This window comes from Ruditapes philippinarum, unplaced genomic scaffold (genome assembly GCF_026571515.1).
Source record: "Ruditapes philippinarum isolate M1 unplaced genomic scaffold, ASM2657151v2 ctg2791_1_1_1_1, whole genome shotgun sequence".
NCBI classification, from domain to species: Eukaryota; Metazoa; Mollusca; class Bivalvia; order Venerida; family Veneridae; genus Ruditapes; species Ruditapes philippinarum.
Window position 1 is genome coordinate 602 of NW_026859068.1, and position 72,089 is coordinate 72,690.

General features: G+C 33.7%; 1 protein-coding gene across 1 annotated transcript; it reads left to right on the plus strand.

Moving 5' to 3' along the window:
- The first annotated feature begins 7,180 nt into the window (after nucleotides 1-7,180).
- Nucleotides 7,181-58,299, plus strand: LOC132755059 (uncharacterized). The gene is made up of 17 exons (XM_060745847.1): nucleotides 7,181-7,971; nucleotides 9,337-9,499; nucleotides 10,825-11,011; nucleotides 23,295-23,391; nucleotides 24,539-24,617; nucleotides 28,495-28,596; nucleotides 29,132-29,266; nucleotides 30,569-30,751; nucleotides 30,901-31,035; nucleotides 31,182-31,364; nucleotides 32,441-32,647; nucleotides 40,072-40,162; nucleotides 43,695-45,455; nucleotides 46,991-47,053; nucleotides 48,495-48,569; nucleotides 50,059-50,127; nucleotides 53,641-58,299. Exons 6-17 carry the CDS (start codon nucleotides 28,498-28,500, stop codon nucleotides 53,838-53,840), a joined length of 3,201 nt encoding a protein of 1,066 aa, XP_060601830.1. The 5' UTR covers nucleotides 7,181-7,971; nucleotides 9,337-9,499; nucleotides 10,825-11,011; nucleotides 23,295-23,391; nucleotides 24,539-24,617; nucleotides 28,495-28,497; the 3' UTR covers nucleotides 53,841-58,299.
- The last annotated feature ends 13,790 nt before the right edge of the window (nucleotides 58,300-72,089 follow it).

The following is a 72,089-nucleotide window of genomic DNA, read 5'->3' on the forward strand; positions in this document are numbered from 1 at the left end:
ACACCAATTAACTCACTACATTTGGGAAACCCAGTTCAAAAACAATTGTAGTGACTTTGACAAAATATTTTTTTCCGCTAAATTGAACCTATTTATGTCGGAAAAAATGTTTTTTAGCATGGTATTGCCTTGCCGGTTTACACTTGCAAAATTTGTCAACAACGTACACAGATTCTGATGGTGGATTTTATTCGTTCACACAGTTTGATGTGCTATTTACGCGCATGCGCATTGATTCCAAATTCAACCTTGACAAAATGGATGACATGGAAGCACGTTTCCCTGAAGGAATAAATAAGGTTTTGGTTATTTTTTCGATTTTAATTTCTTAGAAAGATAATGTGTTATTATTTTTTTTATTTCAATTACGTATTGGCTGTTACAAAACTTCCTGTCCGGTAAGCGAACGTGTCAGATACGAATGGTTTTTAGTTTACCTGTTTACGAAGCCCAACCGTAAATTATTTGTTTTCTTATAACTTAGTTGGAGATAAATGGACAGGACAGTCAGAAAACAACATTCGTAAGTAATTTTTTGATAGTAATATTACCTTTTGATATGGATGGTACCGAAAACAATACTGCCCAAGACTACTGTCATGTATTTTCGCGACGGGTGAGAGTGGTTTCGTCGAACTACCGATTCGATAATAACACATTGTCTTTCTAAGTTAAATAAGATAATTACATTTCACACATTAAGTTCGGTCTGTAAAATAAGGAAACATTATTTTTATTATCTTTGTCAAACTACATGTATATACACAAATATTTAAAGCTGAAAAAAAGAAGAAACAATGTTAATCGGAATAAAATCGCTATAGATCTATATAAAAAAAACCTTTTAGAGAAAGAATTAACAATGTATTTTATATAATTTTATACACAAGAAAAAACTTTAAAAAATCCACGTAGAGATCTACGTTATAAAATATTATAAACAACAAACGGTACAAATACTTTATCAGTTTTTTATTCTCAATATAAACAATTGACACATGCATATTATTAAAGAGAATGCATCATGATTTCTATGTTATAAACAACAACAATCTGTTTTTAGTCTTAATAATATTCACCACTCTATAGATATAAAACTTTGATTTAAACAAAATATTGATGATAAAAACACATTACATATATAAACCTAGTCCTATAAATATGACGTCGCTTTGAGATATTTTTGCTTCCGGGCAAAGCAACGTCATATCGAAATTGCTCAAAAACCCATAGCATGTTCCGCCAGAAAATCGGGCGGAACGAAAAACCATGAAGACAGCATGTATTTACATGAGTTTTGACCTATTTATGGACAAAACTAAAAAATAAATACCTTTAGTTAAAATTATTAACTGTCACATCTGAAAAATCATGATTAAATCCTCTCATGTATTTCAATTCTTTTTACAGCCGATAAACAAATTGCAGCCATAAAGTGCGCAAAATCTGATTGGCTAATCTAAATGCAAGTGTTTTACTGAGTCATAACAATCTAACGGAATATTTTTTAACGAAATAATAGCCCATGCACCGTCAATGTGTTCGAATGTATTTTTCCGTTCAAAACTTTGGAATCAATCTGTAAAGCACCTTGCTTAACCAGTATGGCTGATAGACAAAAATAGATTGATGTTTATATTTTATTTTAAATTGATAAGTACAGTGTTTGAGAGTTTTTGTGTATGTATATATTTCGCCGAACAGGTAGTATTAGGAAACCACCATAATTCTTCGTGACACATCTTTACAGTGGGGATATAAATTTTCTACCCAGAATTTCTCAAGGTATTCATATTGCAGCCATTCCAATACAGTAAAGTATTGATAATGTTCCAGTTACAGCAATTAGAAGAAGATAGAACAAACATTTAACCTTTTCCCTTATATACAATCGTGTTTCGACGGCTTTTTGCCCCCCCCCCCTTTTGAGGCCTCAAACAGTGAAAAAATGCCCTATTTTGACCCTAAACACTGTTTTTCGTTTGAGAAATGTTGTTAAAAAAAAGTGACCACTTTTTCAGCGCCTTCCACCATCCAAATATTACATTCGCAAAGAAATTTTTTGACATGTGACAATCTAATAATGGCCTCAGGTCGATCTTAGGTAACTAGTTACCGACGCTGAAAAGCCTTTTACTCTTTCTCAATTCATTGAGAAGTTTCAGCACTTTGAAATTAGTTTTGATGGAAAAAAAACAATGCGAAATAATGATTTTTGGCAATTTTGAGACGTCCCCCCATTGCCATGGTAACAGGAAATTTACCATTGAGCATGCTGTTACAGAGGCTATGGTGAGTCAACATTTGTGCCAAGTTTCATTAGTATTGAAGCATTTTTTCATAGTTTCAGTTGCAGTTTGAGCTTGTTACAGGAGGCTTTTCAATGAAAACTGCCATTTTTTCGCAAATATGCTTACAAATGGGGTAAAAGGTTAATTACCTTTATGTAAAACTCTTACTCGAGACCACTTCAGGCGTTTGGCAAATTTGCAATGCCAATATTGGTCAATTTATCAAAAAATAATCACCCTTTGATCAACAAGAACAAAATAACTTTGCATAACAGTTTTATTTTTCCTGCTTTGAGAATTGTGCTGGCACCGGACATATTGGGGAAAAAAATGCTTCGCACCTTTTCATAAATATATTTCGCCGAACAGGTAGTATTAGGAAACCACCATAATTCTTCGTGACACATCTTTACAGTGGGGATATAAATTTTCTACCCAGAATTTCTCAAGGTATTCATATTGCAGCCATTCCAATACAGTAAAGTATTGATAATGTTCCAGTTACAGCAATTAGAAGAAGATAGAACAAACATTTAACCTTTTCCCTCATATACAATCGTGTTTTGACGGCTTTTTGCCCCCCCCCCCCCTTTTGAGGCCTCAAACAGTGAAAAAATGCCCTATTTTGGCCCCAAACACTGTTTTTCGTTTGAGAAATGTTGTTAAAAAAAAGTGACCACTTTTTCAGCGCCTTCCACGATCCAAATATTACATTCGCAAAGAAATTTTTTGACATGTGACAATCTAATAATGGCCTCAGGTCGATCTTAGGGTAACTAGTTACCGACGCTGAAAAGCCTTTTACTCTTTCTCAATTCATTGAGAAGTTTCAGCACTTTGAAATTAGTTTTGATGGAAAAAAAACAATGCGAAATAATGATTTTTGGCAATTTTGAGACGTCCCCCCATTGCCATGGTAACAGGAAATTTACCATTGAGCATGCTGTTACAGAGGCTATGGTGAGTCAACATTTGTGCCAAGTTTCATTAGTATTGAAGCATTTTTCATAGTTTCAGTTGCAGTTTGAGCTTGTTACAGGAGGCTTTTCAATGAAAACTGCCATTTTTCGCAATATGCTTACAAATGGGGTAAAAGGTTAATTACCTTTATGTAAAACTCTTACTCGAGACCACTTCAGGCGTTTGGCAAATTTGCAATGCCAATATTGGTCAATTTATCAAAAAATAATCACCCTTTGATCAACAAGAACAAAATAACTTTGCATAACAGTTTTATTTTTCCTGCTTTGAGAATTGTGCTGGCACCGGACATATTGGGGAAAAAAATGCTTCGGTTTTACTGGGAATTTTACATAAGATGCAAAATATTCATTGGGCATTTCTTTTATCCAGAGAGACATGAAAAATATGCATATAAATAGATCTATACACTTTAAAGCCATGTATTATAATCTAGTAAATCAAGTTTATGGATATTCTATTTTGAAGTATCTTTGTTCATTGATGGACAATTTTGTATCGATATATCGAGAGACAGATATCGAGGATATTTTGATTTATTTAATTTTACCCATAAAATATGGTGCTATATCAGTCAATTATATTTCATATTTTTTAAAATATTTTTTTTTCACAACGAATGCCCTCATGAATTATCTATCTTTATGATAAGTTTTCGACAAGTAAATGTAAGTCGACAATTCTTGCTTCTTCAACTGAGATCATGCAAGTCGACAATTCTAGCTTACATGCGGTAATCGATAAAGCATTCAATTTTCGCTAAAAACTATTGAAGAATGATAACAGTTAGCGAAAGTTGTTTGCAAAAAGGTTAACTCAACATAATTGACATATACAACAGAAAAAGTTTTTTAATTTAGTACATTTTACGGATCTGTAATTGCTTTAAATTAGAGCTAAAAAAAAGTACCGGTTTTCCAGGTCTGTAACGCGGTACGTACCACAGATTTCTGGGACCATGGTCTACCGGAATACCGGTTAATCCGCGCACCTCTATTACATATACCTCAAACTAAAGTTTGTTTTGACATTTGAAAACAGATTTAAAGTTCAAGTGAGACAAGAAAAATGGAAAAAAGTGACTTCTCTTATTAGGGAAAATAGGAAGGTAAATTCACTAACAGAAATAAATAAATTTTAACTTGTATAGATATTTGAAAGTATGTATCGATATTGTATAGGATGATAAGTATCGATGATATATCTATATCGCGATATTCAATGACAGCTCTTTAAGTTAATTAAAAACCAATAACATTATCACACTGAATGTTTGTTTGTAAAATTCAAACTGGTAGGTTATCTCTAAGGATTATCATCTGCCACATTAATTTTATCAATTATTTCAGGTATGTGAGTATTTTCCCTTCTGTACTGTATCCTAGAGTCATTAGTTTTGACGCCCTTAAGCTGTTTAACTAGTGCATTTTTTATATTTAATTTGATCATTTAAATAAATTACAATATAAAGTTACTATGGCATATTGTTTATCACTGCAAACCTTTTTTATGTTTGTAAAAAGCTCAAAATCACTGAAGTTTTGTACTTAAGTAAACTGACCCTGGAGGCATCCATTGTTGTTTACAGTCATATGAAATGACGCCTTTTCATTGGGTGGTTATTTTTAAAGGATATTTCACTGTAATGCAATATGTACAGCAAAAGAAGTTTTTAAATGAGCTAACATTTAATGTAACAACATTGTGAAAACTTAAAATTAAGTTTTATTGCATATAAAACTGTCCATTATTTGGGAATGCCATACACCCTGGCAGTCGTCTTAATAGGTGCACCTGTCTCTTTAAGCTTGAATGTATTTACCAATAATCTTGATGAATAGCATCTGCTTTTGGCTTACAGAGCTGAAAAATATATCTAAAATGAAAGGTGTTGTAAAGATATGTATATGTTGATGTAAGAAATTATTTAAAATGGAGGACAGAAACAGAAAAGGGCAGGTCAAGATTTTTCAAAGGCTGTATTTGCAAAATTAAGGCTTGCATAAACATTGATTGATTTTGCATTAGTAAAAAGATGAAAAAATACAGTAAATTTGATAAAGGTAAAGTATTTTTGGTGAAATGTCTCTGTCTTTCCAAATGTTTTAGTAAATACATGGTTGCAGTGCAGTCAGCAAATTATGACGTCATACGAGGTCGTTTTCACCAATTCTGAGGTCAAAACAAAAATGGCGTCAAAATAGATGAGCGTCAAAACACATGACCTGACGATAATTATTTCTCACTTCCTGCTACTGTACTTTAGTTTTTATCATACAGCATTGTTGACAACTGTAACATACAAGTTTGCTTCTTTAAAAAGAAGTATTCGAGAAGTCTTTTGCAGCTATTGAAGATTTGTTTATTTTTGAAATATTTGGAGATATAAAAGGCACAAGAGATTTTTCAAAACGGGCATAAAGTATGTTAATCAAACAATTTTTAGTCCCTGGGATTTACATTAATAATGTATATATCATTTGATCGTTATAAACAATATATACTACTGCATGCCTCCATCCACAAAAAATAATGGCAAGAAAATCAAACTTGAGAAAAAGTTGTGCCATTTTCGCCAGTTGTGCTAAAAAATTTCCGTTGCTTTATTTAGTCGTACCAGTTCAAAAGTGAAAGGAACAGCAAATTTTTGGTACACCGTTTACTCGGTCATATAATAGTGCATGGTGATATTGTTCACAATTGTTATTATTTACAGTAAAGCGCTATGCAGAAAACAATTATCGATTTATACAGTTAAAACTTTAAAAGGATTAAAAACGGAATGAACCATACTAAATAAATATATTTATAATATCAATAATTTCACAATAATATCTATATTTTCACTGCAGAACACTACATTGCTGACGTAGTGTTAAGTAACGTAAATGATATTTTGCAATTTTTCCTTGTACCGATTTGTTCACTTAGATGTTTATTTTTCATTTAAGTTCAGTTAAATTCTGAGGCGGAGCATGCGCATAACAATTTAGTAGACTGATTCTAATGATTTAAGACTTAAAATGCGATGCATTAGCTTCAATTTGATAAGCAAAAATGGATGCAGGAATCAGACATACATGTAAAAGTGATTCATAATTAGCTATAAGCATTGCACAGTAGAGTTATAACAAATTGGTATAACTCAATCATCGTACATGTTCCAAGCTGTACATATGAGTCTAAAATAATCTTCAAAACACACCATGACCTTTCAGTTTTGTCAATTTGATGCTCTACTTGGTAACTTTGGTACCCTTAAAATAAACCTTTGAGAGAATGAGAAAGGTATGTGGCAACACTAAAAATACCACAGCACAAGTCATTAGCAGTACCAGAACTAGCTGGGACATCCAGAGTGACCAGATCATTATTTTTAGTGTTTAAATGTTGTATACTTAATGCACACTGATTGCAGAATTGAAAAAATAAAACTAAATATACTGGGATCTAAATCATTACTGCTTCAGTTGAATTAATTGTTTTGTTGAATTTGAGTGTTGATATTAACCAAAGAACATCTGCAGGTACTGTAGAAAAATAACGGCATTTTTTGTCAAATTTGTGAAGTGGCCTTGGCCTGTTCATTTTGTGGGAAATAAACTCGATGTGCCATAAAATTGTGAAGAAAAACACATGACATATTACTTAGCATTTCGCAACATTTCGACAACTGAAACAGTTGATTATAATTTCTGGTGTAAAATCCTCTTCAAGTTGGTACATTAACCTCAGTTAATATGCGCAAAAACCATTTAACTTGATAAAAACTATTTCTGTGTTATCTTGAAATTGGTGTAAATCAAGTTTCACCGGAAGGTAAACAATGTATTTCTAAGACAAAGTTGCAATATTTTGTGAAATCTCACTTGAAATTGTGATTTTTTCTACCGCTTTGTGAAAAAAAATGCCCCTGTTATAGAAGGAATAAAAGCCCTGAATAATAAACATTTCAATGCCAATATTATCGGACATAGTAAACCAGAAGGTGGCTGCTAATGGTTGTCATTGAATTTTACATTTCCAATTCTGGTGGGGAAAAAAGCATAGAAATATGATTTATTTGATCATCTGACAAAGGTTTGAAATTTATTGAAGCTTCCTCGTGATAAATTAATGAAAATAATTAAATACTGGCTTATGACTACGCTGTCTTTCAAATACCGGCTTATGTGCGCCATATACACTACTACCCTAAAACGGTACTGTTCCCAATAGAAAATAAACATTAAAATACCCAATTTCCAATGTTTAAATTCCCAAAATGGCTGTTCAAAATTGCCACATGGCCAAGAAATTCATCTGAAATCATTTTAATCCAACATATTCATATAAATCACTACTTCATAGTTCTACCTTGACAGTGGAAGCTGTTAGCTATCTTTATTCATGACGATTAAATCTTATTTATAGATGAAAAAATGCATTAAAAAATATTCCCAATATAAGTCAAAATAACACATTTTTTCCCAATCAGTCTGGTACAGGCACCATTCCAAAAGTAGAGAAAAAAACGCTGCACGGTCAGAGGGCTTAACGATTTAAAGAAGATTAAACCCTCACCCTGTCAATAGTTTCTTTCTTTTACTTTCATAGATCATGAGGACTAGAAGTAGAAGTAGAAGAGGTAAAAAAAAAGAAGACTTAAGCTGTGCAGAGGAGGGAATGCTGCAGGTCAAATATATAAATAGCTATATTGGTATGATTTTAAACTTATCATTTTCTGGGTTTTGCCTAATAACAGACAAGAACTGTCAAGAAGCTAAATTTTGTTTATATTGAATTTGAAAGTACGTTTTAAGCACAGACTTATTATTTTGCATTTAACATGCTGGGAAATATTACCATTAACGTTTATTGTGTACACCACATCACATCAGTCAAGGTATTTTGAGAGCAAAGAAAGTGTCAAAATGTTCATTTTAATTGTATTGCAACAACTTAAAAAAGCGCAAGACTATAAAGACTTTTCTTATTCAGTCCCAATGGTCCGTCCATAAACATTTACTTTAAACGACATATCCTCATAAACCGCTGAACTAATTCATTCAAACTTCACAGGAATGTTCCTTTGGTTGTCACCTTTAAAAATTGTTCAAAGAATTAGATTCCATGCAAGACTCTGGTTGCCATGGTAACCAAAAGAAAAAACTTAAAAAATCTTTTTTTAATCGAAAAAGCTAGAGCTTAGATATTTGGCATGGACATGGTCTAGTAGCATAGTAGTAGGTGTCTACCAAGTTTGTTCAAATAAAACCCTGGGATCAAAATTGGTCCTGCAACGGGGTCATTGATTTTCTTTATTTGTATATAGTAAAAACTTGAAAAAACTTCTTGTGAAAAACTCAAATAGCTAGAGCTTAGATTTTAAGCATGAAATATCATTTAGTCAGTGTCTACCAAGTTTGTTCAAATAAAAGCCATGGGGTCAAAATTGGCTACCCCACTTTTTAAAAAACCCCCAAAGAACTAGAGCTCAAATATTTTGCTTGAAACCAGAGATTTTTTCCCCCAATTTTCAAAACAACCTGTGGTTTCCTGAAGGGGAAAGTATTTCTCGATAAATCAGAAAAGGGAAAAATCAAATTCCAACAACTGAGAATGCATTTTATAAAATTTTCAATTTCAATTCAAAATAACATGCATGGTACAAAGCAGAGGCTATAGGGACAGTTTTCTGTCTTCTAGCTGATATAATTCGTCAGATGCTGTTGAGTCATGGTTCTGGTAAAGAAGTGCAAAGGGTATTTCAGGGGAAAATATTAGCTTTTAGGGGAAAATAATTATACATGTACCTTTTTTGAGCTGGAATTGCGAATTTTAGCGTGTAACTTTCTCATTAGTATGCTTGATTTGGCAGTAGTTTAATGCCTTTAAGCTAGAAAAGCTTTTAACTTTGTTATAAATTTTATTGTCTGGTTCTGAAAAACTTTTATTTAGAATTTTTAGCGAATTTTTCATTCAAATTGGGCAAAATATATATAATTTTTGGCGTTGGGAACAGACAAAAAGGCCTGCTTTATTATTTCCTGTCAAACATGTATACTGTGTTGTTTTATTTTAGGTTCAGGAGTGTTTGCACTGAGCGACATAGAAAAGGGCAGACTTATAGTCCTATATGAGGGAGAACTGATAACCAAAGAAGAAGGTGAAAGGAGACATGCAACATATTCAACACAAGATGGCTCCTTCCTCTTCTTCTTCTCCCACAAAGGGAACAAATTATGGTATGTTATATAGATAATTTATATTTAACCTAGTAACAATGTTTTCATAGAGCCTGATAGGCACATGTTGATTCGTAAAAACATGACCACAAGAGGGCTTGGCATCTTTTTGTTATATACAACCAACTAGGTTGGAAAAAATGCAGGGTAAGATCCTTTTAGAGTGAATGACACTATTGAATATAAATTTATTTGTTTGTGTTTATCTTTATTATCTTTTAAATATCAAAGTGTAACTTACCAATAGGAAATAGGAGTTTCAGTAAGCGAACCATGCTTACAACGTGTGTGGAACACTAAGCAGTAAGTTACAACTAAATGTAATGATATCGGGCTTGCATATGGTTGAGTAACCTGTAACAAATAATTTTGGTATGATTTTGTCTAACATGTTGTTCTACAATATAATCAGTGGTTCAAGTGGCTGCACAGTGAGAAGTACAATGATGGGCTTGGCAGATAGCCTTGTCCTTAAGAGACATTATGATGCACAGACATCATGTTTGCGGTCAGTCTTATTATTTACCCTGCATTTCTTTTTGACCTTGTATTGTTAGTTACAATGTTAGTTGCTTGGGACTGGTATGAAACCAATTGGGGTGTCACTATACCATACCAGTCCCTAGCTACTTAGAGTGGAACGATTATATCTCACCAAATACTTTTAAAATGAGTGTATTAGCAAAGTGTGTACAACAGTATAAAAATATTCATGTGAATGATTTGTGTTTAATTTTTTTCATTATAAGTTTGTCAAAAAATGATATACTAGTAATTGATGCAGTAATTTAATTATTTATTCATTCATATGACCGCTCTTGGCCAATCAAAGTCATTTCTGTATGAGGTGAGATATGTGTATATACATGTAGTGTGTATATAATGTAAGCTCTGGAATTCACAGAAAGGTTTTTTTGGTGACCCTCTACCAAATTCCTTACCATCATGTTGATGGCTGCCAGGGGTCTTAGGCATGGCCACTTTTCCCCATGGCCTATACTTGGAGCTTGTGGCATTTTTTCAACAAAGACAAGTTTTTGTCATAATCTGGCCCCAGTTTGATATTTTGAAATTTGCAAAAAAGTATTCTCAGGTGAGCAATATGTAGTAGGGGTTTTCCTTGACAAAAGAGGGTTTAAAAGACCTCATACAATATAGGAAAACAGAAAGGGTTTATATATTTGGGTGTCAAACTGCACAAATTTGGGGTCAAGGAAAACTCTGATATACATTTCATTTTGTAGGGCCATCATGTGCCCTTTGTAATTTATTAAGAACATAATTTATGTAAATACATAACTTGCACTCAGTTATGTTATTTACAGTATTGATGCAACACATGCTACAGGAATGGGACGCATGATTAATGACAACCATAAAAAACCAAATTGCAAAGTTGTGGTTGAGGAAAAAGATGGCGTTCCTGCACTGTCAATCTACAGCATCAGGCCTATATTCAGAGGACAGGAACTTTGTTTTGATTACAAAGACTCATCAGCACACTGGAGAAAGGTGAATATATTAATTGCATGCTAGTTGATGTTTCAGGTGAGCAATTTAGGACCATCATGGTTCTCTTGTTCGTGGCTGATGGGCAATCGAGTCCAACATTTTGAGTTTATTGGCAGAATACTTTGATAAGTGTTCAATCATCTGGTCAGTTGTCATCTACCATTAGTTACATAGCTGTTTTAATTTTAAGGTGCTCTTTCGTATTTCTATCATTAAGTTAAGTCTGTTTAAAAGTCAACTTTTTCAGTGAAAAGCCACTTACTTGAATGTTTGTCAATTCCAAGTGGGCGAAAAAGTAAAGGGATCTGTTCCTGCGTACTTAAACTTTAAAAGAATTTGGTTTAGCTTTTAGAAATTATATTGTCATATTTGAGTCCAAATAAGTTAATCTTTTTAGATTAACTGTATACTTTGGTTTTAGAGTATAGAAATATAATCAAGTCTGACTTCTGTTCTTGACATTGCAGTATTATTTGGGAAAAGCATATTTCCAAAGTTGTCTCAAATCTGTTTGGGATTTAGTTCACTTACCACTAGCCCAGCTATAGTGACCTGTGGATTAAGAATAAGCTAGAGGAAATCATGCATGCTTTTAAACTGGATTTTACAAAGGAGAAAAAGGTTTATGAATACCTATAACTTGGCAGTGCCTCATCCTAGAGCCACAAATCTTCAATCTTAAGTAGTGGTTTTTAGGGCTGGTGCGAGTATCCGAGTACTCTGATAATCACAAATCAAAATGAAAATTCGAGTTTGAATATTCGTAAGCCCAGAGATCGTGGATCGCGATCTAATTTTTTTATATACCTTCACTGTTTCTCACACTCATAAAATCGATAAAAATACAATTTGAGTTTAAATTATATGAAGTTTACCTACATACAATTTGCCGGTTAAAGACCATGTACCATGATGCTGAGCTAGGAAGTAATTGGTTTAAAAAAAATCAAAACAAAAAAATACTCATGCACATAATAAAAACATAATCCTAGTTTATATTTTATATGTTTAATGTTTAGTATTGTTTTTTTATTAGCTCACCTGTCACAAAGTGACAGGGTGAGCTTTTGTGATCGCTTTTCATCCGGCGTCCATCCGGCGTCCGTCCGTCCGTCCATCCGTCCTCCGTCCAAAAACTTTTAATTTAAATGACATCTCCTCATAAACCACTAAGCCAATTTCATCCAAACTTCACAGGTATGTTCCTTTGGTGGTCACCTTTAAAAATTGTTCAAAGAATTTAATTCCATGCAGAACTCTGGTTGCCATGGCAACCGAAATAAAAAACTTTAAATATCTTCTTTTAAAAAAACATAAGAGCTAGAGCTTAGATATTTGGCATGAAACATCTTCTTGTGAGTGTCTACCAAGTTTGTTCAAATAAAAGCCCTGGGGTCAAAATTGGCCCCGCCCCAGGGGGTCATTGATTTTCCCTATCTGCATATAGTAAAAACTTAAAAAATCTTCTTTTAAAAACTTAAAAGAACCCAAAGAGCTAGAGCTAAGATATTTAGCATGAAACATCTTCAAATGGGTGTCTACCAAGTTTAATCAAATAAAAGCCCTGGGGTCAAAATTGGCCCCACCCCAGGGGGTCATTAATTTTCCCTATATGCATATAATTATATAGTAAAAACTTAAAAAATCTTCTTTTAAAGAACTTTAAGAGCTATGGCTAAGATATTGAGCATCAAACATGTTCTAATAGGTGTCTACCAAGTTTGTTCAAATAAAAGCCCTGGGGTCAAAATTGGCCCCGCTTTAGGGGCTCATTGATTATCCCTATGATATGCATATAGTAAAAACTTAAAAAATCTTCTTTTAAAGAACCAAAAGAGTAAGAGCTAAGATATTTAGCATGAAACATTTTCTTATAAGTGTCTTCGAAGTTTGTTCAAATAAAAGCCCTGGGGTCAAAATTGGCCCCGCCCCGGGGGGTCATTGATTTTCCCTATATGCATATAGTAAAAACTTAAAAAATCTTCTTTTAAAGAACTCAAAGAGCTATGGCTAAGATATTTAGCATGAAACATGTTCTAATAGGTGTCTACCAAGTTTGTTCAAATAAAAGCCCTTGGGTCAAAATTGGCACCGCCCGGGGGGTCATTGATTTTCCTTATATGTGTATAGCAAAAACTTAAAAAAATTTCTTTTAAAGAACCAAAAGAGCTAGAGCTAAGATATTTAGCATGAAACATCTTCTAATGGGTGTCTAACAAGTTTGTTCAAATAAAAGCCCTGGGGTCAAAATTGGCCCCGCCCCAGGGGGTCATTGATTTTCCCTATATGCATATTGTAAAAATTAAAAAATCTTCTTTTAAAGAACTCAAAGAGCTATGGCTAAGATATTGAGCATCAAACATGTTCTAATAGGTGTCTACCAAGTTTGTTTAAATAAAAGCCCTGGGGTCAAAATTGGCCCCGTCCCAGGGGGTCATTGATTTTCCCTATAATAATGCATATAGTAAAAACTTAAAAAATCTTCTTTTAAAGAACCAAAAGAGTAAGAGCTAAGATATTTAGCATGAAACATGTTCTAATAAGTGTCTACCAAGTTTGTGCAAATAAAAGCCCTGGGGTCAAAATTGTCCCCGCCCCGGGGGGTCATTGATTTTCCCTATATGCAAACAGTAAAAACTTAAAAAATCTTCTTTTAAAGAACTCAAAGAGCTATGGCTAAGATATTTAGCATCAAACATGTTCTAATAAGTGTCTTGTTTGTTCAAATAAAAGCCCTGGGGTCAAAATTGGCACCGCCCCGGGGGTCACTGATTTTCCTTATATGTGTATGGCAAAAACTTAAAAAATCTTCTTTGAAAAAACCCAAATAGCTAGAGTTAAGATATTAAGCATGAAACATCTTTTAGTGAGTGTCTACAAAGTTTGTTAAATAAAAGACCTGGGGTCAAAATTGGCCCCGCCCCGGGGGTCATTGATTTTCTTTATATGTGTATAGCAAAAACTTAAAATCTTCTTTCAAAAAACCCAAATAGTTAGAGTTTAGATGTTAAGCATGAAACATCTTCTAGTAAGTGTCTACAAAGTTTGTTCAAATAAAAGCCCTGGGGTCAAAACTGGCCCGGCCCCAGGGGTGTCATTGTTTTTAACTATATGTGTATAGTAAAAACTTTAAAAAAATCGTCTTTTAAAAAGCCCAATGAGCTAGAGCTTAGATGTTTAGCATGAAACATCTTCTTATGGGTGTCTACCAAGTTTGTGCAAATAATAGCCCTTGGGTTAAATTGGCCCTGCAACGTTGGGGGGTTTGGGGGGCCTATATACAGGTGAGCGACCTCAGGGCCATAATGGCCCTCTTGTAAATAAATATGTTTTTATGGGTGTCTTGATAACAAAAGATTTGTGGTTTGATTTGTGAATCGTAAGCGCTGAATCGTGGTTCGGATCGGATCGTCACTTATTTGACAATCCACACCCCTAGTGGTTATCACAAGTAGGTCAAATATCAGTGTTGCTTTAGTATTGCATTTTCAGTGAGGCGAAAATTCTGGTTTGTATGAAACGTTCCATGTTCTTGATCCATACAAATACAGTTGATATAATATTATTATGGTAACAGAACTTAGAAATTAAAGCAACTGATGATTTTAGACAAGGCTTGAAATACTTGGTCACTTATTTCACTTTGTTCCAGAAAAATGCCCCCAAACATACCATATACAAATGTCCAGGTAAGTTGTTGGAAGCATTGTTGACCCTGGTTCAACACAGAATTACGGGGAATCAGGAATTAAATGTATTAAAAAAATCCTAAGAATGAAATAAGTTGAATTTTGGGAATCTTTTTATAGAGGGCCTACCTTAGCAGCATTACAAGGTAATTTTCCCTTATGTGAAAGCTATAATAAATTATACTTAATGTGATGAGATGTGATAAGATTTTGATAATGTCACAAAAAAAAGTGTTCCTGCTTCCCAAGTAGATGTTACGTTTATAGTTTAATGTTTCACCAAAAAAAAATGGTTACCATGAGCAGTTTTCTATAAATAAAAAGTATAGTAATAAAATCAAGATCATTATGTAAGTGATGTATTGAAACCAGTGTATTTTGGGACAGTTTGGCACTCTTATTAAAGTAATTATTTACATTTGACATCCAGAATTTTTATACTTTTGCTACATTGAAGAATGCATATTTTTATTAAAAATGTAAAAATCAAATAATTTTGATGCATTTATAATCTTTAGATCGGGAATTTATTCTGTTACAAATAATTGATTAATTAATTTTTGGGGATGTCATTCTACTGATTAGTTTTGGGAAATAGCTGTGCGCATTATGTTGAAATAAAGCTCCTTAGGGAAAATCGACAAATTAGGAAAAACTTTGCCCTTTAATTTCTGCATTACATTGATTAAGTGAAATTTTTTTTTTTTTATGTTGTAAAGTGAATAAAGAATTAAAACTTAAAAATTAAAATTTTAAAATATGTTTGATACTTTTTGTGTGAGAGACTTAAGAGAGACATTCCTTAACATTTTTCCTTAAAAGGAGCTTTATAAATACTGGCTGAATGGCAATGAATAAAATTTGAGTTGTTGATTGTTACAGGTTTTTTTAAGTTTGTTCTATGTTTTTTCATTTTGTTTAAATTTGAAATATATACCCCACTTGTCCATTTACAATTTCCGTCTGCTCTGTAACTCTTGAACCACTTGAAGGATTTAGAAGAAACCTGACACGAAAGTTTACCAGACTAAGGTAATGTGCAGAAGTGGTTTTCTGGATGGCTGGCTTCAAGGTCAATGTTATACTTAGGTAGGGTTGGATATCGTCTAGAACAAAACGATACGATTTGATACCCATACTCGTGAAACGATACGGTATTTTATTGATACCGATACTCGATACTGTATGTGTAGAAACATTCGCGGGCTTCAAATTTTCGCGGTCTTCGCGGTGACATTCGATCCGCGAATTCATGTTTAGCGCGAATATTTCTACACCAATAATTTCTTAATAGTCATATTTTCGCGCTTCTATAGAACAATGTGCCAGTGTGTGATTTGCTTTCACACTTATTATTTAAATGTTTACTGAGTAATTGTGTTTTGTTTTCTAAGTTATTCATCATTTAAAATCGTTTATGTTTGTGTTTTTTTTTGTATTGTTTTTTTTTTGAGTAAAACCAAAACATGATCTGATCAGATGCGTTTATAACGCAAACTGTGAAAAATTTTGCACGTTTACGGGCATTCTTTTGTTTGCTATAATTTGTCCGCTAGACAATGTCTTTTTCTTTACAATAGCGTATTGTTTGACACCTGGTATCGAAAATAACTGTGAACTCCCACGATGATAATAATTATTAGTCCCCTACCGGTTTACCGAAGGGGACTTTAGGTTTACCCTCCGTCCGTCTGTCCGTCCGTCAGTCCGTCCGTCTGTCCGTCCGTCAGTCCGTCCGTCCACAAAACTGGATCCCGCGATAACACAAAAACTACTGAAAATATTTTAATGAAACTTGATATATGGATAGATGGCAGTATGGAGATTATGCACGTCTTTTTCTTTTCTTCCTATGTTGAAAATTCTGGTTGCTATGGCAACAAATAGACTGAAAATATGGCAAATTTTACACATAACCTGGATCCAGTGATAACACAAAAAGTACTGAAAATATGTTTATGAAACTTGACATATGGGTATATGGCAGTATGGAAATTATAAACATCCTTTTCTTATCTTCCTATGTTGAAAATTCTGGTTGCTATGGCAACAAATAGACTGAATTTCAAGATTTCTGATTCTAGTTTTTAAGTTTTTTCACTATAAGTTCTTTATTTCTTAAGGTATTTTCTTTAAACTTTAAATATAAGTTGCTTGTAATCAACCACATCATATGTGACAAGGTTTACAACTCTAGCACAAAATTTATCAGAATTACCTCCCTTGAACTTAAAATTTCCATAATTTTCATTTTTTAATAACTTATTTTTCTGAATGTATCTACTTCAAACTTCATATAAATGTTTCTTATTATCACTCAACATTTGTGATGGTCCAATACTCTAGCAAGACTATTTCCAGAATTATGCCCCTTTTGAACTTAGATTTTTTTTTGAGAAATTGGTAATTTTTACTCCAACTTCTTCAATCATGATAGGATTTTAAAAATGATATATTTTGATAACAGGGATGTTTAAAAAATAACTTTAGAGTGTCCTTCAGTCCGTCTGTCTGTACATAAAAACTGTTTCCTGTGATCACTTTGAAAGAACTTTTTCAACAAATTTACTTAAAATAGGAACATAAGTGAATGGCAAATGGCCCTTCAGAATGTTGCTTGGGCTCTTACCGGTAGGGGACTTATGGATTGCTTGCAATACTATGATTATTGCTTGTTTTCTTTATTTTTTAACCTGAGTGGTCAACGCGAATTCGTGATTTTCGGCAGTCACCTCTGCGAATTCAAAATAGCGCGAATATTTGTATAGACCCCCAAAATGGACCTTTCCGCGAAAATTTGCTTCCGCGGATTTAAATACACATACAGTACTTGAAAGTGTATGTTTGAGCAGCCCTATTCATTATGTATTCATTATTGCTATTGTATTGTAGGTATTTTATTTTGATTTGTTTTATAATGAAATAAAAATTATATTCAAGCTTCTTTGTGAAGCATGTTACTATTATGGTTTTTGTAAATACGAATATTGCCGCTACCACGTGCACTCGGTAGTGATCTCCCTTGACTTGCACTACGGACATTTAGGACCATGGCCATTTCGCATTCTTTTTGTGATATTATTGACGTATATAATTGTTAATTGTATTCATTTTCCTTTGTTTTTTTGTAAATATTCTTTGCTTTTAATTTTGAAAATACCGTTAAAAATACCGGTACTTTTTGAAACGGTATGTACCGGTAAATTATGAAACGGTTTTCGGTACGGTCTTTTAAGTACCCGTTATCGGTATCCAACCCTATCCTTAGGGGTCAAAGGTCATATGATTTTGTTTTCCTTCTGTTCTGTAACCATTGAACCCCTTGAAGGATTAAAAAAAAAAAAAAAAAAACTGATACAAATGTTACCAGAGTAAGTCGGCGTCCAGAAGCCATGTACCGGATGCCTGGCAACAAGATCACGCTTAGGGGTCAAAGGTCATATGACTTTGTTTTACTTCACTCTTGAACCCCTTGAAGGATTTTGATGGATTTCGATGAAACCCGATTTAAATGTTTACCAGATTAAAATTAGGGGTGTCATGTTTAATCGTTTAAACAGGTATTGGTTTTTAGCTAATAAACAGATAGAAAATTCAATAACCTGTAATCAAGGTTAGTTTTTGAAAAAGAAGCAAAAAGTTTTTAATTGATTCTTAATATTATCTCAGTGATTTTTTACAAAATCAGGTATTGTTTTAAAATAATGTATTTTAGTTTAACTCAGTAATGTAATTTTGCCGATATGATCGAGTACGGTGCGACCCTAATGGAAAATTAATTTTAGTTACTTATGTTCGGATAATCCTATGCATTGTAGGCCTAATCATTTTAAAATCATACTTAGCGGTAAATGATCATAAGAATTTGTTTCGTTTCCACTCTGTAACTCTTTAACCCCTTGAAGGATTTTGAAGAAAAGCTGATACAAATGGTAACCACATTAAAAATTAAGAAGACATGCAGAAGTCGATCATGTTCTGGATTGCTCTCTTTAAGGTCAAGGTCATACTTAGGGGTTAAAGGTCATGACTTTATTTCCCTCCTGCTCTGTAACTCTTGAACCACTTGAAGGAACAATTAACCACTTGAAGGAACAATTTAGAAGACACCTGACACAATTATGTTCAAAATATTTTAAAGGAATAGGAATGGATGGATTGATGTCTGTCTAATATAAATATTCATCATTTAAAAAGAGGTACCATGGCAGTTTTTCTGTTGACATCAACCCTATAAGTGAGAAATTCCTGTTTTAAGACACTATTTTTTACTTCAGAAATAAGTTCATGGGCTCCGCCATTTTGGCGTTCTGTCATTCTCGCGAGACAGACGAGACCGAGATTGTGACGTGTAATACCCACTTCCAGTATAGGTGTACACGCTGGTACAACTAAAATATATCTTGATGAAGAACTTATTAGTCTTATTGCGTACATTATATATTATTTATGAAAACATCATAATTGCTTTAATTAATTAATTGAAAACACCGCGACATTAATTATCATTTGTCCGATTTTCAAGCTTGCTGATGATCCCACCACATGATTTAAGCACTGACTGCTTAATTTTCAAAGATAAACCATCAATTTAATTTGGGTACTATGAGAAACTTCTTCAATTTAACGAATTATATCGTTTTATTTTGTTCTTAATTTTTGCTAGACAAGCTGTCGGATTAAGGTACATCGCCGGTCATGTATCTTTTTTTCAGCGTAAAATATCAACTAAATCCAATATGCAGAGATCTGCTGAGGACGCGATTTTCCACCATTGACGCTAAAAATGAGAATCGGGCAGGAAAATCGGCGGCCAGACTAATATCGTATGAAAACAAAACTGTCCATTAGGTTATTTAGGCACCCGGTCAAACTGGTACCAACAGCAACAGGTTGCCCAATTCCCTGTTTTTCCACGTTAGCTACTTACCCAATCCCTTTCCCACACAGATACGCATTTCTACTACTGTGAATTTTAATCTAATAAAACAAAAAATCATAAATCTTCACAATATTTAAAATGATTATTGGTAAATGAAAAAAAAATGTGTTGCTATTTTATGAAATGCTGTTATTTACAGTATAATTTTACAGGTGTGAAACTTGATTTCCCCTAAGGGCACTCAAGTTCACTGATGAAGCATTAAAAAATAGATGTCTATTTCGTCATTAGAATATTTGACCAGGGTGATAAACCAATTCTGGCAACATTGTGCATGATCAAAAGTTCTGTCGGCACAGAGACATACAAGGGGCAATAAAAATCGTCAGTACACAGTGTGACAGGAACATTTGGTGCAAATTAGGAACAATTAAAATGGATAATGCATAGTGAGAACCAGCAATTGTGTGAATAAACTATGCAAATTAGATTTTTGAGCAGCCAATAAAAATGATTTGCCTGCAGTTAATATTAGGCTACGATTTCGATGTAAATAAATACCACACAGCATAATACGTTGACAGACATGTTAACAATTTACTTTTCAAAGAGTTGCTTATATTTTTGAAATGTGCACATCAATTATAACATATGTTCACACCTTTTTTTAGCTCGACTATTCGAAGAATATGAGAGCTAGTGTAGTCGCCCCGGCGTCGGCGCCGGCGTCAGCGTCCGCGTCGGCGTCTGCGTTGGTTAAAGTTTTTTGTAAAGTCAAATATCTCAATTATTACTTGAGATATTCAATTGAAACTTACAATACTTATGTATAGTAACAAGGTACATCAGATTGACAAGTTGGATAACTCTGTCTACAATATTGACAGAATTATGCCCCTTTTTAACTTAGAAATTTTGGTTAAAGTTTTTTGTAAAGTCAAATATCTCAATTATTGCTTGAGATATTCAATTGAAACTTACAATACTTATTTATAGTAACAAGGTACATCAGATTGACAAGTTGGATAACTGTGCCTACAATATTGACAGAATTATGCCCCTTTGGAACTTAGAAATTTTGGTTAAAGTTTTTTTGTAAAGTCAAATATCTCAATTATTGCTTGAGATATTCAATTGAAACTTACAATACTTATTTATAGTAACAAAGTACATCAGATTGGCAAGTTGGATAACTGTGCCTACAATATTGACAGAATTATGCCCCTTTGGAACTTAGAAATTTTGGTTAATTTTTTTTTTGTAAAGTCAAATATCTCAATTATTGCTTGAGATATTCAATTGAAATTTAAAATACTTTTTTATAGTAACAATGTACATCAGTTTGCAAAATTGCATAACTCTGCCTGCAATATTTGCATTATTATTTGCCCCTTTAAAACTTAGAAATTTTGGTTAAAGGTCTTCAAAGATATTTACTTGAAACTTTACACATGCACTTAGGGTCATAATTGTATGTCACTGACCAAGTTCCATAACTCTATCTTGCATTAAGGCTGATTCATATCCCCTTTTTCTACTTAGTCTCTTGGTTAATTTTTACATGCAAGTTTTACATATCTCAATAACTATTCAAGGTATTTATTTAAAACTTCACATATGCATTTAGGGTCATAATTGTAGGTCACTGACAAAGATCCATAATTCTATCTTGCATTTAGGCTGATTTTTCTTCCCTTTTTCAACTTAGAAATTCATGGTAAAGTTTTGCTTGTAAGCTGTTATCTCAATAACTACTGAAGTGTTTGTGCCTTTTTTTGGGACAATTTCATGCATTCATAATAATAAAGCAGTGATTTACTTGATAAAACATCTTAATAACAAGCCTTTGTACCTTTCTGTCAAATTTATGTATTCATGGGTAATTAGTATTATTATACTCAATAAAACACCCTTGTGACATTACCTTCCGAATAGTCAAGCCAATACTGTATAATTAGACTCTCTCTAAGGCCTATAACATGAATTTATCCAAAAAAAATTAGCCCTTTTTTGTGAACTTAAAAAATTTAACATTATCAAGGCTCTTTTACTATCAAGCACTTAGAATAGTCGAGCATGCTGTCCTACAGACAGCTCTTGTTTTTGGATATTGTTACGTATTTTGAACCATAAAAAATCTCCTCTACACCTGTGAAAATTAAAGTGTCTGGTCAATACTTTATTATATTAATATTTCGCTACATTCAACTAGATTTATCATAAATCTAAAGATGTGGGGAAATGACATCATGCACACCTGTTTTTATACAGCCAATACACAAACATGGCTGCGCCTGCTGATTTGTAGAAATCGGTGATTTAGTGATTTAAATTTTGTTATCATTCGTTTAATATTATTATTTGGCGGCAGAAAATTTGCAGATTTATTGTTTAAAGTATTCTTTTTCTGAAATCAAGTTTTTATTCTAACCTTGTCTTTCCCTTTAATTGGAAATACATGTATAATAGTTTTGATATTGTGCATGTAACAGTTAAATGCTTAAAATATCAAACAAAGTCATAACAGATGTTATCACTATTTTAAGTGTAACAAAGGTTCACTAAGCATCATTGTCTTCTTTTGTGTAATGTGTTTCCTTTCTTGTTCCTGTCCTTTGGGCTTCAACAGTCTAAATTTTGCACCCAATTTCTGATTTCATATATTGCCCCGCTTTGCTCTGGTAACAATTTACATCAATTTGATAATAAGTTATAATGAATTAACAGTAACTTTACCATGAGATAAATTATTTCTGGATGTTTTAAAAAAAATTTCATTGATTTTTATATCTCACATTAGTTTTTGAGAAATGAGAGAAACTCTAACTAAATATCAGTCACAAAAGTCCCTGTCTGAGGCCAGAAGATATTCCATGTAACTATCCCAACCAAACTATGTGTTGGAAAGGCAATTTCATTTAAAGATATCAAATGATGGTTTGTTTGTTTGTCCAATGTTAAGATTTGTGTGTTATTTTTAAGTAAATAAATACATGAAAACATCATAGCATTTTAAGTTAAATACACAATGTGATTCAGGTTGAGCTTTTGATGTAAATGGGTTGTCTGTCACAAGAATGGCACAATTTGCATTTGATATTTTAAAGATAAAACAATCTGTAGAAATGTAAAAAATCCAGCCATGAGGCTTTTTTTGCAAGTCAAAACAAAATGAAAATCAGAATGGTGTAAACAATAAACCTCTGTTTTATAGAGCTGTCATCGATAGAGACAATATCGATGTATTGTTGATATTTTTTTGCCGATCAATAATCGATAAACATTTAAAAAAATCGATACTTTTGACTAATTAATTAAATGTCTAGAAATTATAAAAAAATCACCCAAAACATATATGGAACAGTTATTTATGTCTAATGTTATGCTTTTGTTATATAGTGGAAATATTTCATAGCAATGGTGATAAAAATGGAAAAAAAATGCAGTGGACAATACACTGTACAGAAAATGTTTTTAACGGAAATAATTTAAACAGGTATGAAAGTGAATGACAGCTAAGTAATTATAGGTTATTATCGATATATCGGTGTATCGTTGATTTTAGTCATCTCATATAGATATATCGTTGATATGCTTTGCACTGAATCGATGACAGCTCTACTGTTTTCAAAACTTGAGCTCTGATGAAAAGACTTACAGGGAAATTTTCAAAAGGTGTAAGAGGCCTTACGCCCTTACCTATATATTTCAGAATCTTCAAATGAGACACCTGAACTTGTGGTTTGTTCAAGGGCTGGGGAAGATTTGGGCAGATTTCCATTGGTAAATCCATATTGTTTGATAGGAAGGTATGTGAACATTTCATTTAACTTTTTGGAAATAAAACTTCATTTCACAGCAAAGATATACATGTGCAGGTTTATTGGTTTGTCAAGTCACAATTTAAACTGTGAGTTTTGCAGTTAAAACTCTAGAACAAATTCATTGAGAAGTATGGTTCTGCCTTTTTAGCTAGACTATCTGAAGAATATGAAAAGCTATTGTATTGCTAGAACAGTCATAATAAAATTGTCAACACTCCAGATGCAACATCAAAATATGTAAAATTTCCCCTAAATTTGCTTATATTTACCCCTAAAATGCAACCAGAATTATGACTTAACAGCATCTGACTAATATCAGCCAGAAGACAGAAATCAAAACAACTTAATACTATGGTCAAGCACAATAAGAGGAAGTGAAGAACACAAGAACCATAACTCTGTCCAAAATAATTACAGAGTTATTGCCCTTTGTTACTTTTCCATTGCTTATTTTATCCGGAGCATATCTGGAAGACTAATGGTTGGAATTCAATAAAACTTAATACAGTGATCAAGCACATTGAGAGGAAGCGCATGAATTCTCTTCTAATGTGTGACTATCAAGTTTGTTCAGATAAACATCCTGGGGACAAAATTGGCCCCGACCAGAGGGGGGGGGGGTCATTGTTTTTCCCTATATATAGTATAGTAAAAACTCAAAAAATTCTCTTACAGGTAGAGCTTAGATATTTATCATGATACATTTTCAAATGGGTGTCTACCAAATTTGTTCAAATAAAAGCCCGTGTTAAAATTGGCCCCGCTTTGGTGGCCTATATACAGGTGAGCAATTTCAGAGCCATCATGGCCCTCTTGTTGCATTACTTGTACTTGGGCATGAAATGTTTTAAAAAGGAAATAGAAAAGCCAACAGATCTTACCACTGTCTGCAAAGCCTGAGATAAACACTTTTTTAAGGATTGCCCCAGTTAAGATTTTGGTCATGTTGAGTCAAAAACAAGGTTCAAATATTTTTAGGCGAGTGCTATAGGACCATCATGTCCATTTGTTTAGTATAATCTTTGGTTTAACTGGGAACTCAACTGTAACTCGCAAACATTTCATGTTTGTCATTATATAGATTTTGTAGTGGACCCTTCCATTTTAAAGTATTGTTATTTTATTACTGCAGTTCTAGAAGCTGTGATGTAATTGTATCCTTGCCTTGTGTGAGACCTGTCCATTGTCAACTTGAAGTTAACGAGGGAAAAGTAAGTTGCTTAAACCTGTTACCTATATATTACTTCAATAATATTATTCTACAGGTGTTATATAATAGTTTTATATACAAAAAAATAACAGTGCATCAGTCAAGCTGTTTGAAAACTACTTTGTTTGATATAATGCTCATAAAAAATGTCAGGACACTTAATCCAATCTGTAATAAGCCTGGTATTTTGACAGTTATTTATGCAGGCATCTAGCAAATTATTAATGTCTATTGTACAGCAATAAAAATTGTCTTCTTTCTAGCTCATACTGTTTAATGTTTTAAAATATAAATTAAAGAAAGCCACATAGTGTCTGTTTTTTTAATCTTCAACTTCGAAATATGTCATATTTATGACTGAAATTGATGAAATTTCTATGAAACTCCTACTTTTCCTCCTTTTTGGGTAGAAATCCTTTTACAATTTTTTCCTACTTAATTGTCAAAGGTTGCTGGAAGGTCTGTTATTTAAAAAAAGCAGAACATACTATGCAAGTTACTACACAGTACACATTATGCTAGTCACTTTGCAGTACAGACTATGTAAGTCACTACACAGCACATACTATGCAAGTCACTATACAGGGCTTGAGCTGAGGGGGGGGGGAATTGGGCGAAGAAGTTGCCTTCGGATCAGTGACTTTGCCTAAAACAAATAGCTTTTCGTCCGGCGTCCAGCCGGCGTTTGTCCGTCCGTCGTCTGTAAACTTACTTGAAATGACATCTCCTCATAAACCACTAAGCCAATTTCATCCAAACTTCACAGGAATGTTCCTTTGGTGGTCACCTTTGAAAATTGTTCAAAGAATTTAATTCCATGCAGAACTCTGGCAACCAAAAGAAAAAACTTTAAAAATCTCCTTCTAGAAAACTCAAAGAGCTAGAGCTTAGATATTTTGCATGAAACATCTTCTAGTGAGTGTCTACCAAGTTTGTTCAAATAAAAGCCCTTGGGTCAAAATTGGCCCCGCCACAGCGGGTCATTGATTTTCCCTATATGCCTATTGTAAAAACTTAATAAAAGCTTCTTTTAAAAAAAACCAAAGAGCTAGAGCTAAGATATTTAACATGAAGCATGTTCAAATGGATGTCTACCAAGTTTGATCAAATAAAAGCCCTGGGGTCAAAATTGGCCCTGCCCCAGGGGGTCATTGATTTTCCCTATCTGCATATAGTAAAAACTTAAAAAATCATCTTTTAAAGAACCCAAAGAGCTAGAGCTAAGATATTTAGCATGAAACATGTTCTAATGGATGTCTACCAAGTTTGTTCAAATAAAAGCCCTGGGGTCAAAATTGGCCCCGCCCCGGGGGTCATTGATTTTCCTTATAGTGTATAGCACTGCAAACTTAAAAAAATCTTCTTTTAGAGAACCCAAAGAGCTAGAGCTAAGATATTTAGCATGAAACTTCTTCTAATGGGTGTCTACCAAGTTTGTTCAAATAAAAGCCCTGGGGTTTAAACTTGCCCCGTTCCTGGGGCCTATATACAGGTGAGCGACTTCAGGGCCATCATGGCCCTCTTGATGGCCCTCTTGTTAAATGATCTGTGATACCTGTTTACAATTCTAGGTCCGTTAACAATTTGTTTACTTCTCAATTACAACCAATTACCGTTAGTCCACTAGTTAAGAAAGCATGTCAACATCAACAAAAGTCTTACACACACAGCAAGGCAAGAGTTCACTATGTATATCTTTTTTGTATTCATGTATTCATGCGATTGAGGAATCAGAACGCGCATTGGATTGACCAATTAGTGACACACTAACATACTGCAGCTATTTGTTGACAATAACACAAAATGGCGACAGATTTAATCAATTTTTGCCGATTGCATCATTAAAGACACCCACATATACATAATTGTTGATAATTGTTGATGCGTTTTGGCCAATCTGACTGATAAAAGACGCCAATGGCAAGTGGCACTGCTCTATTTGCCCTGAAAATTGTTACCAACTAAATATACTCACATGTAGTATATTTTTATTGTGCGTGCTTTAGGTATACATTTATGAAAAGAAGATTTATAGTAGAAATTTCTTATTTAAAAGGTGTTTCTTATTGTTTAGGGGTGGGGGGTGGGAGGCATTTAGATTTACCAAAGTCTATCCTTCCATCCGTCCGTTCTCTTAGTTGTCGCATGTAACTCAAAAAGTATTTGACCTAGAATCATGAAACTTAACAGGAATGTTGATCAGCATGTACAGTTGTGCACCTGAATATTTTGGTGTGGTTTTATTTTATTCAGTATTTTTAGAGTTATTGCCCTTGACTTAGTAAAAATTTGTAATTTTCAACTTGTGTCACACGTAACTCAAAAAGTATTTGATATAGAGTCATGAAACTTTACAGGAAATGTTGATCAGCATGTGTAGTTGTGCACCAGGTATTTTTGTGTGGATATATTTAGTATTTTTAGAGTTATTGCCCTTGAAGTCTCCTCACTTCTCCCTAAGTCACCTAGAGGGAGAAGTCACTTCTCCCTAAAATTTTGACCTAGCTCAAGCCCTGCAATACACACTATGCAAGTCACTACACAGTACACACTCATGATGCAAGTCTGACATGTGCAGTATACACTATGCAAGTCACTACACAGTACATACTATGCAAGTCATTATGCAGTACACACTATGCAAGTCACTACACAGTACACACTATGCAAGTCACTACATTGTATATATATTATAGTTAACACAGACTGTTAGTCACTACATGTATCAATTGACCATGTACCTCTATGGCATATTTTAGTACATTATGTCCCCCCCATCTATTTGTCCTCATTTGGCTTGTACAGCTGGCATGTTTTTTGCACCGTTGCACAAAATGGCAGCAAGAGCAAAAAATAGAAATATCTTGTCTAGCTTTCACAGCCCAAACAGCCAGGTGAACTTCAACAAAACTGGAAAGGATTGATTTTTACCAAGCCTTGTTGCATGTATTGTTAGCTTGTTCTGCTTAGCTGAACTAAGTGGCCACTAGAGCTAAATATAGATCAATCTTGTTCAGTATTCACACTACTGGGTAGATTTTGATGGAACTTTAAGAGAGTGATGAATACAAAGACTTGTTAGGCACATTGCTAGCACATTCTTCTCCACTGTACAAAATGGTCACAAAATTCATCAAGTTGAAGAGCTAAAAATAGTAAAATCTTGCTTGGCTTTCACTCCTCGAAGTGCTGGCAGATTTTGACAAAACTTCACAGTTCTGATCATTACTAAGCCTGTTGCACATTATTGGCAGGTTTTGTTCAGCTGCACAAAATGTCTCAACTTCTCTGTTAAATTACTGTGTAAGTGGTTAAGTTTGTGATGTGGAAATATTTGCGATTTTTACGAATTGAAATTATTGTTAAAGTTTGGTTTTAACAAATCACAAATGTTTCAATGAAACACTGTATGTGTTAACAACACAACAGGTCATTCATTTAACAAAAGAATGTTTCAAAATATGACAAAGATGTGTGATCAGGTCCTTTCTCAAAGTAACAATGTATATTTAAAATAATTTTAATGAAGGTATTGAATAGAATGATTTACAATAGTCGCATATTCATAACATGCACCTGCTTAATTGATGATATCACAGAAACAGTTATAAATTCAAGAACTCATATTTTCATGAATATTTCCACACACAAAATGTCCACTTTCTGACAATTGCAAAATTTTCGTGACTGATAAATATCCAGTAGAAGGGAGGTCGGGGAAGAGGGGATACAAAAATAGTGTGACATGTTTTTGCTTCTATGAAAGAACCTGTGCATTTATTATATGTATAGGTTATCATTACTTGTATAAATTGCAGAAAGGAAATAAAGGCAAACATTTCAAGAATTTATATTTTAAATTTAATGTTCTTTCATAGGTGATGTTAACAGACTTCAGTTGTGGTAGTAGTGAGAGACTTTTGAATTGGGGAGAGGAATTCACCATTCTTGACAGGACTTTCCGTCTAGAGAAATGGAAGGCATGTTGATTTGTTTTGACAGATTTTTTTTTTTAATGCGTTTATTTAAGGTCACTGCCGGACCATGGGCGACCATACACTCAAGTCGGGCCATCCTAGAGCGTCCAGCCGAGACTTTTCGTTGATTTTTTCTAGCTTTATTGGTGGAAGAAGACCTCAGGTGCCCCTCTGGGCATTATTTCAGGCACGAGTGGGCACTTGGGTAGAACCACCGACCTTCCATAAGCCAGCTGGACGGCTTCCTCACCGGATTGAGGATCGAACCTACAGCTGTGAGGGACCTGTGATCTCAAGTCAGCGACCTTAACCACCCGGCCACGTGGGGCCCCTTGTTTTGACAGATTATTGTTATTTGCCCTTTAGATTAATATACATTTGCAATAACTTGTCATATTAAATACTTCGAATGTGGCAAAATGAGCTTTAAAGTAAAGTTTGATCCACAGTGTAGAATGGTTTATATAGACTTGCAGAGGAAAAATTGTAGGAATTAATCACAGTCAGTGTAAAGACAAGTTGCCAATTTTACTTTCAGGCATCAGAGAAAGATGAGGGTTGCTTGGCTACCAGTGATGAGGGAGGTCTGGCAACAAGCAATGAGCATAATCTCAAGCTCATAAACAGACAGGAGGAAGACATAGATGCACTGGAAATAGAAGGCAAAGAGGAGGTATGTACATTTTTATGTGATCTAAAGAATTTCGGGCATATTATGGTATACCCCCTGGCATCCATCTGTCTGTCTATTCATACGAACCCAGAGGTACTTTAAGATCAGTGAGTAACAGTTAATTCTCTTTGATCCAATTCATTCAGTTTTTACTTGTGTGTCTGTTTTCATGCCTTGTGTGACTAAAAATGACCAAAAAGATCAAAGGAAAAGTCACTTAAGTACCATTTTGTGAGTACGTCCGTCAATCTGCCTGTCCATCCGTTAGCTATTTGGTTACCGGAGCATAACTTAAGGTTTCATATGGCCCACAATATTCAAACTTCGTAGGATGATTGTCCATATTGGGTAGAATACCTCTATTGATTTTTGGGTCACAAGGTCAAGGTTACTTTCACCCTAAAACTGAAAACAATATCCGGAGCATAACTTAAGTTCTGTTTGGCCCACAGTGTTCAAACTTCATATGATGATTGTCTATGTTGGATAGAAGACTCTTTTTGACTTTGGGGTCACAAGGTCAAAGGTCAAGGTCATTATGACTTTAAAACTAAAAACAGTTTCCGGAGCATAACTTATGTTTTATAAAGCCCGCAATATTCAAACTTCATAGGATAATTGTCCATATTGGGTAGAGGACCTCTATAAATTTTGGGGTTGCAAGTCAAAAATCAAGGTCACTTTTACCTTAAAACTGTAAACAGTTTCCAGAATATAACTTAAGTTCCATTTGGCCCACAGTGTTCAAACTTCATAGGATGATTGTCCATATTGGATAGAAATCCCCTATTGATTTTGGGGTCACAACGTCAAAAGTCAAGGTCACTATTACTTTAAAACTGAAAACAATTTCCAGAGTATGACATAAGGTCTATTTGGTCCATAATATTCAAACTTCATAGGATGATTGTCCATATTAGGCAGAACACCCCTCTTGATTTTAGAGTCACATGGACAAAGTTCAAGGTTGCTATTACTTCAAAACTAAAAACAGTTTCCAGAGCAAAACTTTAGTTCTATTTGGCCCACAGTATTCAAACTTTAAAGGAGGATTGCTTTTTGAAGAAGGTTAAACTTTATTTATGTAATGTCTTACAAATGCTTCATTCTCCTAAAAAAGAAAAAAAAAAAGATTTCGGGCATATAATGCCCCGCCTAGCGGTGCTCTTGTTATTTTAAGGCAGTTATGGAACTTAATCAGATATAAACAAAAGTTTCAAAAACAGTTGTACATTCCTTGCTGTGTTTCGGGGTATTTATCACATTCAGTGATAGCTCACTAATTGCCAATTTTACTTTCAGGCATCAGAGATAGATGAGAGAGGCATGGCAGCTGGTGATGAGAGAGGCATGGCCACTGGTGATGAGGAAGGCATAGCAATTGGCGATGAGGGAGGTCTGGCAACAAACAATGAGCATAATCTCAAGCTCATTTACAGACAGGAGGAAGACATAGATGCACTGGAAATAGAAGGCAAAGAGGAGGTGTGTACATTTTTATGTTATCAAAATTCTGGAACTTTGAATTTAAGATATAAGCAAAAGTTTTAAGAACAGTTGTACATTCCTTGCTGTGTTTAAGGGGTATTTATCACGTCAAGTGATAGCTCACTAATTGCCAATTTTACTTTCAGGCATCAGAGATAGATGAGAGAGGCATGGCAGCTGGTGATGAGAGAGGTCTGGCAACAAGCAATGAGCATAACCTCAAGCTCATTAACAGAACGGAGGAAGAAATAGATGCACTGGAAATAGAAGGCAAAGAGAAGGTGTGTACATTTTTATGTTATCGAAATTATGGAACTTAATAAGAGAATAAACATAAGTTTCAAAAACACTTGTACATTCCTTGCTGTGTTTTAGGGGTATTTATCACATTCAGTGATTGCTCACTAATTGCCAATTTTACTTTCAGGCATCAGAGATAGATGAGAGAGGCATGGCAGCTGGTGATGAGAGAGGTCTGGCCACTGGTGATGAGGAAGGCATAGCAATTGGCGATGAGGGAGGTCTGGCAACAAACAATGAGCATAATCTCAAGCTCATTAACAGACAGGAGGAAGACATAGATGCACTGGAAATAGAAGGCAAAGAGGAGGTGTGTACATTTTTATGTTATCGAAATTATGGAACTTTGAATTTAAGATATAAGCAAAAGTTTTAAGAACAGTTGTACATTCCTTGCTGTGTTTAAGGGGTATTTATCACGTCAAGTGATAGCTCACTAATTGCCAATTTTACTTTCAGGCATCAGAGATAGATGAGAGAGGCATGGCTGCTGGTGATGAGAGAGGTATGGCCACTGGTGATGAGGAAGGCATAGCAATTGGCGATGAGGGAGGTCTGGCAACAAACAATGAGCATAATCTCAAGCTCATTTACAGACAGGAGGAAGACATAGATGCACTGGAAATAGAAGGCAAAGAGAAAGTGTGTACATTTTTATGTTATCGAAATTATGGAACTTAATAAGATATAAACATAAGTTTCAAAAACACTTGTACATTCCTTGCTGTGTTTTAGCGGTATTTATCACATTCAGTGATAGCTCACTAATTGCCAATTTTACTTTCAGGCATCAGAGATAGATGAGAGAGGCATGGCAGCTGGTGATGAGAGAGGTCTGGCAACAAGCAATGAGCATAACCTCAACAGACAGGAGGAAGAAATTGATGCACTGGAAATAGAAGGCAAAGAGAAGGTGTGTACATTTTTATGTTAGGGCAGTTATGGAACTTAATAAGATATAAACATAAGTTTCAAAAACAGTTGTACATTCCTTCCTGTGTTTTAGGGGTATTTATCACATTATGTTATAGCTCACTAATTGCCAATTCTACTTTCAGGCATCAGAGATAGATGAGAGAGGCATGGCAGCTGGTGATGAGAGAGGCATGGCCACTGGTGACGAGGAAGGCATAGCAATTGGCGATGAGGGAGGTCTGGCAACAAACAATGAGCATAATCTCAAGCTCATTAACAGACAGGAGGAAGAAATAGATGCACTGGAAATAGAAGGCAAAGAGAAGGTGTGTACATTTTTATGTTAAGGCAGTTATGGAACTTAATCAGATATAAACATAAGTTTCAAAAACAGTTGTACATTCCTTGCTGTAATTTTGGAGTATTTATCACAACAAGTGATAGCTCACTAATTGCCAATTTTACTTTCAGGCATCAGAGATAGATAAGGGTGGCATTGCAGCCAGTGATGAGCAAGGCATGGCAACAGGTGATGAAGGAGGAGTGGCAATTGGCGATGAGGAAGGTCTGGCAACCAGCGATGAGGAAGACATGGCAATTAGTGATGAAAATAATATTGAGGACATAGAATTGCAGGAGGAAGACAGAGATGCACTTGAAGTGGAAAGCACAGAGGAGGTATGTACATTTTAAGATTGACATTTATTCTACCAAAACAACTTAACAATAAAAAAAAACGTGTGAGTGGAACCGAAGCATTTATGATTGTGAATTTAGGGCTTAAATCCTCACCTGAGCACTTCATGTGGGATTTTTTTATCTGTTTTTATAGCCTATATGTGGTCTTGTTCCCAATTCCAAAAAGTATACATTTTTCCAAATTTGAATTTGTAAGTTCAAAATTAACATTTAAAAAAAAAAGTTTGTCAAAATCTGACAATAACAAAGATAGTAGACTTTTTACTTCAAAGGTATTAAAGTAGTGCCATATCTAGCATGATAATGAGAAAGTAATGTTGCTAGATTATGTGATCAAGTTTCCAAATTTTACTAATTTATGCGCTAAAATTTCCAATTACATGTGTATAAATCATAATCCCAAGACACTGAGAAAAAACCCTGAAGTGATTCCTTGCAGAACTCTGGCAACGGCAACCTAACGGAAAAGGATTGTTAATCCTCTACACTAATCACTGGTTCAATTTGAAAAAATAAAATGAGTGACCCTGTACCAAATTTTATTTAGTCAATAAACATGGCTGCCAGGGGGTTTGGCAGTGCATTAACAATTGGCCATTTTCTTGTTATTCTTTGGTGGTATGGCTAAAGTAGAATCAATAACTACCATGTACACGCTAGATACTATAAGCTACATGAAGGCGTATTGAATATGGTTTTGATCCTGTGTTCTGAAAGTAAGAGTTATAAAATGGAAGCTACTGTATTCCTAGAATTTTCTCCATTTAATTTTTTAACTTATTGATTCTTTTAGTATTACCTTTGTTATTATAAATAATATTTACTCTAGACTTAATAAAAATAATTGTTTTTGTCATTTCTCACATCATGCATAACAAGGTTCATAACCCTAGCATCTTTTTTCAAGAGTTATTTCCTCTTTGAACTTATGATTTTACTTTAAAACATCAATTTCTTTTTACATGCCTGAAAGAATTTTGGGCATATTATTTTATACCCTCTGGCGTCCGTCCGTTTGTCTTATTAGTCCATCCATCTGTCCTTCCATCCATTAGCAATTTGGTTTTCGAGGCATAACTTTAGTTCAATTTGGCCCACAGTATTCAAACTTGTCCATATTGGGTAGAAGACCCCTATTGATTTTGGGGTGACAAGGTCAAAGGTCAAGGTCACAATCACCTTAAACAGAGCATAACTTAAGTTCCGTTTTGCCCACAATATTTAAACTTCATAGGATGTGTGTCTATACTGGGTAGAAGACCCCTATTTTTTTTTTGGGGGGGGGGGGGTCACAAGGTCAAAGGTCACTATTACCTTAAAACTGAAAACAGTTTCTGGAACATAACTTAAGTTCTATTTGGCCCACGGTGTTCAAACTTCATAGGATCATTGTCCATATTGGGTAAAGGACCTCTTGATTTTGGGGTCACAAGGTAAAAGTTCAAGGTCACTTTTACCTTAAAACTGAAAACAGTTTCCAGGGCATGAATTAAGTTATATTTGGCCCACAATATTCAAACTTAATGTGATGTTGTCCTTATTTGGTAGAAGACCATATAGATTATGGGGTCACAAGGTCAAAGGTCAAGGTCACTACAACTTTAAAACTGAAAACAGTTTCCGGAGCATAACTTATGTTCCGTGTGGCCCACAATATTCAAACTTCATGTGATGTTGTCCATGTAGGGTAGAAGACCCCTATTGATTTTGGGGTCACAAGGTCAGAGGTCAAGGTCACTATTACTTTAAAACTGAAAACAGTTTCCGGAGCATAACTTAAGATCTCTTTAGCCCACAATATTCAAACTTTATAAGATGATTGTCCATATTGGGTAGAAGACCCCTATTGATTGACATTGTATTTAGAGACCACTCAAGGGACTGCCAAAACGTGGTCTCTTAATAGAATTCTGGAAAATTTGAGACTTTTTATTATAAGTCATAGATATAATAACATCTTTTTTATAAAAACAGAAACTATACAATGTTACGTATGTATTTCAGTTTTATAATTACATTTATGCCTTTTTTAAAAAAAAGTCATCAATATTGTTTGATTTGTTTTTTAGTAGAAATTTGTGTACAAATGTGATCTATGCTCATAATACTTTCAACAGTCATTTTGACCATGAAACAAAGCATATTGTCTTATATTTTTAATATGTTCATACACATCTTCTGCTGAACATACTTTAGAATCATCAGCCAGAGCTCCAGATAATTTTTTATGCAATGAGTTTTAAACTTCTTGATTTTTTTCAACAATCAGTTTTCACACTATTTCGATTTCAAATTCAGAAAGATTTTTAGAGATCAAGGTTTTTTTTGTCTTTTTTTGTCGAAGGGTCATATTTAATGGGATACTACATGTATTCTGTAAAGCATCATACCATCAGCAATGAAAGGCTCGGTTCTGTAATGTTTAGTTCACTACGTTTTTGCGTTTTTATTTCGACTACAATCAATGACATTTGCTATTTACTCAGACTTAATGTTGTCCTGATTGTCTCTGAAAGTCGATAACTAATTGGACCAACCCAAAATCAGCCACAATCGATAGTCCTTTTTAAAAATCGGTAATTTTCAGTGTTCTACCACCACTGAATTGCTTATACTATTTTGTGAAAACTACAATGTACTTTGGAAAATTATAGTGTGTAATGACATAATATTATAAATAACATAATAATAATGACATAATACATATCTACTGTAGTTAAATTACTGATCTGCAATATTTTGACTAGTTGACTAGTACTAATATTGACTGTCATAAAGTCGTACATTGTTTAATACAAAAATTGCTTGTCACAAGGTTGTATTAGGTATTTTTGTTGTTTGTTTTGAATTCAAAGAGTAAATCTTACTTTGATCTTGGAGACAAGAGTTTACTCTCAAAATATGGCCACTATGGTATTAAAAAATACATACAAGGATTGGTACCTTAAAAGAAAATAGGACCATAAAAAATGCAATAATACTATCGGCAGATAATCGATTTGGGTGGTCCGATTATCGATAGAGATTTTTGAGTCCGATACCCAACACTACTCAGACTCAATTCTATGCACGATTTCCTCATACAATTTATCCGGTCTTATTAGTTGTCTGTCTTTTTTTAGCTATATCTGACGTCATTTTCGATAAAGGAGTTCACTCTGAGCATATGACAAAACTATGCAAATGCGGTGTTGCGATGCGTTATTGCTCTGACAAAATATGTCACAATAAATATTACGATCGGAAAATCCGATTTTGAAACCATTGCAATTGTTATTCATTTTGGTTTTTAAATGACGATTATTTGTGACCAATGATTATGAAAAATATTTGTTTTTTTGCTTGTACACATCTAACCTACTCGCTTAACACTTGTGAGAATGCCCGCAGGGACGATTGTTTGTCACCGCCGTTTAATAGATACTTTAACACTTAATTTTGTACATTTGGGCCGATGTTTAATGGAATTAAATTAAACAGTAGAAATCATTGGGAACGATTTTATGCGGTCGCTTAATAAAAAAGTCGCTTGAGAAAGGTGGACGCATTTAGTACCATGCCAACTGTAGTTTATCGCATAATAAGTTTAGCAAGATTGTGTTTGTAGGCTGTAAATTTAATATGAAAACACATAAATTAATTTTTATAAAAGTTTTTGATGAAAAACGCAGAAATTGAATTTGCAAAAAATCAACATACCCATTTTCAGCACAAAACGCAAAAATTTGCACCCACAGAAATAACTAGTTATATGGTACTCTGATGTGCAAAAATATAGAACATTTGAGTGCTTTCTTGATACTGATACAGAAACACATTTTGATAACATAATTGATTTTCTTTCATAGTTTTGTCTTCCTTACTGCGTCTAGTTGTGCCCCCACGTTAGTGGCGGGCATTTATCCCCAAACAACCAATTTTCAATCACAACCTAAATTCAAACACATTCTTAATTATGTGGCACTGATGTCATGCCTGACTAAATTGCATAAAGTCACATGTTGTTTTAACTTCAAAACTTGCAGGAATGCCACACTTGATTAATTGTCAGATATTATCAGAAAAACAATAAGAAACTGTTAGTTTTAAGTGACACAATATGAATTGTTCAACTTTCATTATATCCGAAAAGTCACTTGTTTAAAATAGTGGTAAAAATTTTTCCAAGCAAGTTAATTTTTTCATAAAGTATTGGCTAAAGAGTTTTACCATTTACCTCAGTCCTAGGTGTATTTAAACATTTATTTATATGATGTACCACTAAATATTCATCAGATTTTACATGGGGGGTCCTTATTAATAAAATCTTATATTGTTATCAAATTTTTTCATGTGATGATTGTAGAATAATTGTTTTGTAAGCAAGACCAGCTGGCACATCTAGACAAGTTTCCATATTTGCTAATATTATAAAGTATGGAAGGTAAAATGGCTGTAAATATTCAATGCATTTATCATTTTGCACCCCAAATAGCATACTAAGAAATGACACCTTTAACTGCCTTTTTATACACATTAACAGTAGTCATACCAATACATTGTGCTGTACATATGTTATAACATTTAGTGTAAGTTTTTTAAAATCTTAAAAAAAACTGTTTAAAATCGTTGAATAGACTATTGTGAAATTTTCTACAATTTTAAGTGGCCCTGATTTATCTTTAACAAATTTTCCATGGTGATTACCCTGCTGTTTGAATTTAGGTTAAAATATTCCTGGGAGTGACCCGAGTAGGTCGTATTGTTTTTATTGGATTTCTAATAAAGACTTTTTGAAACTGTACAAACCTGAAAATGAATAAGTGTTGATAGATGCATTAATAGCTAAAATAAATTTAACATATAATTTCCCCTTCCATTTATTATTGGCTAAAAATGGCTTAACTGATTGAATATTGGTTGTCCCGGGATAGATTTACCCTTGTCTGTCCGTCCGTCCGTCCTTCCATCCGTCCGTTCACTTTTGTGTCGCACGTAACTCAAAAAGTATTTGATCTAGAGTCATGAAACTTTACAGGAATGTTGATCAGCATGTGTTATTGTGCACCTGGGTATTTTCGTGTGGATATTTTTAGTATTTTCAGAGTTATTGCCCTTGACTTAGTAAAATTTTGCAATTTTCAACTTATGTCGCACATAACTCAAAAAGTATTTGACCTACAGTCATGTTACTTTACAGGAATATTGATCAGCATGTGCAGTTGTGCACCAGGTATTTTACTCTGGATTTATTTAGTATTTTTAGAGTTATTGCCCTTGACTTAGAAAATTTTTGCAATTTTCAACTTGTGTCGCAAGTTACTCAAAAAGGATTTGACATAGTCATTAGACCTTATGGGCAGGTTGCTCAGCATATGTAGATTTGCACCTGGGGTTTAGCTTGTGGATTAATCCAGTAGAGTTTTTTCCCTTGACTTAGTAAAAAGATTGACAGAACAGTGGCACGGTGGGGGCACCCGTGTCCTATGGACATATTTTTAGTATTTAATTAGCTTCGGTCTAGTCTTTAATTAGCTTCACTGCTTTCTATGACAGCTCTTGTTTTGAATAGTGTTGAAGGTTCTTGCAAGTCTTTCAAGAATGGTTTTATCCTCAATTTTAAAGATCAAATTTCCATACCTCCAGACAATGCATCTTCAACCTTTGATGTCATTATTGTAAAATATTTTTGAGAGATACACTGCATTAAATTTTACATATGACCCCAATGTTTCAGTGAGGGCAGTATTTTTGTATTTTTATTCTACGCAATGCCATTAACAAAAAAGTTAATCAACTTTTTAGCTCACCTGTCACAAAGTGACAGGGTGAGCTTTTGTGATCGCTTTTCTTCTGGCGTCCGTCTGGCGTCCGTCCGGCGTTCGTAAACTTTTACTTTAAATGACATCTCCTCATAAACCACTTAGCCAATTTCATCCAAACTACACAGGAATGTTCCTTTGGTGGTCACCAAATTTAACAGAATTTAATTCCATGCAGAAATCTGGTTGCCATGGCAACTAAAAGAAAAAACTTAAAATATCTTCTTCTAAAAACACAAAGAGCTAGAGCTTGATTTTTGGCATGAAACATCTTCTGGTGAGTGTCTACTAAGTTTGTTCAAATAAAAGCCCTTGGGTCAAAATTGGCGGGGCCCCAGGGGGTCATTGATTTTCCCTATATGCATATAGTAAAAACTTTAAAAAAATTTCTTTTAAAGAACCCAAAGAGCTAGAGCTAAGATATTTAACATGAAACATCTTCTAATGGGTGTCTACCAAGATTGTTCAAATAAAAGCCCTGGGGTCAAAATTGGCCCCGTCCCAGGGGGTCATTGATTTTCCCTATATACATATAGTAAAAACTTTAAAAACATTTCTTTTAAAGAACCAAAAGAGCTAGAGCTAAGATATTTAGCATGAAACATCTTCTAATGGATGTCTATCAAGTTTGTTCAAATAAAAGTCCTGGGGTCAAAGTTGGCCCCACCCCAGGGGGTCATTGATTTTCCATATATACATGGAATAAAAACTTAAAAAAATCTTCTTTTAAAGAACCCAAAGAGCTAGAGCTAAGATATTTAGTATGAAACATCCTCTAATTGAATGTCTACCAAGTTTGTTCAAATAAAAGCCCTGGGGTCAAAATTTGCCCGGCCCTGGGGGTCATTGATTTTCCAAATTTCCTTATATGTTTATAGGAAAAACTTAAAAAAACTTCTTTGGAAAAAACCAAATAGCTAGAGTTTAGATATTAAGCATGAAACATCAAATAAAAGCCCTGGGGTCAAAATTGGCCCCACCCCGGAGGTCATTCATTTTCCCAATATGTGTAAAACTATAGCAAAAATTGAAAAATCGTCTTTGAAAAAACTCAAATAGCTAGAGTTTAGATATTAAGCACCAAGTATGTTCTAGTGAGTGTCTTCAAAGTTTGTTCAAATAAAAGCCCTGGAGTCAAAATTGGCCCCGCCCCGGGGGACATTGATTTTCCTTATACGAGTAGAGTTTATATATTAAGCATGAAACATTTTCTAGTAAGTGTCTACAAAGATTGTTCAAATAAAAGCCCTGGGGTCAAAACTGGCCCTGCCCCAGGTGTGTCATTGTTTTTAACTATGTGTACAGAAAAAACTTTAAAAAATCTTTTAAAAATCCCAACGAGCTAGACTTTAGATGTTTAGCATGAAAAAACTTCTAATGGTTGTCTACAAAGTTTGTTCAAATAAAAGCCCCGGGCTTTAAACTGGCCCCGCTCCAGGGGGTCTATGTACAGGTGAGCGACTTCAGGGCCCTCTTGTTACAAAAATATTTTGTCAAAAAAATTTATTTGTATATAATCATTGCTTGATTAAATTTACTTTATATATTATTTTTTATATCTGATAAGTATATTTTTTTACTTATTATTTTTCATTATTTCAGGATTACGATGGTGATGACAATGACGACGTAAATGATTCGGATTATGTTGCTGAGTCTGATGAGGGAGATTCCACTGATGAAGATTTGTCAGGTACATGCATGTTTTTTTTGGTGAAATTATTTTGTATGCAATGGCATGCATGTATGTCTGGCCTGTTAAAATATTGTTAGGAATATATTGGTCATTATTTTCCCAAAACAAAGATTTAGGGGTATAAAGAAGTCACCCTGTGGTCGGTACAACTGTCCGTTGCAATTTCCTTGGCCGGAGCTTGACTTGAAGACTTATGGTTGGAATTCAATATAACTTCATACAATGATCAAACACATGTAGAGGAAGTGCAGTGCACAGGAACCATAACTCCATCTTCACTAATTATAGAGTAATTGCCCTTTTACTTTTTCATGTCTGGAGCATTATTTGAAAAGTACTGGTTGGAATTCAAAACAACTTCGTATAAAAGCACAATAAGAGGAAGTGCAGTGCACAAGAACCATAACTCTGTCCAAAGTAATTATAGAGTTATTGCCCTTTGTTACTTTTTCATTGCTTGTATATTGAGAGGAAGCGCAGTGCACAGAAGCCATAACTCTTTCTTGACTCATTTAAGAGTTGCCCTTTGTTACTTTTTATTGTCTAGTGCATATCTTGAAAATTAATTGTTGGAATTCAATGAAACTTTTAACAATGGTCAAGGGCAGTGAGATGAAGTGCAATGCACAGAACCATAACTCAGTTTTTGACCTTTGTTACCTTTTTATGTCCAGTGTATTATTTGAAAATTAGTAGTTGGAATTCAATACAACTGCATACAATAGTCAAGCGCAATGCGAAAAAGTGCAGTGTACAGTGACCATAACTCCATCTTCAATATTTGAAGTTATTGCCTTTTGTTCCTTTTCCTTGTTTGTACATAACTTAAAAGCTAATGTTTAGAATTCAATGGTGAAACACAATGAGAGGATGTGCAGAGCTCAAGAAGGGTAACTCTTTCTGAATTTATTAAAAAGAGTAATACAAGGATTCCAAACTAGCAGACATTAGGCTTTTCTTATCAATAGAATTGCAAGTAAAAATAACGGGATTGCTTACCTCACTGTATAAAACATATGTAAAATGGTCTGACTTGTGGTAGGTTCAACTGTAAATTTAAATACCTTGAGTGTCAAACAATGTGTTGAAATATATACTGAGACGAAGCTAAGATCACAAGCTTTTCATTGGTGTAATAAACTTTAAAATCAGGCATTAAATCGCGCCAAACTAGAGGTTTTAAAACATCTAAAATTCCATTGTTTTGCACTAGTGTTATTGATTTTTACTCGTAACTAAGGGAAACAACTCTTGTTTTTCACTTGATATACCTCGGTTATTTACATAGTTCATATAGAAACTGACAATGGCCCATTGGGTGTATTCAATAAAACTTCATAAATGGTCATCTACATTGAAAGGAATTGCAACATACAAGAACCACAACTATCTTTAATTGCCCACAACCAGAACTCTATTTCAATTCTTTTACAAGGTTGGATTTTTCCATGTGAGGAAGCTATCCAGCTAGCTTAGGGAACGTTGGTGGTTCTACTCAGGTGCCTGTTTGTGCCTGAAATAATGCCATAGGGGCACCTGAGGTCTTCCTCCACCAGTAAAGCTGGAACGTTGCCATATGACCTATACTGTGTCTGTGTGGCATAAAATCCAAACAAAACAAACTTTTACAAGGTATGCTGTTACTAGTAACTTCCTCATTTCCGAGTTATAGTTATATTTGATTTGTTAAAACAAAAAATTATTTGACTATTCGGGGAAGAATATGATCATGTGTTATTGTTCCATTGATAATTTTAGCATTACATTCCTATATTTTACAGTCTTAAAATTAAACAAGAGGGCAATGTTGGCCGTATATTGCAGACCTGATTTAAGTTGCTTTCAATTCAATTTAAATTCAATGAAAATTTGAAGAAGATTTTAAGACATGAAATAGTCTGAATATATGGAAAATTTAACATAAAAACTGGATCCAATGATATTACAAGTACTGAAAATATTTTAATGAAACCTGTGAAATATGGGTAGATGGGGCCATCCTTAAAAAAATGTTTGTTTGCAGTAATGCGACTGACTCACAAAATTTGCCCCTACTCAAATTTTTTTTCATGGTCTGGATAAAAAAATTTTTTTTTGGAATCAGAAAATTATGCCTTGTGCTTTGTTTTCGTTCTTTTAAAGGTTAATAGAAGAAATAAAATGTAGGTCGTATAAAGTTTGAATTCAGTTATCAATTTATTTATTGTTTCAAGATTATCAAAGCATAATATTGTATAGCATTTTGAAATTCCATGTTTATTTGGGAGTACAGTTCAATAAAAAAAAAAATCGACCTACCTCCCACCTTAAATATTCTGGGTGGGGTTACTGCAAACAAACATTTTTTAAGGATGGCCTGGCAGTCTGGAGATTCTGCATGTCTTTTTATGCCCGTGCCATATATAGTGTTACATTGTTCTATCATTCTGTCATCATCAGTTTCCGTTCATTATCTTAGTAATGGTTGCACACATTCAACTCAAATTTGGCATATGGATATGTTATGAGAAAATTCAGGTCAAGTTCACTGTTTGAATTTTGTCATGGTTCGATGATTTTTGGTAGAGTAATGCCCCTATTACTAAGAAAATAATATGAAATTTTCAGTTTCAGTTCATTATCTCTCCAACAGTATTACACATTCAATTCAAACTTGATATATGGATATGTCATGCGAAAATACAGGTCAAGTTCGAATTTGATCATGGTTTGATTATTTTTGGCAGAGTTATAGTCTGTTCATAAAAACCTGTTCCTGAGATCACTTATAAATACATGTAACTTTTTGAACAAATTTACTTAAAATAAAGAAAAGTTAAAACGTATTTACTAATCCTTAGAAAACTGGACCTTTTGATTATCTGTTGTATAAACATAATTTCCTTACTAGGCCGGGAAACTTAACTCATTACTATGATACAGACAAACTAAGAACTAAAAAAAAATAAAGTTCAATCATGTCATTCATTCATTCAATGGCATAATTGAATGGCCAATGGCCCTTCAGAATGTTGCTGGGGTTCTAACCGGTAGGGGCCTTATGGATTGCTTGCAATACTATGATAATTGCTTGTTATTGTCTATTTCTCTCAAATTGCCAAATTGGGATCAACATGACACACCAACAGTCATCATTCCTGTCAAGAGTTACACTTATGGACATAAACTACACTCTCAAGAACATCTCTTACAATTTCACACATTTCACTAAAATCTGAAATAAATATTTAGAAGCACCTAAAATATTCCCAAAATTGCAAATAATGCACTTCCACATTTTCGAGCAATTCCATTGAATACCAGCAGGCACTTTAAGATTAAAATATTTACTTCCAAAATGAGCACTTGAGGGAGACTTCAAATCAAACTCTGTAGGATGTTTAGCTTACTGTAAACCCCCCTGACAAAATGGGCTACTGTTATTTAATGCTTTCTGGAAACTGTTACATAAAATATGAAGTCACACCAGAAAAAAGTTTGCAAAATTTATTCTATTTCAAATGAACACGGTTTTTATTTATCTTTACAGCGGGAGAAGATGAAGCAAACGTAAGTGAAATTATTCCAGTAATGAGGACTGTCAGCACATGTATAAAAACATTACAAGTAACGAAATCAAATAAAAATTCAAAAGGAAATTTAGGCAACAAGTCACATGCGTGTTTGTTTTGTTATAAATTGGACCAGAATATTGCAAGGCATTATGGAACTTCCCACAGTAATGAATTGGAAGTTGGAAGAGTTCTTGCCTTAAAAGCCAAAAGCAAGAAAAGAAGAAAAGCTTGGGAAATGCTAGTGAACAAAGGGGACTTTGCCCATAATTTTGCTGTGCTTGAGAAAGGGCATGGACAGATAATTCCGAAATACAGGAAGGCAGAAGAAAGTGAAATAAGCAGTCTGCTCCCATGTCAATTCTGTTCAGGTTTTTATAAGAAAAAAGAGCTTTGGAAACACCAAAAGTCATGCAATAAAAAAAGAAATGAATGTAACTCTGATATAAGAATGGGTCCAATTGCAGCTGGAAAGAAGATGCTTCCAAAATTAAGTAAAAATGAAAAATTTGAGACTAACATTCTCAACATAATGAGAGACGATTCTGTGAAAGAAGCTGTTGTGTCAGATTCATTGATTTTACAGTTCGGTATGAGTGAATTCGAAAAGCAAGGAGTAGAACACAAAACTGTGTACACCTCAAACAAAATGAGGGAATTAGGTCGCCTTCTAATAACTTTGAGATCTAGAAACATAAAGTCCATTGATGAATGTATGAAAGCCAGCAATTGGGATATTTTTATTGAATGTGTCAAGGAAGTAAGCCAGTTTGACAATAACACATTTGGGATCCCTTCATTAGCCTTAAATCTCGGCTATAGAATGAAAAGCGTTGCAGAAGAGGCATACTTTCAAGCTTTGAAATTAGAAGACCAAGCTCAAAAGGACAAATATGAGTCATTCTTGAAAATGTACAAGTTAAAATGGAAATCTAGCATATCCTCACAGGCTTTACGCAGTCTTGAAAGCATAAAGTATAATAAGCCAAAGTACCTACCCCTAGTTGAAGATGTTGTTCTGCTTAACAAGTTTCTAAAAAAAAAAGCAGCTGCTTTTATGCAGACAGAAAATAAAGAACAATTGTCTGAACAATACCCTGAGTTTGCCAAAGTCTGTTTGGCCCACATAATATTATTCAATAGAAAAAGGAGTGGGGAAGCTCAAAGAATGACTGTGCAACAGTATAAAATGGCAAAGAAGGGTGGCAGAGTTGATCCAGTTGTCATGAGTGTTTTGACAGAGCTTGAGAAAAAGCTTTGCCAGACGCACCTTCGAGTTGAAATTAGGGGCAAAAAGGGACGAAAAGTACCTGTGCTGTTCACAAAGGATATGCAACAAAATATTGAAATGCTGCTGAAAATGAGATCAGCTGCAGGGGTATCTGATGATGGCCTATTATTTGCCACACCACAAAATGAAAAGAATCCATACAGAGGCACAGATGCATTAAGGAAAATGGCCAAAAGTTGTGGAATGGAGGATCCATCTTTGATCACATCAACTAACCTTCGAAAGCAACTTGCAACCTTGGCTCAAATATTGAACTTGAAAGAAAATTCTCAAGATCTGCTAGCGACATTCCAGGGCCACGATATCAGAATTCACCGGGAGTACTATCGCCTTCCTGAAAATGTACTACAAGTTGCAAAAATGTCAAAAGTTCTCAGATGCATCAACAACGGAACCATTAATAAATTCAGTGGGTGTGACTTTGAGGACATTACCTTCAATCCAGATGGTAAGTTTTTTTTTTTTTACCAAAACAGAAATACTGTTTGATCCTTATTATTCGTCCTGTAACAGATTTATGTGTAAGTATAGATCAAGCCTATATCTCAGAAAATACTAATTGAATTGAAACTTTCTACAATGCTCCCTGGTTGATATTGCCCTTGTTTTATTGAGCAGCACTGAAAATAGTCAAGCATAAATAACTGATTACTCTTGTGTGGTAGATGATTGTTAAACGAGGGCAAAGAAATTTTGAAACATTTTATTATTTTTCTTTTTGTCTTTTAGAATGAAAATGGTTTGAAAATGCAAATTATTTTTAAAAGTGTTTCAAAATACATTTTAATTACACACCAAGAATCATTTAAGGTAATAAAATATAAAGTTAAGATTATCAAAATTATGTATAATTAACTGTTCTAAGGGTCTCTGCATTTTCCCTACATTAAATTATCATTTTGAAGTGAATAATGTAGACCACATGTTTGTATAATAAATTGAGTAGGCACTGGCAAAACTGAAATTCTGCTTTGTTTCTGACTTAAAAGGACTCCACTGAAGTTTAAAAGCCTAAAAACATTACATTTGAATTTCTTACTTAAATGAGCTAGGGCACTTTAAAGAGAAATATATACAAAGATAGTTTAGAAATTATACTTTGGAATAAATTGAAAATTGTATTTTTATGCTTTCCTTAGTCCGATTTGAGTGAAAAGCATTTAAACGCTTTTCATTTTGGGTCATTTTTTACAATTTGAATAATTATTCTGGAAAACTAAGTGTGCCAATGACCTGAAATTTTGCACAATCAAATGGTACATTTATGGGGAAAAATATTTTCAGTCCCATCATGTCAGAAAACATCAGTGGAGTCCCTTTAAGTGGTGGAGTTAGAGGGCAGCTACAGAGAAAATAGTGGTACTCTATTAAAAAAAACAACAATTTTTGAGTCTAACTGACAGGTGGCAAAATAAAATTTTGAGTTTCTTGTAGCAGAGAGTTTTTGCACTTGTCCATATGATATAGAGGATATTGAATGAGTGTAAGTTCAATACTAAATTTATTGCACGAGTTGAATAAAATTATATTATGCGAGCCTCTGGCGAGCATAATTTTATTTTATTCAACGAGTGCAATAAATTCAGTAATGAACTTACACGAATTTAATATTCTATTTATCACATACCAAAAATAAAGACCGTTTAAAGTGAAATAAGAGTCATTTTTCATTGACGCGCCTATAGTATACCGCTAACATTTAGCGCGTCTTTACACTATGTTTGTATAACGCTAATGACGTCACGTCAAAATATATGCACGGCCGTGCAATACCATATTTACGGAGTCGCAAAATCGGCACAGGTGTGTGATAAAATTATATAGTAAATTCTGATCAAATTTCACTTGTCCGTAATAGCCTAGGGACAACCTGGGCAATATTGCCACCCACACTGTCACATGTTACAGCAAGTTATATTATTTTCATGGTGCAGTGCCTTGTGATACCAGCTATTTGTATACATCTTCTTGATATTGTTGTAGAGGCTGTGGAGTCTGACTCAAGTGACAGTGAAGATGACAATGATTCTTGTGAAGATTATTCAGGTATTTATTTTAAATCTACTAGATGGCTTAAGTAAGCTCAATAGCAAAAACAGAATAGTTGCTCAGTATTGAGCTTTCCAGGAATAAGTTGAATAAATTGCCTTCATGATGCTACTAAGACAATGAAATAATAAAACAAACAAACACTATGCCTCTTATAATATTCACTCATGTATGGTAAAAACTATACCCTAAAGACCAGTTTTGTTTTTGTTGATACCCAAATGCCTTGAAGGACTTAATTGAAATTTGGGTTCAGTTATAAGCACATTAAGACAGTGTACAGAAACCAACATCTTGGCATGCATGCCTAAGGCCACAGTTAAAAGTCAAAGGATTGAACCTAGTATTTTGTGATTGCTTTGTAACTCCTACCAGCCTTGAAAATTTATTGAAATATGGTTGAAATGATCACCTCATTAAGGCAATGTGCAGAACTTACCTTGCAAGCACACTGGCCAAAGGTCACAGTTGAAGGTCAAAGGTTTGAGCCCTAAATATCACATCCACTCCAAATTACATTGAGTATTTTAATTAAATTTTAGGTGATTGTTCACCTCAATGCACAACATGCAGAACCAACTGTTCAGACATGCCAGTCCAAGGTCAAGGCCATAGTTCTGAGGTCCAACGTTTGAGACCACTGTGTAATTCCTTGAAGATGTAATTTTGGTCTAATGTTAACATAATCCTGACAATTTGTGAAACCTATGATCGATTGTAGTTACTTACATAGTGTGTGTGTGTGTGTGTGTGTGCATATGTATTGACTTGCTAGTGTGTATGCCAAGGTAGCAAGCTTTGTTTCCTACATGGAAGTGAAGTGACTTGCATAGCGTGTATGCATGTGTACCAAGCTTCATTGTTTTTAACCAGGTTTTCCATGGGAGAAACTTGTGTAATTAGATAGGGAACCTCATTGGGCATGTGGGAATGTGGCTTTAACAATTCCTGTCCTTGCCATAACTTTTACATCCTTGGAACAATTTCAATATTATTTGTCATGTGCTTACACAATGACAAAATGTGTTGAATACAAAAATCAGATCTGTAGCTCAAATGTATTGGTCTTTTAGACAGGTCAAAGGTCACAATGTCCATAATGTTGTCCTTGCCTTAACTTTGCCATCTTTAATGAGATTGTCCCTGTTGAAAACCTGGTTTCATAGCATTGCATAGCAATTTAGTGACTTGCATAGTGTGTATGCTAGTGAAGCTAAATTCATAGGCTTTTGTCAAAAAGCTTGTTTCTATGTTATCTCAAACAGTGTTAATCTGGATCAGGTGGTAAGAAGAATGAGGAAAATCTTTGATTGCTGTTGAAGTTAAATTTTTAATCGTTTCTTCACGAAACCTTGTCAGAATGTTTCTTGCTTTTTTTTGGGAGGGGGGGGGGCTCAGAAGAGTTATACAGGAACATCATAGTAGTCTTCTTTTACAGATATCAAAGAAGGCAAAAAGGAAAACCAGGATACTGGAAATGTTGCAAGGACACAGAAGAGGCACAGACAAGATGGTATGGTTAATATTTTCATTCATTGCACCATGGTTTAGTTATCTAAATAGTTAAAATTATTATGTTTGATTCCGGCAAAATTATGACCTCTGGCATTTGGCTGTCCACCAAAATAATCAAAGGTCAGTGTTAGCTATTGACCCCAGAGTTGCAGAATTCTATTGAATGGTAAGCAAAATTATGCATCTGTGTATCAGACTTATATAGGCAGAGTTATGGCCCTTGACTTGACATTTTAATTTGTGGTTTGCATTTCTCCTTAACTACTTTGGCTTAGATCAGAAAACTGTTGGAAAATGGTTATTGGTTAGTGAAGTTGAGCCCCTTAGTTTAATTTCAACATCTGATTTGTATATTTAGAGTTACACGTATTTAGTATGTTACTTAGCAAAAATAGAGACATTCTATACAGTAATATTGTTTCTCTAAAACTATTTAGGCAATAATCACCAAACTTGAATTTTATTATCAGAACTGTAATGCCTGAGTTATGAGGATTTACTTTGGTAAAAATGCATGGAAAATAAATGTTCCATTTACAATTCTTGTAGTATTTGTTGCTCCCTAACTATGTGACTTGACCAAAATTGAAGGAAAAATTCATTGGTAGGTGAAGTTAACCACTTTGAATTAATATCAGAACTGTGATGCCAAAGTTATGGTCCTTGACTGAACAAAAATAGATGTAAGGGCTCTTGTTTTCTGACAGAGTTGTTGGTATGGACATCTGTGTCCCTAGGCTCATCAAATTTGCATGCATCAAATCATGGCTCGTTTGTTTGAAATGTTCATGACACATAGTTCTTGGGTAACTCAAAGGGTATTTGACCTAGAGTCATGAACCTTTACAGGAATGTTGATCAGCATGTGTAGATGTGCACCTGGGTATTTTCGTCTGGATATTTTTAGTATTTTCAGAGTTATTGCCCTTGACTTAGTAAAATTTTGCAATTTGAACTTGTGTTGCATGTAACTCAAAAAGTATTTGACCTAGAGTCATGAAACTTTACAGGAATGTTGGTCAGCATGTGTTGTTGTGCACCAGGTATTTTTGTCTGGATTTATTTTGTATTTTTAGAGTAATTGCCATTGACTTAGAAAATTTTTGCAATTTTCAACTTGTGTGGCAAGTTACTCACAAAGGATTTGACATAGAGTCATCAAACCTTATGGGCAGGTTGCTCAACATATTTAGATTTGCACCTGGGGTTTCGCTTTTGGATTTATCCAATATTCCCTTGACTTAGTAAAAAGATTGACAGAACAGTGGCGTGGTGGGGGCGCCTGGTGTCCTATGGACACATTTCTAGTTCTTCTTTAAATAACTGTGAAGATTTGTAGAGGTACATGTATAATGTGTAAATTGGCATCTATAATAATAATTTTAAATGTGGAAGGTCTTAATAAAATTGAATTCTTTTCAACTACCCTGAGAAAATATATCAACATTAATATTGCTCAATTATATACCAAACTTTATGCATTTCAGATTCTACTGAGAATGCACAGTCAAAAATCAGGAAGGAGGAACCAAAGAAAAAAACTAAGATAACCACAGGTAATATGATCTCAAATAGTTGTTAGTCCCCTACCGGTTTACCGGAGGGAACTTTAGGTTTACCCTCCGTCCGTCTGTCTGTCTGTCTGTCCGTCAGTCTGTCCGTCCGTCTGTCCGTCCGTCCACAAAACTGGATCCCGCGATAACGCAAAAAGTACTGAAAATATTTTAATGAAACTTGTAATATGGATATATGGCAGTATGGAGATTATGCATGTCTTTTTCTTTTCTTCCTATGTTGAAAATTCTGGTTGCTATGGCAAGAAATAGACTGAAAATATGGCTAATTTTACACATAACCTGGATCCGGCGATACCGCAAAAAGTAGTGAAAATATTTTTATGAAACTTGATATTTGGATAGATGGCAGTATGGAGATTATGCACGTCTTTTTCTTTTTTTCTTATGCTGAAAATTCTGGTTGCTATGGCAACAAATAGACTGAAAATATGGCAAATTTTACACATAACCTGGATCCAGTGATAACGCAAAAATTACTGAAAATATTTTTATGAAACTTGACATATTGGTAGATGGCAGTATGGCAGTATGGAAATTATGCATATTCTTTTCTTATCTTCCTGTATTGAAAATTCTGGTTGCTATGGCAACAAATAGACTGAATTTCAAGATTTCTGTTTCTAGGTTTTCAGTTTTTTTACTATAAGTCCTTTATTTCTTAAGGTATTTTCTTCAAACTTTAAATATAAGTTGCTAGTCATCAACCACATCATATGTGACAAAGTTTACAACTCTAGCACAAAATTTATCAGAATTACATCCCTGGAACTTAAAATTTTCATGAAAAAACATTGTTTTTTTTTAATAACTTCTTTTTTTTGAACGTATCTACTTCAAACTTCATATAAATGTTTCTTATTATCACTCAACATTTGTGAGTGTTCAATACTCTAGCAAGTCTATTTCCAGAATTATGCCCCTTTTGAACTAGAAATTTTTTTGAGAAATTGGTAATTTTCTTCAATTATGATAGGATTTTCTTCAAACTCCCACATCATAATAATATGACAATTATATGACAAGGTTTATAAATCTAGTATCCATATTTCCAGAATTATCCCTCCTTAAACTTTTTATTTTTCGTATTCGTTCTTCTAACTTTCATTTACTTCAAATTAAAAATAAACATTCAATATCCATACCTTCATTATTAATTGTTCTTTGTTACACTCACATCATGTATGACATGGTTATCTCCTTTTTTTTAAATTTTGCTTTAAAAATGTGATATTTTGATAACAGGGATGTTTAAAAAATAACTTTAGAGTGTCCTTCAGTCTGTCTGTCTGTCTGTCTGTACATAAAAACTGTTCACTGTGATCACTTAAAATAGAAACATAAGTGAATGGCCAATGGCCCTTCACAATGTTACTTGGGCTCTTACCGGTAGGGGACTTATGGATTGCTTGCAATACTATGGTAATTGCTTGTTAATATAAGCATATCTGTTTGCAGTGTATTATGGAATAGTTCTTAGTTGTTTTTTATGACCCCACAAATTGGGTTGCATGTAATATTGCTCGTGTCCGTACATACAATGTACTACCCAAAATCCTGTGTGTCCAATTTCTTTTACATTTTTCTATTTTATTTCATTCAAACTTTCACAGATGATGGAGCTTAATCTGTAGATGATCGTAAAGGAAGGAATTCAGCCACATTGGCTTTGTTTTTACTATAATATTATAGTGGACATAGTGGGGTTTTTTTTGTTCAAGATCTTCCTCACTACATTATATTTGGTGGATTAGTGTTTCAATTTTCTACAGGTGAACAACCTTTATGTACATAGATGGTCATAAAGCAGAGAATTTTGGCTGTGACCATTTTCACTGAATTGTGTGGCTTTGTTAATTTCTTTTAGCTCACCTTGCACATAGTTTTTATAACATTTACAAGATTTAATTTTACAATGCCTGTGTATAGAGCAACTTATGTGAATAAAAAGAAGTTTTTTCTAATATGAAAAACTGCAGAAGCCTGGGGGTTAAATCCTGCCCCCAACATAATACCCCTGAGTTAACACTATCAAAAAATATTTTAGAATTTAAACAGTAATGGGATATCTGTTATGACTTTAATAATACTGGTTTTCGAAAGAAAAAAATACATATATGGAAAAAAAATACTGTTTACCATCATGTATTCAGACTTGATTCTGGCCAGGCAGGTGAATTGGTTGGGCCTTTTTTTTGTAACAGTTTTCTCAGCAACTTCATATCAGAGCCTCATGATATTTATTATACAGCATTAACACATCCCATACCATGGGATTCGATTTCAGGTCTGTTGCTCATCCACTTCATGTTTACTGACTCGGTTAAATTCATAATAATGGTCAATGGTAGGAATTTTTCGTAACAATTTTCTCAACAAATACTGATCACAGCCTCTTGATATTTGGTATACAGCATAAACATGTAGTCACATACCATGGGATACCATGGGATATGATTTTTGGTATGTGGCTCATCCACATCCTGTTTGCTGACTTAGTTAATTTTTCGGCATTAATTGTAAATGGAAGGAAATTTCCGTAACAGTTTTCTCAGCACTTACTCACAGTCTCTTGATATTTGGTATTGTGACTGCATTAGCACGTGGTCCCAAGTTCAGGTCTATTGCTTATCCACTTCCTATTTACTGACTTAGTTAAATTTTTTACATTAATGGTCAATGGTAGAGTAGAAAATTTTTGTAACATCACAGCCGCATGTCATTTTGTATACAAATGCAACCTGTCCATTTTTGTCTTTGTTATTGAAGTATTATCCAAATTTGTACTTCTTCTAGTTAATTATGATGTCATTGTTAAAATCTTTATGATGTTAACACGCTACAGGGAGTATTCTTTTAGCAACCTGTACTTTAAAGAAAAGAAAAAGGGGTATTTCTATGCACTTGTTTGCATTCCTGTTGCTGTTGGCCAAAAATACTTTACATTTGACACTAACCTTTAAATGACATTAAAGAATTTTATAAACTTGGTGCTTGTTTTTTAAAAGAAGAATACTTTTAAGACCTATTCGTTAAGGTGAGCAATATAGGGCCATCATGGCCCTCTTGTTTAATTTTTACATGTAGTATGTGATAGAAACAGTGTGTGTCAAACTCCACCATTGGTTTATGCAATTACTTAAAACATAAGATAACAAATTAAACTTTCAATGGTACTAAACATATTTATAGAGCATGATTATTAATGTTTCTGATATTGCGTATTTCTTCTTGCAAAGATATGCCAGTAGCATCTCCACTTATGTTTGTTTTTTTAAGAATTTAATTCCTTGTTGTTTGCTTATAAAATCAAATAAAAAATTGTTAGTTTTAATGTTCGAAATTTTGTGAGAAAGTAATAATTTAAGTATATTAAGTTTCATTTTGTGCCAGACACTTCATCAAGTTTTTTTAACACTTTGTAGTCGAACAAGTACATCACTAATTCATAAAGGTTATCAAATGTACCAGAGGTTTGTTTTTATATAATTTCAGATAAACACACTTGGAGCAATGAAGAGAAAGAAGCATTGAAGTCTTTCTTTGAAAGACATTTAAGAATATCAAAAGTACCAGGAAAGCTTGACTGCATTAACGCACAGAGAAAGCATAGATGCCTTTTAAACATAAACTGGAAAAAAATAAAATTTGCTGTTTATAATATGTTAAAAGCAAGGAAAAATTTGTTACAGTAATTGGGATGAAACATGCTTAGGGGTGGTATATAGGAGTCCAGCTTGTCGGTCAATCCATTTCATGGTTTCCGAACGATAACTAGAGTTTGGAATGAGTAATTGTAATCAAACTTATATGAGCCGCATCATGACAAAATCAACATAATGGATTTGTGACCAGCATGGATCCAGACCAGCCTGCGCATCCGCGCAGTCTGATCAGGATCCATGCTGTTCGCTTACCAACTTTATTACAAGTGGAGAAACTGACAGTGAACAGCATGGATCCTGATCAGACTGCGCGGATGCGCAGGCTGGTCTGGATCCATGCTGGTCGCAAACCCATTATGTTGGTTTTGTCATGACACGGCTCATATATTGGCTACCTTATGTAGAAACCCCGGTTCGCATTTGGACCCCCTGGGGTCAAGGTCACTGTTACAAAAAAAGAAAAATGGTTCCAAGACAAAAATTGGAGTTGGGAATGAGAAATTGTTATGAAACTTGGTGTATAGCAAGCTTATGTGAAGACCCTGGTTAGTATTGCATTTGGACCCCCTTGGGTAAAAGTCATGGTCACTGTTACTTAAATTAGAAAAATATTTTTTTTTTACAATAACTTAGATAAAGGAGTAAGATATTGTAATCAAACTTGATGTATAGAAAGTTTATATGAAGATCCTGGCTGGGATTACAATTAATTAGATACTTCTTTGTACACAGTTGATACTTCATTTACTATAGGTTGAGTTTAAGTTTTTCTTCAGACTAATTTTTCAAAAAGTCTAAGTTGCTGGTGGGGGTATCACCTTCAGCAGTAGGTCTTGTTTGTTTGGGGTTTTTTTCCTAAAAAAACAAGCTCTAGTTGATAATGTAGTGATTTTTTTATTCTCATGCTGCCTTATTGCTATGTAGTGTTATATTTATTGTCTTGCTGTTCGATTTATTATTGAATGGCATTTAGCTTAATTGAAAAATAGTGGTTGTGATGTTACTTGAGTAGCATGATTTTCATACTGATTGACATTAGGTCTCGACATTTTGTTTCTCTTAAATGCTTTATGGAAAGAAAAAGTGTTTGATTTTAATTGTGAAATTACTTCTTAATAGTGTAGCTAAATAATGCCAAATTTAATGCCAAATATGATACTAGATATTTTCAAAGTTAAATAAAATAAAAACTACTTGGTAAAAGTTCTACTCGGGGCCCTGTTAGTGACTGAAGTAATCTGGATAGTGCTGGAGAGTCTCCAAATGACCTTTACCATAAAACCCTAAACAAACAAAACAGCTCAATGTGGTAAATGTTAGGGATATTTTGAATAAGGTTTTTACATAGGGAAATAATAAAATTATTGTTTAAAGTGGATGGTGTAGGGTAATACTTTTTTACATAAAAACATTTTGATTAGAATCAATCATTTTGCTCATTTAATTTGTTACCTGAATGTTATTATTTGTTTCTTAAGAATGATCACTAGACAAACACTTTTCATATTGATGATATAGATTGTTTAGAGTTTCCTCATTTCTGAAAGAGCTCTTCCAATAGCAAAGTTTTAAGTTTAGGAAAATGACCATAACTCATAAACCACACAGTAAATTTTGTTTACATTTTGCATACAGATGACCTTTAAGGCATATAACTGTCCTTTATTGTTAATTTTACAGTTCCTTATAGTACTGATTAGGGGTATTCAACCTTAAATGTACATATATATACAGTCCATTCTAAATCTCTTTAGATAAAGAAGTTCTTCAACCACTTTAATTTAAGTCACTAAACTTTTGCTTATGCAAATTAAAGAGAGTAAATAATTTGCTTTATTGATTTAGGTAGAAACTGATTCAAAGTACTTTATTTAATTTGAATATGACATTGTTTGGGATATGGGACAAACTTAAATTTCAGATACTGAAATGTTTTTAAAAAGATGGAACATCTGTTTTTCTGGAAGGCTTACCACCTGCTAAAATAGTTAGTGTTTAGGCGTGGACATAGTGGTCCTATTTTGCTTTTCGGAGAACAGTTCTGATTATTATTTAGTATGACTTAAATGACATTAATACCCATACCTTTGTTTGCAATACTTATGCTGATCTGTTCTAAGTGAATAGATGCAACCAGAGCAGTGCCCTAGTATGAACAGATTGTGAAGCATGTCCAACTTGCATATCAACATTGAAAAAGTATGTGCTCATGACCAAGTTTATCCTATCTTAAGCTTGAAACAGCATATACCAAGATGCTATTAACTTCCATTATCCATGTATTATGCAATGTATGATTTCTTTGTTACTTATTAAACTTAGACTGTAATGGTAAATGATTATATTTTATCGATTAATATCCTTTGTAATTTACTGAGTTGTTGTTGTAAAATATGTTTTTCAATGTTAGCTGATCCATTTTTTAATGAAATTCATTTTATTGATTAAATTTGTTATTTGATCTAAATATAGCTGCAATCTCATTGGTCCAAACAGTAGTCAACAGAACTTTTTATAGAATTATATTCACTGGGTGTAGGATGAATTGGATTTTTCCAGTCTAAAAATAGATTGAGACTCCTATTCAATGAACATATATCGTAGACTATTATGCATGCTTATGAAAGAAATGATTGTTGCATTTTGTTCTTAATGGTTTATTTCTTGAATAAAATATCATTACTGTACTATTATACTTCAAAGTTGCACTGCAATGATAAGTATAAACTTGAATTACTTTTGTCTAGTTGTTGCACACTTTACTCCAGTGCTTCGACGAAACGGGCAAAAGTTGTACATGTATAAGGTTGTATTTTTTGTGATTTGTTTTAATTTTTGTAACCTATTCTATAATAAAACAATTTTTGACTAGTGTGCTATGAATATGATGTAATATTCACCGGCAGAAAGTCATATTGACCTCGGTTGATATGTCATATGCCGGTGAACAACACGTCATATACAATGACACACTAGTTAATAATTGTATAATAGCTCCTTACATAGTTTTAAACGCAATTAACAGTATGCCAGATGAAATCAACTGTTAACTGTTTTATTCTGTATACACTAAAGAAACAAAATAATTATTTACATTATAAATTATTTCTCTGAATATTTTTTTCGCTCACCAGCTGTGATCACAAAGTGACATGGTGAGCTTTTATGATTGCTTTTTGTCCTGCGTCTGTCTGTAAACTTTTACTTTAGATGACATCTTCTCATAAACCTCTAAACCAATTTCATCCAAACTTCAAAGGAATCAACTTTTGGTAGTCAACTTTAAAAGAATTTAATTCCAAGCAGACCTCTGGTTGCCATGGCCTTTTTTTTAGAAAACCAAAAGAGCTAGAGCTTAAATACTTGGCATGAAACATCAGCTAGTCAGTGTCTACCAAGTTTGTTCAAATGAATTCTGTGGGGTCAAAGTTGGTCCCGCACGGGGGGGGGTATGGTCATTGATTTTCCTCATTTGTATATTAATATAAACCTTAAAAAATCTTCTTTTAAAAACCCCAAATAGCTAAAGCTTAGATGTTAAGCATGAAACATCTTCTAGTGGGTTTCTACCAAGTTTGTTATAATAAAAGCCCTGGGGTAAAAATGGTCCCACCCTAGGTGGTCATTGATTTTCCTTATATGTATTTAGTAAAATTAGATAATAAGCATGAGACATGTAGTGGGTGTCTACCAAGTTTGTTCAAATAATAGCCCGGGGGTAAAAATTGATGCTCTAGGGGGCCATTGTTTTTCCCTTTATATATATAGTAAAAAACCTAATAAATCTACTTTTGAATAACCCTAAAGAGCTAGAGCTAAGATATATAGCATGAAACATCTTCTAAGTGATGTCTACCAAGTTTGCTCAAATAAGGGCCCTGGGGTTAAAATTGGCCCCGCCCTGGGGGTCATTGATTTTCCTTAAATTTGTATAGTAAAAGCTTAAAAAATCTTTAAAAAAAACCCAAAGAGCTAGAGTTTAGATACTAAGCATGAAATATCTTCTAGGGAGTATCTACCAAGTTTGTTAAACTAAAAGCCCTGGTGTCAAAATTGGCCCCTCCCAGGGGGTGTCATTGTTTTTCCCTATATGTATATAGTAAAAACTTAAAAAAATCTTCTTAAAAAAACCCTTAAGAGCTAGAGCTTAGATATTTATCATGAACATCTTCTAATGAATGTTTACCAAGTTTGTTCAAATAAAAGCTCCTGGTTTCAAATTGGCCTTGGCCCAGGGGCCTATATACAGGTTAGCGATTTCAGGGCCATCATAGCCCTCTTGTCTTGGATTAATGTCCGTATTCCTTCGTGATCTATATACATATATTTTCAATGTGGGAAATGATGTTAGTGTGACTGTTGGTTATGTGTGCCCCTAAAGGCTGTTGAAATTTTAGTCTATCAGTGAAATGAAAATATTAAAAGTGCAGGTGTCAATTGTTTAAACTCTTACTTGCATATATCTAGACAATAAAGGTTCTGATTCTAGTTTTGTTGTTTGTTGTTTTTTTTGTATATACATGTGTCTTGAAATACACGATATATATTAATATGTGATGGATATAGAAATTTTGATGTGGCAAGAGACGAAACCGTTCAGTCTAATTTAAATGACGTCCTGTCTAGTGATATATGGAATGGCATTGCTTGCTGCAAGATAGTGTTGGTTTATAATTAAAAGCATTCCCTGCCAAAACATGAAATTACCGTATATATGAGTGTAGGGTACATTGCAATTGGAAAACTAATATTCTCTCATTCATGAATCGAACTCTGGAGTGATAGGCGGACGTGTTATCGCGTCGCCACCGTCCAGGTAGGTCTGCCAAATCATCCATGAATTACTTTCTTAGGACATGGTCGTCTTTACACTCGGTATGACCTTGAACTTGGGCGCGACACAATCATCTCGGTGTGAATATTTGTGAAGGGTCATTTGAAATTCACGAATAACAAACTTCTTGCACGAACACGTGCATCTAATCACATTGTTAAAATATGCAGAACATTACTTATTCTGTGTGGCCTTGACCTTTTACCAACGAAACTGGGTCTTGCGCGCCACGTCTCGATTTAGTAAACATGTGTGACATTTTGAACCTCCTGTGGGTGACCAGGATATCACACATACCCGACTATACACTAGTATGGACAAGTATGCAGGACCAGATGAAATACATTTTTGTATACCCTTTACAAGTGTGACCTTTGAGCTTCGGACCAGGCGCGCAACATATCTTGATGAAGTGAATATTTGGTCAAGTACTTTCAAAATCCATCAATTAATGACTTACTTATGGCCTTCTATACACTATGTAACACATAGTGATACTTAACCTCTAAGCGTGATCTTGACCTTTGACCTACTTACTGGTCTGGGTCTCGGGTGTGACACATCGTCTTGATATGGTGAACATGGTTCCTGAACAACAAACTTCCGGGAAAGGACCATTTATTCATTATATGAAAATATGTAAAACATAATGACCTATAACCGCTAAGTGTGACCATCACATTTAAGGCACGGACCTGTATCTCGCCTTGATTTTGTGAACATTTGTGCCAAGTTATTTTTACCTCTGATTACTTAATGATACACAATTCTTGATCGTCCCAGGCCGTGTCACTATGATACATGACATCCCTGTGTCGGTAAGCACCAAGCCAAATATTTCTCTTAGCGTAAGAGGTATACATCGTCATGACAATGGTTAAGTGTTTATGTAATAATACAATAAGTAAACATCAAAATGATAGGGAGACTGTAATAAAGTTGAATTTTCTTATTAACAAACTTTTGGAAAGCTACTTTTGAACAATATCAATGAGTGAGAGTAGGTACGATGTTTTAAATTGAAATGTATTTACATTCTTTTTATATTTTTGCATGCTAACCAAACATAAAGTTCAATTTTTATTTCTCTGACAACTGTCGTGTTCAACATTTGATGATTATGCTAACAGAATATAATGCAAATATGCATTATATTGATTGACCTAATGTGACGAGTGGTGTGCTTTTACTTAAACCAGTCAGTCGCCGAAGATTTTTGTGTGGAATCAAATCAAATAAATCGGTGCTTCTGATTCTCCCCCGTGCCTTGAAATCTGTCCTAACGACAAATTATCAAGTACGATGAATAATTTGCCGTAACACATGATCAAAAAGATTCATTGAAACTAAAATATAAAAAAGTATCAACATAAAAGTAAATCTTCAAATATATTTGAATGCGCCTTTATTAGTAACAAACATAGGAATTCAGAGGTGAAGGATTCTAGAACTCCCAGCCCATCTTATTCTTACCAAGATCTTTCATGGTAACATCCACAGCGTTTTGGAGCACATCTGATTTTAAACTTTATTATACTAACGTTTACCTTACTTTCATCAGCATACTATCTGCTAAACCTAAATCGATGGACTTTGAAGCCAAAAGTCAATACCGTGGGGTCACAAAAGATTTGTTGGTTCATATGTATATACACTATAAGTCACTGCATTTGTATGTATACACCATGCAAGACACTACCTGTTCTAATGAATTTACTGATTCCCCATTGTCCCAGAGACCTCTGTTTTAGACTCGGACTGACACATGCAATCAGGACTGGACAATCTTAAAGTTAATGAATAACACAGATAGGAGTATATTGTTAAAACTTGCAGTATTCTGTAAAAAAATTATTTCAGCATTTAAGTAACTGATAACTAAGCTTATTTTCACAATGTAACATTTTTATTTTTGATTTATATTTGCCATGTAATACATCAGCATATTTCGTGGATACCTCTTTATATGTCATACTATATGTATATATTATTGTATATGTGACTGATGCCTCTATGAGGCCCAGTATTTTCAATAAACTGTTCAAACTGTTTAAACATTCCTTTAATAATTTTGTGACTTGCACTTCAAGGTTGTATCTTGAGTATATGAGGACTGTTTTTTACTTGATGCAGAATGCGTATATTCAGTAATCATCATTCAAAATTTCATACCATTTTCATGAACGTTTTCAAATTATCATAAATTTGGCAGATGTGGTGTTGGAAGTTTCTTTGAGGGTACAAGTCACGACATTCTATATAAGTAAACACACTGTGCAAATCACTACATCTGAACATGTATGCATAAACACTATGCAAGTCATATTTGTATGTATTTCTTAAAAAAAAAACACAAAAAACTTATATATACTCAAAAAAGTAACGCAACACCTAAACAGGCTAAACTGTTCTCCTTTTTTTTTCTAACGTACGTAATTTGAAAATTTATTTGACTGCCTTATGTTTCAATAAACCATTGCACAAACAAAAGGTTATAAAGCAAAAGATTACGAATATTTATTGCAGTCACAAGGCTAACTCTTGGTGGGCCAAAAATACCAGAACATTTTATATCATGTAATCTTGCAAATTAAATTGTAAATTTTGCAAATCATTGATCTATTTTCTTTCGTCGATATAAATTGTGCGCGAAGACAATGTTCAGCTGTAACGTTGATTACATCCAATGTGATGAGGTGAAACATATTCGTCCACGAGCCGTACGCTGCCCGGCTATACTGCGAGCACGGTAAATATATTGAATTACACAAACACAACAACTGTTTTACAGATCTCGACTGATATTCTTTTAGAATGCATCTACTTTCTCCAAGAAAGGCGTGTAAGTACAGTAATTGTCAGGATATAAATGTGATCAACAAGCCATTATGCCAATCTTTATTAATTTCATGCATATATACCAACTATATATTATATCCTTTACGATGTTCAATAATATTCAATGAATATCGGTAAAATTAATGTGAACAATTTACCGAGCAGGACCGGCCAAAGAAATGTTCAAGTGGGATGCACGTGCTTTTACGATATTTAAGATTAATGTTAGCTACTAATCTAGATACTAGAGGGGCTGGGGGAAACGTTTCTGAATTTTGTGTCTAAAATTGTGGCCTCTGATGCGCGCGAAAGTAACATCTTGGCAATTATTAAAACTTAAATATTATATGTATTAAGATATTTACATTAATCATTTAAATTCGTGCTACTCTCGTAATCGATAATTGTCTTCAAAAATTTACATTTTATCATCTGTTTCGTATAAATTACACGGGAGTTTCCAAATGTAAACAAGCTTGTCCTTTTCGGCATTTGTTAAAGATTAGAGGCATTTTTAAGAATGAAATCTATACAAGAAGCTTTTGATTTATTTTCCTATCTTTAAGAACCATAATAACACAGTATGAAATAGGCCACCAAGCAGCTAACGTCACACCGCTAGGCCCGTCAACTTCACGCTGTTATACCGCCAGGCCAATTGGCCGTCAACTTCACGCTGTTATGCCGCCATGTCGATTGGACGACAACTTCACGCCGCTAGGGCCGCCAACTTCACGCTGTTATGCCGCCAGGTCAATTGGACGACATCTTCACGCCGCTAGTACGCCAACTTAACGTACATGATTTACAATTTATCACCTATTTATTTTCGTGTGTACTAAATAAATCTCAAAACGGTCAACTTGTTTGGTGAATCTTTTTAGTTTTCAAGCCTCGTTAATGTGTTGCCTGTGGTCAAATATCATGTTGCCTGAGGTTAAATACCAGTCATTTTGGGGCATTCTGGCGTATTTAAGTACCAGGTTTAACGAAAATACTTAAGTTTTGTCTTAGTAACATACTCATTTCAGTCTACCATATAGATCAACGACAAAGTAAATATATTTACAGTTTTTATCCTGTTGAGTGGCTTTTTCTTCTCAATTGGCATTGCAATAATTGTTTATATAGTGCTTTCGTAAAAAGAGTTTTAGAGAATGAAACGTATTTGAGTCATTAATAAGAGACTCAAGTTATGACTCAGCTTACTTTTTGCATATTGGAATTCGGTAAAACTATTAGGAAGCCTAAACAAAGCCACTATATGAAAGAATCAGAATGGATAACTTAACCTATGTACTCATACGAGTCAAAAAATTTTGTTTTTGTTTTTTTTTTCTCGAGAAACCGGTGCTTGAACCGAATTTAATTTCGCTCAATTTGAATACATGTACAGTATCATATTTTGAATGTTGCTTTTCAATTTATCATTTTTATTATCTATTTATGCCCCAAATAAACATTTTTGTCGGGATCCAGAAGAACAAATAAGCTATTTTAATCCAAATGCATTATTGTGAGGTATTTAAGTACCATTGTCCCGCTTAGTATCACTCTGTAGAAATTTTTGTTTTATGTTTTAAGTGATGATTTACAATATATTGTGGGTGCTTCATTTCCTTTGCCGGGCGACTTGTTGACGGACCATACGTGCCCCATTGTATTAGTTAGGTGTACACCTAGGATAATACTAAAAATGGTAAATTTGTAACATTTTCCCGTTTAATATCGCTCTGACAAGTATAATTTTGGCGCTCCATGTTTCAAAATTTATCGTTGCAATAGCATGTATGCCCAATGAATTTCAAACTGTTTTAAGAAAAATTAAGCCTATAATGAAGTTCAAATGTTATATACTTCGTATCTTAGTGTTCCGGAAAAAATCAAGTTTTTATGATTAAGATGAAAAATATCGATCAGATCTCTATAAGTTGATTAAAATTCTTTGCATGGAATGTGAATATTAGTTACGTTGTTACGCCTCGCCCATTTAACCTTCCAATTCAAATACAGATAAAGAGTTTTTATCCGTTTTGTCTTAAGAAAATGATGATACGCACGTGCGTTTGTGCGTATGCTAAGCTACGGGCCAGACGTCTCTAGTCATCGTACAGAACATTAATATTGATCTTCTACAGTATATATGTTTAAACAGAACTTGCAAAATATGTAAAAATATGTAAAATATGCATATATACACCACTATGCAAGTCACTACATTCGTATGTATACACACTATGCAAGTCAATACAGCATTATGTATACACACTATGTAAGACAATACATCATTATGTATACACACTATGCAATGTATACACACCGTTCAAGTCAGTTCATTCGTATGTTTACAGTCACTAAATTCGTATGTACATACACAAATTGCAAGTCAATACATCATTATATGTATACACACTATGCAATGTATACACACTATGCAGGTCACTCTATTGTATGTATACATACTATGCAGGTCACTCCATTGTATGTATACACACTATGCAAGTCACTTCATTCGTATGTAAACCACAGGTGACAGTATCAGTGTTTGGACACCCCACCCCCTATCTGCCCCTGGACCCTACTACAACCCTGAAAAAAAATAATTCAACACTCTAAGGCTTACTATAAAATCACACTTGCAAGTCAATACATTCGTATGTATACACACTATGCAAGTCACTCCAGTTTGTTATACACACCTTATGCAAGTCATTAAATTCGAATGTATACACAATACGTCGCTTGAAAAACCTATAATTTACCTGTAAGTGCCAATTGTTGTTTTTGACAAAAAAGCGCTGTAAAGATTTAGTATAGCATAACTTTTTTTATTTAATGTTGGATTTTGAAAATTTAAAAACTACTTAACGTGATGTCGAGAGAACATCTCAATATCGTTAAAGATATGTGGATTTTAATATTTTCCTTGCTGAACAGTCCTTGTAACTTTTTTCAAAAATTGTTAAAACCAGAGTGTTCAATGTGACTTAGAACATTATGTCTTTTAAGTTAAATTGATTTATATCATATAAAACAGTATGTTTTATCTTTAAAAGGCTACCAAAAATGCTCTCGGCTAATATAATATTATCCCTTTGACATTACAATACTATTTCTTAGACCATATGTATCTAACTACATGAACTATGACATTAGAAATCTTATTAAAATCCCTAAATCCATTACATTATTAAATGATTATTAAACAGATAATTTAAATAAATAAAGATAAAATACCCACATAATTTTTGTAGACATTTTATCTATTTTTATAACTTTGGCCACATTCAAATACGGAGAGAGTTTTCAAAATAACTTTACAAGCTTCCTACTCAATCCGTAAATTTTATTTTATGTAATTTATTATGTAAATGTGTGGATTATTAATAAAATATTGTTTAAACTAAAGTGATTCAATGTCTGTGAAAAGAAAGTTATAGCCGCAAACGCAGGGCTGGGAATCAAAACTGCGTCGTATCCTACAAAATGTAAACAAACGCCGCCATCTTGGAACGAAAAACGTATGTTTTTGTTTATTACTCTTTTTGTTGGAAATGACTGAAAACCAGATATATGTATTAACACGCTACATTATTTTCTGCTTCGTTCGGTATATTTTATTTGCACAACTATTTGTAAAACAAAAGTTATAGCGAACTTGCAACTCGAAGCGGGGCAGAATTTTTATGAAAATGTGTGGATACGACGCAGTTCATATTGCTTTATCTATCGTTTTTTTCGTTCAAATCAATTATATACTCGTTTTCAGAGTTCACCATAAACTTCAAAACATAATATTGGATCATTTACTAAACTTTCAGTAAAAAGAGATGTTAAGTTTCCAAGAAAATAATGAGTTTTACGAAATGATACGACGCAATTGAAAATAAGGTATGATACGACGCAGTTGTATATTTTCATTGCAGGTTGCATATTGGTTTTAAACTATTAAAATTATGTGCTAGGTATGCTAATAACGTCCAACAACATTTCTTGTTTACAACTTTAGTCAAAAGCAGAGGTCACTCATTTGTTTCCATAAAAAATGGAAATGCAAGTCAATTCTATTAAGGTGCATTTTTCGGTCGCATTTTATTACATATCATAAGCATCTACAAATTCCCGAAAAGCTGTATCAAATGCAATAAGTACTTATTTCTGCGGGCTTAATATTCTGCGATTTATGTTAACATAAGGGGCTTTAAATTTCTGCTTCAATATTTCAAATATTCCAGTGTAACCTCTCCTGGATCCCTGTAATTATATCCGATCCGGAATGACTTTTTTTTAAAAAAAAAAGAGAGATGAAGTACCATTACAAATTTTGAAAAAGGTCTCTCGCTTATCGGAGAGAGAGCTATGCGCAAATTGCATGCCTTTCCTTTGTTACTTATAATTAGCAATAATTTCCGTCGATTTTCCGTTTATAACTTATGTCTTTTGCGTGCCGATTTTATTGTATTTATTTTCTTAATAATCGGTGAGGACAGATGAGATTTATAATTTGAAACTGAACATTAAATATTTAAAATTATATTATAAATGGTTAAGCTACAATATATTTTTGCAAGTAGGTTATGCGTTCCGTTTAGTCATTTTATGTTCAGCGCCGAGAACTTTACCGCTGATTTTGTCGTTTTGCATTTCTTTATCGCCGTTGGGAAAGGTCTACGGAATGTATTTTTTAAATTTGCACTTAAGTATCATTCTTCTCCATCAAAAACTTTCAACTTTCAAAATCGAGTTACATATGATACAACTACAAATTATTTTGTAAAGAAGGTGTCCGTTTTGCAAAGGTATTTTTACGCTGTGCACCGATAAATTTGATACAGATATAGGCAGACATGATCTTTCAACAGTATTGAAGAAGTTTTCACAATATTGAACAGATTGAACAGAAAATTTAGGTCAGATAATCGCACCGAATTTTCAACAGACTAGAGACATGACATCTTAACATACCTTTATACTAAAGTGTGATTTTTATTTGATAATGAATTGCATGAAAACTTAAACAAAAGTTTTCAGAAAATGACTTCACAGAGGATTACCCCCTGTTAAAATTGAAAATTTCTCTGTTGTCATACCGAAATAAGAAATTTAAATGTTATTCTCTTTATAATTAAATTCAAATATTTATAATCTTAAAATTTCACACCAGAAGTTAATAAAAAAGCTGCTTATTTGTACAGCTGACGTTAACAAATTTTGTTGAAAAAAATAAAAAAATAAATCAGACAGGTGTGTCCGACCGAGGCCGATCTGTATTCAAATCACTATGAATTCGAAAACCACACGCGACTTTTTATTCTTTCATGTGGAAATCCTATCAAGCTAGTTTCAAAATGTCGATGGTTCTCTGCAGGTGCAGCATTTTGCCTGAAATAATGCACAATTTAAAGGCGCACCTGAGGTCCTTGCCCCTAGTAAAGCTAATGTGTAGAGTGAAAGTTTCAAAAGAAACCACAAAAAAAGCAGTCATTACCCAGAACATTCAGAACCACAGTTAACTTAGAACATAGCTAGCCAAAATGAATTCAAGTCAATAGATTTCTACATTTTTTTTTGCGAAAAAAATAGGGATAATACTGAACATAAAGGAAAATATAAGAAATTATTTCAGATATTATGATCAATTAGGTAACATGTTCATGTTTAACTGAAAAGTAGCTTCCGCAATGTAACATTTCAAATTATATGTTATATTGGACATGACACAATGTATTCTTAATAATCAAAAGCAAACAGAACATTGCTATACACGCAAATTGATCTTGGTATTTTTATCTAGCGCAAGTGATTATTCCATAAAATTTAGAAATAAATTGACAAAATTATCCGTTGAAAAGACTGCAAAAAATAACAACTGCGTCGTATCATATTTTATTTTTCACTGCGTCGTATCATTTCGTAAAAATCATCATAATTTTCTTAGAAAATAAACAATAAGCAATATGAAACTGCGTCGTATCCACTACATTTTAATAAAAATTCTCGGCCCCGCTTCGAGTTGCAAGTTCGCTATAACTTATGTTTTACAAAATAGTTGTGCAAACAACATATACCGAACGAAGCGGAAAATAGTTAATACATATATCTGGTTTTCAGTCATTTCCAACAAAAAGAGTTATAAACAAAAACATACGTTTTTCGTTCCAAAATGGCGGCGCTTGTTTACATTTTGTAGGTTTGATTCCCAGCCCTGAAACGGGAAAAGAAAACTTTCAAATTTTCTAGAATGCTGGGAAAATCTTTCAAGATTTTTTTTAATGAAAATTCAAAAGATGGTCAAATTCAAATTCCTTCCAAAAGTATGAAATAATAGTAATTATTTTGTTATGCTCTTTACACATTCTGTTTGTGTTGGTAAGAAGTTCTCATAATTGAAGGTATGTTAAAAAAATGTTTCTATAACTTAAATAGGCAATGAAAACATATTTAATAGAAAATACCTTAAAGGTGAAGCAGGCATGTCTTATATTTGAAAAATGTCTTATTTAAAGATTGTTCGTATACAAAAACATGACAAACATAATTCATTTAGAAATTCAAAGTCAAATAACAAGACAAACAAAATATACGTATAAGACTATTTTTCTTACTTCTGTCTTTGGTATAAAATGTGTTTACTTTAAAGCAAGCTGTTAGTTATATAACATTAATGCATTCGAAAACATATACTTAGTATTATATGTAAACGTATAATATTTATAAATTTTCTTAAAAGGCCTTCTTTGTCCCAGAAATGCTTTTATCTTAATCTCCCAAAAGCCTGGAGTTTCCAAAATATTCCACATTGGTCAGTAACCTAAACCATCTTATGCTTTTGTTTCATATTGGCAATGAGTACAGTCAATTTTTTTAACTAATATGTGTGTGTTATAAAGATAAATAGTTGGTTTCTGAGACAGAATGTACCTTATGTTAAAGAAACGTTAGAACATATAACAAATTTTCTTTTTTACGAATTTATTTGATGTAATTGTATGATCACAGTTGTTTCTATCCGAAAATACACATCCAAAATTACTTTCAAATCATGATCAGTTTTGCTTGTTGTTTAATTACATGCAGTAAATTTACATAACTTAATACTCAAATGTCAATGATTGGAGCTAATAAATGAATACATAATATCATTCAATACTTATATTAGTAATAATGTAATAAATAAACAACAAACCATCTAACTCAAATGGTTCGTACAACATGGCGGGTGTCCTGTTATCACGTGATTTGATGCTATGTTTTGATACGATCATTTTGGATTTAGAACAGTATGTTGCATATATCCCACAGGTCACGTGATATTTATCGATGATATGATTAGTTCAATAAGTTAGAACAGTCTATTTATCAAGACATAGTAAATTTGGATGCTTTCGTTGTAATTTATTTATAAAGCTCTGAAGCACTAATATAACATGCCAAGGAGATAGAACAGTCCATTACGGACAAAATTGTGTATTTAACTTGTTTTTGGAAAATTTTGAGATAGAACATTACAGTTTTCAAGCGACGAATATGCAAGTCACACAATTCGTATGTGTACACACTATGCAAGTCACTCCATTTGTTGTATACACACTATGCAAGTCACTACATTTGTTGTATACACACTATGCAAGTAACTCAATTCGTAGGTTTACACACTATGCAAGTCACTCCATTTGTTGTATACACACTATGCAAGTCACTACATTTGTTGTATACACACTATGCAAGTCACTACATTCGTATGTATACACACTATGCAAGTCACTACATTCGTATTTACACACACTATGCAATTTACTACATTCAAATGTATTTATAAACACAATGCAATTCAAAATAAAATAAAACGGAATTTTGAAAGGGAGTCAGAGGTAATGAAGCCTGCATATCAGGCAAGTCAAAACATCATTATATAACACATATGCCTAGCTCTAGACACATCGTACAAGACATATTATTATGCATGCCACTTCTCGTACAAAAAGGGACGAATTCGGCCTCTGTCTGAGACGTACATGAAATCAGAGATGTCCGGCCGGAAGCTTGACAGATTTACAAATATTTTGCTAATAATTTTGTGATAGTCAGTTATAATAATATGCTGATTGGTGCACTCTAATTATCCCTGCAACACTTGAGATGTTTGACCACTCAGCACCAAAATCATCGAGTAGACTAAGCGTAACAATTTTATTACAGAACATGTTTTATTAACTGATCATAATGATAGTACTACCGAACATAACATAATGACGGTATCAGACAATAGTTTATGTTCAACACTTTAGTCTTACCATAATGACCTCAGCACCGAATAGCATATCATTGAAAATGAAAATATTGAAACTTCACCAAACCTCGCGTTACTGCTCGACTTGACTGAGACTGTCAATGGTTCATGAAGTGACGGTGATGTTACCAGAATGTTTATATTTCTTAATGTTGTACCAATACCTGTCAATTTCTGAAGTCAATAATAGATACAGGTAATGTAATCATTATTGATCATGATGAATTTTTCGTTAACACTTGTGATATGTAATGTGCCCTACAGATTGCACAATTTAGCTGCGTCGCGAAGGGCGGCGATGTCGCGACGCCATGCAGACTGTCCGGGAATTATCGTCTTCTGAAAATCAACTTAACTAAACATGACTTTGTTTCCAGATTTTATACTTCACAACAGCAGGTGTCAAGTGCTGTGTGGCAGCTGTAAAAAGGTGCCCCGTACTTCACTTCAGGGTTGTTACATTTTTCTGGTCCTTCGGGATCATTGATTCCAGTACTATTAAGTGTTGAGAATTGAGTACCTCTCAAGCCGGTGCTAGGGGGCGTGAGGGATGTTGCACGTATTCAGTATCCCTCATGTACACACTCAATGGGACCGAGTCTGCAATTCCCTTGTTATTTTGTTGTGGTTAATGCTTCCGAGGGATCACTTTGTTTCCAGATTTTTAACATGTTATTATATTTTTTAATGAAATTTTGCAAATCACTTGAATATGGAGCACGTTTGATGTCATCTTGTTATACTGTTATAAAGTTATAACGAATACTAGATAACTCGACTATTTGGAATGATCAAAAGACATAAATAATAAATCTATTGTAACAATAATCCTGGGCATCTGTTCTCCCAGATGTTTGCTTTGAATTTAAAAAAAATATGGTATCACACTAACTTTCTGGTCCCTGATATTCTGACAGCCATTCGATTATCATTTTCCATTTAATCTATTGATTACTTCTTATACTTGCGAAGAAAAGCCAATGACATTCGGTGAACATTACAAAGACCTTCTTATAACTTGGACGTTTTATTCCATACTTCTAACGCAGTTAAAACTGACAGCTTATTTTAATGATTTATGTACCATTACTTTATCATACGTTTCATTTTCCCACCCGAATGTTCCAAAATATGTAAATCAAGGCTCATAAAGTTCTAAACGGGCAAAGACTGTCTTTCTAGCTGTCGAAAGTAAGAGCCCACATGAACTAGATTCAAACTGAACATAGATTTTACGGAGACAACTTTTCCTGAAGTTTCCAAATATTAATGTGGACTCTAAAGTGTTCAAAGTTTTTTTTCTATAATTGGCCCCTGTGATCTAGTTTTTTTACCCATATGACCCAGATGCTAACTTGACGAAGATTCTTTTTGACCATGTTTCATGAAGAAAGCTTAGTGTTCATAAGGTTTTTCTAATATTTGGTCTAGTGGCCAAGTTTTTGAGCCCACGTGACCAGTTTCGAACATGACCTACATTTTAAAGAGACAAACATCTTACAAACTATTAAACATAAAATGGTCGATATTTTTATCCATATTTTTACGTGCAAGAGCGAAAATATTCATTCACTGGTTATATGTAGGCATTTTCATTGTGATTAAAACGTGTGTGTGTTAATGTAGTGATTCTCGTACTGTTTTTCAGATGTGTGTATGTAGCGGATTGCATGGTAAAAATGAATATATTTAAATGCATTAATTTAGAAAAAAATAATACACCGTTCAATAAAGCAAAGCATTTTATACAATATTTCCAAACATGAAGTCTTTGGCACAACTAGAACTAGTGGTAGTGGGTTTGCGGGCAAAAATGAAGTGAATTCACTTCCCACAATTTACACGTATGTGTGTGTGCGTGTGTGGGTGGGTGCGTGCGTGCGTTGGTACTTGCGTGCGTGCGTCTTTCTTTTCTCTTTAAATTGTTGTTATATTTCATTTCTTATGTTCTGAATCATGTTGGGAAGAGGGTAAATATAAATGAATCCATATTTTGTTACGATTGAAAATGTTAAACATTTCTTCTTAAAACGTTTTCAAAAGATTATAGATTAAAGTAATTTAGCATAAATAAGAAATTTCGTAAAAACAGATATGTTTTATTCCAAAAAATAATAGGAAATCTGACCTACATTGTTTCGTATTAAAGAAAATGATGAATAATTGTATTCATAAAAAGCTATTATTACACTCAAGTTCCAACTTTCATGCACGCGAATCATTTTTTTTTTCTTTTTGTCCAACTGCTTTCACAAAAACAACCCGAAATGCATTACAAAAACAGAAGTCTGCATCTGAATGCACGCGCTTCTTGGAA

Excerpts from the sequence above, each read along its gene's own strand:
- LOC132755059 (XM_060745847.1), top strand. The coding sequence starts at position 28,498 with ATGTTAACAGACTTCAGTTGTGGTAGTAGTGAGAGACTTTTGAATTGG. Across the intron at positions 45,456-46,990 it reads CATTACCTTCAATCCAGATG|AGGCTGTGGAGTCTGACTCA; the intron begins GTAAGTTTTTTT and ends ATATTGTTGTAG. Across the intron at positions 48,570-50,058 it reads GAAGAGGCACAGACAAGATG|ATTCTACTGAGAATGCACAG; the intron begins GTATGGTTAATA and ends TATGCATTTCAG.